Source organism: Falco rusticolus, unplaced genomic scaffold, assembly GCF_015220075.1.
Source record: "Falco rusticolus isolate bFalRus1 unplaced genomic scaffold, bFalRus1.pri scaffold_81_arrow_ctg1, whole genome shotgun sequence".
Taxonomy (NCBI): Eukaryota; Metazoa; Chordata; class Aves; order Falconiformes; family Falconidae; genus Falco; species Falco rusticolus.
The window spans coordinates 1-66,890 of record NW_023618245.1 but is presented as its reverse complement, the minus strand read 5'-3'; the positions used below and the strand labels follow the sequence as shown (position 1 = coordinate 66,890).

General features: G+C 44.5%; 1 protein-coding gene and 1 non-coding gene across 15 annotated transcripts; both read left to right on the top strand.

The window, feature by feature from the left end:
- Positions 1-29,340: 29,340 nt before the first annotated feature.
- LOC119142203 (aprataxin and PNK-like factor) lies at positions 29,341-56,912 on the top strand. Of its 14 annotated transcripts, XR_005102180.1 has the most exons (10): positions 29,341-29,392; positions 31,623-31,722; positions 40,083-40,153; positions 43,554-43,650; positions 47,901-48,026; positions 50,513-50,559; positions 51,855-51,892; positions 52,366-52,438; positions 55,967-56,015; positions 56,618-56,912. XR_005102180.1 is itself a non-coding variant. In XM_037374926.1 (9 exons), the coding sequence occupies exons 3-8, from the start codon at positions 40,123-40,125 to the stop codon at positions 56,010-56,012; spliced, it is 420 nt and encodes a 139-aa protein (XP_037230823.1). In that variant the 5' UTR covers positions 29,341-29,392; positions 31,623-31,722; positions 40,083-40,122; the 3' UTR covers positions 56,013-56,015; positions 56,618-56,912. The 14 variants fall into 14 exon arrangements, 9 of the variants coding, with proteins under 9 accessions (XP_037230823.1, XP_037230825.1, XP_037230824.1 ...); XR_005102181.1 differs by lacking the exon at positions 55,967-56,015 and having other exon boundaries at positions 52,366-52,434; XM_037374926.1 differs by lacking the exon at positions 51,855-51,892.
- LOC119142205 lies at positions 32,146-32,230 on the top strand. The gene has a single exon (XR_005102185.1). It is a non-coding gene; the product is annotated as a small nucleolar RNA SNORD45 (small nucleolar RNA).
- Positions 56,913-66,890: the final 9,978 nt, after the last annotated feature.

Genomic DNA, 66,890 nt, shown 5'->3' with positions numbered 1-66,890 from the left:
GCGGCTGCCCGTTCAGTGGCGTGCCAGGCAAGCGCTGGAAGCGGTTGGGTGGGCGGCTGGTCACATCCAGGCCCGCTGCCATCTTCGCCTTGTTGCCCTTCGTCAGGCGCTTCAGGTGGACGAGGAGGTCGGGGCGGTCGCGGCGAAAGTGGGGGCTGCGGAAGCGATGCAGGGGCCCGGTGCAGTTGCCACCGTTGCCTTGTCCACCCTCTGGGCCCGGCCCAGGCCCGGGCCCCACCACACTGCTCCCCGGCAACATCCCCACCTTGCGGAAGCCATAGAGACTGAGCTGCCGGATGAAGCTGCTGAAGTTCTTGGTCTTGAAGAAACCGGCGGCTGCCGCTGCCCCACGGCCACCCGGCTGCGCGGCGACGGCCGGCCCGGCGCCCAGCAGCTCGCACTCACAGCGCGGCTGGTTGATGACCAGCCCCCGGCCGGAGGCGCCCCAGCGAACGGAGCGGCAGCGCGGGCTGTTGACCAGCCGCCACAGCCTGGCGGGGAAGGTGTCGGCACCGACGGGGACGGGCTGCTGCGACGCGTCCGTGTCGGTAGGTGGCGCCAACGCCGCGCTCAACCGCCGCCCCGCTCCTCCGCTTCCCCCGCCACGCGCCGAACGGCACGTGCCCCGCCTGCGAGGCGCCGCCCGCCGCGCGCGGCCCCCGGCCCTCAGCCCCGCCGCGGCGCTGGTCCGCGCAGCGCCCCGGTCCCTCGGCACGGCACGGCCGCAGCCCGGCCCCCCCTCAGCCCCGCCATCCCCTCAGCCCGGCCAACCCCTCAGCTCCCCCTCAGCCCCGCCATCCCCCTCAGCTCGCCGCTGCCCTCAGCCCCCCCTCAGCCCCGCCATCCCTCTCACTCCCCCCGTCCATTCAGCTCCCCAAGTCCCCTCAGCCGGGCCATGTCCCTCAGCCCCCACCATGTCCCTCAGCCATCCCCCTCCGCCCCGCCGGTCCCCTCACCCCGCCGGCCCTTCAGCTCCGCTGCCACCAGCATCTCCCCTAGCTTCCGTGAGCGACCGGGCGGCTGAGGCCCGGGGCCGAAAGTTGCCGCTCGGGGCGGCCCCGCCGCCAGCCCGGAGCCGTCCCGGCGGCAGCCTGGACGTCCTTGAACCACGGCGCGGGCGGGCGCCGGGCCGTGGAAAGCGGCTGCAGGCGGGGCAGAGCGGGGAGCACGCGTTCCGCAGCCCCGCGCCCCGCCATGGCTGCCCGGCGCCCCGGGACCGCGCGCGGGAAAGGGGGCGGGGCCGCAGGGCCACGTGACACAACATCGAATCCCAGGGAGGGGAGGGGCGGGGCGGGGGCGGGTTCTGCTGAGCAGCCGGACCTGCCCGGGCGCCGCGGCTGCCGCGGGGTGCGGGCGGCGGGGACGGAGGGGACGGACGGGGGCGCGGGTGGCGGGGACGGAGGGGACGGGGGGGACAGAGGGGGACAGAGGGGGACGCGGGCAGCGTGGGGCTGGGGAGCTGCTCCATGTGCCGGGGGTGCACCGGGCTGGTGCTTACCCCGCCGGGAGGAATGCTGCCGGCAGATCAGGTGTTGCAAAGTGTCGGCTTAAAAACCACTGGCAGTTCACAAAAGGAAAAGCAAATTTATAAGGAGTGCAGAGGAACGCGGAACAAATCGGGAATTGTGTCACATTTGCCCCAAAACCCCCCAGGACCTGTGCAGTTCTGATCCCCACACCAGAACAGATCAAGTGGAGTTAAAATGGGGCAGAGAAAATCAGCAGCGAGGGTAAGAACTAGCTTCAGCGGAAGGAAATACTGAAGAAGGAATCTTCAGAGGGGCAGTTATATAAAAATATAGGTAGTAAAGTTGTAGTTAGTGTAAAGGAGGCAAGCACGACTCATGGAGGATTTCAAACAGGAGAAATCAAATCAGGTACTTAATCACAGGGAAACCGGGGAACTAATTGCCACAGGATGTTTTGGGTACCATAATGTTACTTGGCTAAGGGAGGGTGTGGGGGGGTGCGTGTGTGTGAAGAAAAGAGAGAGGAAAAAAGAACAAGATTAGCTACATTCACAAAGGCCAGAACTCTTAAGCGGCACCTTTGTCACTGCGAGTGCTTGCACTGTGCGCTGGCACAGCTCTGAGGCGGTGCCTGAGCTGCACTGGTGCAGATCTGCCCTCTCCTCAGCCTTGTGCTGTCAGCTGTGACTGCAGGCAGACTGCAGGAACCAGCAGAACCATCCTTACCGCTGCAGAACAGGAATCTGCTACGAACCAACAGGCAAAGAAGAGCAGGGAGCTGGGGAAGGAAGAGTGCGGTGATCTCTCTCTCTGCTTGCATTTGCCCACAGGTCACCAGCAGTGGCAGAAGAAAATGACATTCCTCTGTCTTGGCTGCCCTCAAAGCAAGACAGTAGTGAGAAGACTGAGCACCTGTGTGTTTTGTGACCTCAAAATACATTATCTTGGAGTTGTCGTAAGTTTTCTTAGCAAGAAGGTACAAAACCAAACCTCTTCTTTAACTAAAGTCGTCCTTATTGCTTTGGTTTACAGCACAGCCCCTAACCACCAAGGCAAGTAAAAGCGCAGTAAGTTCCAGAAAGGGAACAAAATTGAATAAGCTGATGGGAAACTGTTCCTATTTTTAAACTGAAAGCAAAATCCCTCTGCTCTTCTGCATAGCTGAAGTGAGGAAAATGATGTTTGGGTTGGGTTGCTTAACAGAGTTTCACACTTCAAATTAAACCAGAAGCAGAAATTTTGTCAGTGTTGTCATATCAAACCTAAAATCCAGCACCACAGAAGGATGTTGCTTTACCCAAGGAATTAATGGCCTACGATTCTAGTAAGCTCATGCTGTCATCTTCCCAAGACGCTTTGCAATTTTTTTCCCCTCGGTAATAACTTATTAAGAATTATGTTGCTCAGTGTAAACAGCTAAAACTTAAGTAAAGCAAATCTGAAAAATCCAGAAAAATGTCCATTTCACAATAAATTCTTCTTGGCATTCCTGAGGTTGTCTTTTGCATTACTTCAGTGAAATGAATCTGGGTTTCTCTCTCCTTGTGCAGCAAGAGTGCCAGAAGACCATGACTACCTGATGGTGGGACAGATGAGGTTTTTAGTGTATCATCCGTAACTCAGGGCAGAGCCAGCAATACGTAGTCCATAACTGAAATGCAGAGCATGATTCCCTAAAACTAACACACAGAAACAGCGGTCCCTTTCGTACCACTGGCCATTCTTGACTTCAGCCACAAGAGTGGATTCATTTGCCACTTCGTGGTCAGTGGGTTAAATTTGGTCCTGAGGACTTTAAATGGTTACTTTAATCGTCAAAGATTGTTATTAGCCAAAGGTGATGGGAGCTGCAAGAATAAATAGCTTATTACTAATTTGTGTCATTGACATATGAACTCAGTGCTTTCCTTCTTTTTCACCCATGTGAACTCAAATTGCTGTTAGCCCGCACGCCCCTATTTGCCATGTACCATGGCAGTTACTCTCTGGTGTGTGCCTCTCTCACAGCTGTGCCTTTCTCTGCAGCTAGCTTTCTTTCTCCTTCCCTGCTGCGGGACACCAGAGATGTGTCCATTGTACAGACGAGAAGGGGCGCCTTTGCCAGAAATTCATAATCCTCTTCTGCCAGTACTTAACCTCCATTCCAACCTTTTGTAATAACCTCCTAGTTTTCTACATTTCCCTTGCTTATACATATATATAGTACAAAAAAACCCTACCAACTTAACGATGGAAATTACACATTTTGCAAACTGATTCTGCAGAGCTGAACAAAAATGTTATTGTTAGCTTGTCTGCTGTATGTCAGGGCAAGGACTGTATGTCAGTGGGAAGAAAAATCCTTTGTGACCAAAATGTAAACCAAAGACCTATCTTCCACAAAGTTCAGAAGTCTGTGGCTATCCAACTGCACAGCAGTTCTGTCATCAGAGCAGCTTACCTAAACTCACCACCTGTTAAAGGGGGATGATGAACTTCTGCCCCTTGCTTCCTTTAATTGCACCCTCTATAAAACCGGTTTCATTTCACTCCCTGCTGTTCCCTGGTGTGGGGTCAGCAGGATGCAAACAGCACCCTTCTGTGCTGTGGATTGGGGTCTGATGGGTGAGCAGTCTGCGGGGGTGGGGGTGGGGGCAGGAAGGGTACCGAGGTGACACCCCCCAAGCCCAGGGCACACTCGCTCCAAGGACAGGCAGCCCCCCTAAGTCAGCATTTGAGAACCAGAAGATGCTGGTGAGGGCTCCCAGCATAGGGCTCTACTCCATTGTCTGTGGAGGAAAGAGGGTTGATGACTTTGATGTTTATCAAGACGAGTGCTCTATAAATTCATGCTCCCAAAAATTCATGCACTACTATCATGATTTTGGGGTGCAGAGCGCAGGAATTTAGTTGGTGGTCCTAATCCACCAAGCTAATGCAGCTTCATAAGATGCTATCTGTCAGCTGAGCTACGGTAGCAACGGGTGTGCTCTGGTCAGCCTGAGTTGCAAAGCAGTTTGGCTAGATAAGCATCTTCTGATACAAAAAGTTTTAAGGGTAGGACAAGCCTTACATGACTGTTTCTTGTAATTATCCATTCACACAGATCATCTTTTTTGACATACTTTGGAAAAATTTTGAAGTGTTCCCAAGATGTAGGACAAGTGGCTGGATCGTAAGAGCATAGATATTTCAGATCCAGGTGGGTAAGTATCTGAACTACCTCAGGCAAGATAAACCCAAAGTTTTGGTCCTCACAAACCAATCACAGAAATGAAAAATTACCGTTATTGTAATATGACTATATGTAAAATGACAAACAAAATATGACAATAGGGAAGTCAGTGGCTTTGTTACATACTCTCATAATCTGGTCCTTAAAAGCTATCTCCTGGCTACATCATTGTTGCAGTGAAATTCATTGCTCTCTTTACACATCTTTGAAACTCTCATGTATCAATGACTATAAGATCAGAGTATGATCATCTTCAAGGAAGAGTTGGTAGCTCACTCTTCGCCAAGGTTGTAGAATGACCAAATCTGGACTTCTGCACACATTGTCAGGAATTTTGTCTGATTTTCTATATTGAGGGATGTGGGGTGGGATTGTGTTTGTGTCGCGCAGAATGTGCTCTTAAGTTCCTGTATTCAGTTAATGCTGTGATCATGCTCAGGAAGGTCCTCCACTGAAGTCAGGGCAGGTACAACAAAATGAGAATTCTGGATTTGGCTTCATTGTCCAAATTCACAGTGTCTGGGAGATGGATAAGCCAGGCTGATACTTACAATGATGCGTAGCCATTCTCAGACAGTTTAGCATAATACGTTATTCCAAAATTCTTTTGAACGTGCCAGCATTTGGACATTCATAAGGTTTTTAACAAAGAACTCTCTAAATGCATTTAAAACCATTTTAAGCCTTGTATCACTAACAAGAAGACCGGAAGAATTAAGTTGCTGTGACTTTGCATTAGTGGCTATGACAGCATACATTCAGTTCTGACATTTACTGTTATTCCCATGACACCCATAAATACTGCAGACAGCTAGCTGGCTGATCACACATTGCTTGGTTTAGCTGCTTCTATAATTTAGGAGGGGTTAAGTTAGCATTTGGAAAATAGAAACTTTTTTACATTTCATATTTATTACTTTGCAATCTTCAAAAGGAAAATCACCCCACACACACCATGTTCTGATCCATCCAGTGAAAAGTTCCTCAAGGACCAATAATTCCTGTTGTTGTTAGTCAGTTCTCTAATATTACAGATTAATGTGGAATATCTTTTTCTGACTCCTGTTTGTGGCCTTGCCCATATGATTTCCTTCACATATTTGGGATGTGTCATTTAATCATTCAAGGTCATCACAGACATTTTGCCTCCTGCAGCAGTGAATCCCACAGTTTACTTACACATGTTAAATATATTTCCCAATAATTGTAAAACATGCCGCTTCTTTCCTTTTCTTTCTCTCCATTCGCACTGCCAAATGTTACAGTAAAAAGACCTCTAAAGCTTATTTTTCCTGCTACCATTTCAGCTAGTCCCTGTTCTTAAAATCTTTGCTTTAGCAAAGCATTTCAAATACAACAGTAGCATTGAAGAATATAAAGATGTCATATGTTTGATTTTCCTCTGCTCATTTAAAAAATGTGTTATCTGTATTTTCTGTAATTTCTGGTGGAGGCTGGGCAGAAATCGATATTGCTATTTATGTTTGCTCCTACGGAGAGGTTCTGCCTACCCAGAGCACAGTAATTGTGCTCAGTAATTGAAGTATGGGATTATTTTAGGCTAATGTGTGTTTACTTACTCCAAGTTAAATTTCATCACTCACTGCTACTTATATTTCCGTCTGAAATATTTCTTAATCCTCACAATTTTTCACCATCTCTGCTGAAGCACTCTCTCATAGTATTACTGACTGCCCTGTTTCTGTCTTCTTCCTTCCGCACATCAAATGTCTGGGATTTTTTGGTGTTATCTTAGAAGTTTAATTTCTATCTAATGCAGATTTGGACCATTATATCAGATACTGAGCCAGAGTCATGTGGCTTTTGTGATGAGCAGTCCTGTCTCACCAACCTGCAGGTTCTAGGAGTTGACAAGCATATTGATAGGGGCTTGACTGCTGGTTTTCCAGAAGGCTTTTGGCAAGGTCCTTCACCAAAGGCTCTTAAGGAAATTCAGACATTATAAGGAGGAAGGCAGTTGCATGGTTAAATAACTGGGTAAAAGACAGGGAACAGAAGATAAGGATAAACGTTCAGTAAATGGTCAGAAGGCTGTTTTTCACCTTCATGAGCAACTTAGGAGTAGGTATCAATGACAGATGAGGAATCGATCTTTACAAATATATGAAGTTATTCAGGATGGAGCAACTGTCAAGGACTGCAGAAGCTGCTAACAAAACTGAGAAACTGTTTAGATATTTGCACCCAGTTATTAATGGTTGCTTTATTTGCCTCATCTCATAAAGACAGAGTGGGAAAAAGCTCATAGGAGAACAGCACAGATCAGGGGTATGGAGTATCCTTCCATGTGAAGGAAGACTGTGCGACCAGGACTCTTCAGCCCAGAAAAGCTCCAATAGTGACAGAGGCATATAAAAGCACAAATAGCCAGAGAAGTTTATTGTTTATTTTCTTTCCCTGTGGGACAATTAGGGTTCAGCCAATGAAGCTCGCAGGAGGCAAGTTCACACTGAACAAAACCGGGTGAATCTTTATACAATATGTAGTTAAACTGGTGGAAAGCCTTGCTGTAGGATGCTATGAATGATGGCCATTTACACGATCTCAAGAGGACACTGTGTAAAAGCCTGGACAGGAAATTCTGTTGAGCTAATAAATGCAAAGATTTTCCTGAATCCCTCTGGAGAGGTCCATAAGCTGCACATTCTTGGCAAGAGTGCATACCAGGAGGTGTCACTGGAGGCTTTGCATCCCCAGGCACCTGCTGGTGGCCACGACTGGCAACAGGACACAGGGTTAGACACCGTGCAGCCATTTCTTATGGTCTGCTCCCCTCAGGACACTTGGAACAGCTTCTCTTCTTAAGCGACAGCAGATGTTGTGCCTAACTGATGATATCCCAGTCAGCAAAGTTACAAAAAGACCCGTCAGCTGTATATTGAGGCCAAGAAAGTTCAGGCTGAGACACAGGTTTTAAACACGTAAGGTCATTTCTGTTTGGAAGCCTTAGTCCAGCCGCAGCACGCTCCTGCTCACTGAAAGCTTTGGAAGCAGCTAAGATTTCCCTGTGGCTGCTGAGCTCAGCAGAACGGGAACGGTTTGCTCCTGCGGACTGTCCTTTCTTTTGCTAGCTGCATGCTTCCCAAATCCCTCCCTGCTAATGAGGGCCACAGAGAGGCCACCAGGACCCTTCTAGTTGTGAAGGAGAAGTTGAGTAATTGCTAGCTGCATGTGCCCCTCTCTCCGTACCCTTCCCAGCAGGTGCGCTGGCTCTTCCCTTGCTACGCAGCCCCTCCTCGCTTCCCCAGTTGCTGCATTGCTGCCCCTACCAGATCTTGGGAGCTCTCCTGATGCTGTAAACTGAAGGAGGGTGGCTATCCTCATTTCCCACTCTTACTATTAATCCTACTCCTCTGTCCTTGTCGAGATACTATTTCCACCTTCGCCCTGCTGATCTCCCACCTTCCAGGGCCGATGTCGCCCATGCAGCCGCCCCTGCCAGGCACCACTGCCTGCACCTGCCTGTGGCTCCTGCTGCTCTCCGCAGACCTCACCTTGCCCCCTGCGGAACAGTGGGGCTTGCTGGGCGGCTTTGCCTCTTTGCTCTGTTTTCTTCTGCCTGAGCTCTAACCGTGGAATTGTTCCTTGCTTTGTGCTTAAGGTTAAGAAGCTGAACTAGTTCCCCAGGTGTTCCTTATTGAAAATGTCCCAAACCCAAAAGTAGTTAAGTATTTATATGCCCCTTGTTACTCCTGAAAGCGAAAGGGAAAACACACTTTCCCTACCATTGTCCCTGTTTGACATTTGCCATAGCAAAATTTACAGAGGAGTTTGGTTGTATGGCCCATTTGTGCATCATATTTTTAATTTGGAAACACAAGAAAACCCAAAGCCTCATTGCCATGAAAAAGTAATGCTCAAATCTGTAAGAATATAAACTATACTTTATAAAACAAGCTCTGCTTTTCTCTCACAGCTCCCATCTCAGGTTGCTTTCACTTGGTCCTTAGTGATAAAATGGCACCATAAACTTGTTTTATGTCCTGCTCTGTAGTAAAGCACAGTGTAGTAGGTGGCAGACACAAGAAATTTATATTCTTAGTCACTTCACTGTGAAAGGTATTGATCACAAATGAGCGGTAGCCTCAACATGTCAAATTTATAAACAGCAGAGAAAATGGAGACGGACCAAAGTAAAGGTATGAAGAACAGTTCAGTCTTTACCAGCCCCTGATGACTGATGGTGTGATTTGCCTCTGAGTGGTGAAGGGAGTCAGAGAGGGTCTTGGACTTTCTCTTGTGCTATCCTCCTGCAGATGGCTGGGCTCGGGGCTGGTGGGTGTGCACGTGTTCTTCGCAGAACTCTGCAAGGGAATGCTGAGATGTGGTGCTAGAAGACATGAAGCTCGGTGCACGGCAAATGCTGTGTCTGCAGCTCACTGCTTGCAAGTCCCGATGCAGACGGAAGTGGAAGGGTGAATGATGCATCCTGATACTGCAGCTGTGACTAGCTGTGGCTTTGGAAAGAGCAGAAAACTAGTCATGCAGTAAGTGTGCCTGAAGCTTTGATCTCCCTATAAAATTATCACTTTTCTCCACTATTGAAATAGACGTACCACATATGCATTAAGCCAAATGGAAGAGAGCATTAGTTTTTGGACTGTCACCGTCTTTAAGCACCAGCAAGAAAAGAGGAAGTTTGTTTTCTGCTTCAGATACTACAGATTCTGTGGGACGTTGACATTTTCTTACAAGCCGTCTGTGAACTTACTCAAGAGAAGGGCAAGCTAATGAGGCAAACATTGTTTGCCTTAAGTGTCTGTTTCTCCTGTGTGTCCGGGGGCTGTGACACAGTCCTGCAGACTAAATGCAACCCCCAACAAACACTAACGATAAAAAAGGAAAGCAAACAGAAAAATCCCTTACCGTCTCAGAGATTTGCTTTTCCTTGCTCTTTCTTCTTACTTCCTCTGTGTTTTCCACATGAAATCCCGTGGCTTCACTGTCACACCAGGGCAACAAGCAGGGCCGGTCTCGCAGTTCTGCACTCAGCATGGTCCCCAAAGCTATTTTGATGAGAGTGGTGGGCGGAGGGGTGGGCTGAGCTTGGGTGGCCGCTCTGGCTTCCAGATGAAGCTGATCTCCCTGGTACAAGAGGCAGTCGGCGGGCTGCAGAGCCTGGACAACTGACAGACCACCCTAAGCCCCCTAACAGAGAGCTCCAGCCATGGGAGGGATAATAACAGACACCCAGTTGCCTCCCTCTGGAAAACTAAAGGAAGAGGAAGGCTAGCGCAAAGTTTCTGGAGGTCATAATCCAAGAGCTCTGGGGCATTCCTGCGTCAGTGGGAAGAATTAGTGGCTGCAGAAAAAAAGGATCCATGCAGAGGTCAAGAGTAATGTGGAGAGCACACACACGGAGGGGAGAGGAGGGAGGGCAGACAGCCTGGAACGTGCCTGGGTCGCAGATGAGCATGAACCAGGTTTTGGTTCGGCCTTGTGGACATCAAGAAAATGATGTGGCCCTGTTGTATCCTGCACAGCGTGTTGTCGGTTTTGTGCGTTGCCTGTGCTGCACCTCTCTGGCCCTGGCTGAGTTAGTGCACAGGCAGAGACCCCCTCTCCTGTCTGGCACGCCACATCCAGCACAGCCCGGACACAGCCTGCCTGCTTCTGGTTCTGCAGAAGCCCGTCTCTTGCCTGTGTGAGACCCTCTTGGGAAAGCTGGCCACCAGAAAAGGCCGTTCCCAACCTGGAGAAGAAGCTGATAGAGCAGGGCCCTGCAGGTAACTTCAGTCAGCTTTGCATAGTCCTACTCAGCTTCTCCTCCAGCCCCAGGGATGAGGATGCACAGCAAGGTAAGAGAGAGAACACAGAGCTCAGAACAGCATAGGATTGGGCTACCTATGTAGCTGTTTGTGCCTTATGGCATTTGCCACCGTGCAGGTGGCTGGAGAACCCAGATAGTGTGTAAGGCACCTTCTGACCTTCTTTAGTGCTGTGCGTGTCAGCTCAGCCACATGCACACAGTCATGCTTGCAGAAGGGGCAGGTTGATATCCAACACAGAAGTACTGTGTAGTATCATTCTGTGCAAAGCCCAGGGTGTGCATGGATGAAATACTGGTATTTTGCCATTCTGGTATGTATCTTAGTGACATAGTTCTGCACAGTTGCAAACAGAATTATAAAACGGGTTTCTTTCTACCTTTTCCTTTTTTTTTTTTTTTTTTCCCCTAAAGGTGTGAAGAAAGAAGTACAAAAAGGTCAGGATGCTAACAGGCCTGTTGTCTCATCCCCTAAGAGATCAGCGGTAACAACCACCAGGCTCCGTTCACCAGGTAATTATGAACCAAAACCCACTGCTCAGGGAAGATTTAAACTTGTTGACTTTGCATCTCTTGTCAACACACTAAACGGAGACCTGCTATTAAGTGAGGACTGATTGTGTCCAAGGTTCATTAAGCTGGCTCTGAGTACAGCAGGCTTTATCATACCAACGCATGAGCTGAACAGACTTTTGTTTTCTTTGTTACAACCGCAGTGTCATCTCTCCGTCAAAACAAGAGTTGTTGCTATTACATCTTTACGGTCCGGAACATTTATGTTATTCATTACAATTTTCTTATCTAACAAGAGAACAGATAGGTATAGTGAAATAAAAGACACCTCAGATACCTGGAATGAGAGTATACTGTATATTGCCTGGGATCTACTCTTACTGTTTGCAGAGGCGCTGAATTTCCTGGGCTGTTTCTGTGCATGACTGGAAAAGGGGTTATCTATAAAAATAACCTTCGGAGTGCTATTGGGGCATTGTCAGCTTAGCCCTCAACATTGCGTACAAACACATGGTTTTAGCATTTCTGAAGAATACCTTTGCTTATTTACTAAAATGAAGGGATTTTCTTTCTATTTTTGTTTCCTAAGTGTACATCAACAGATGTGTAAGGTACCTAAAGGCTTTTCTAAGGCTGGCCTTTGGCTGATAACGCTTCTGAAATGCGTGGGCATGGTCCCAATGATTTCTTTGTGCTTGCAGTTTATCTCCTGTTCTGTTGCCTCATTTTTTAGACTCTACTTAAATACTTCAAATGTCATCTCTACAGCTATATGACGCTTGAGTTGTTATTATGGGGAGCAGAACCCCATGTTTCTTCATTTGATGGTAGAGTAAAAAAAATGTAGAACAGCTCTTTGGCTTCTAGAACATTCATCAAGAGTCTCTTCATGTTTACTAAACTCAAACTCTTCTTCCTCCTTCACACCCAAGAAAATGCAGAAAATGGGAGGTTAAATTTAATCTTCCCAGGCACCGATAGGATTCAGAATTCTCCTCACGAAGCTACTAGGGTAAAAACATGAACTTACTGCTGTCTTCTGAATCATACAATTTTTAGGCTGTTTTGCAACTGGTGAGATCACCAAGAGAGATCCAAAGAAAAATTTGTTGTGCAGAGTGCCTGACCAGCAGCTCACCAGCATTTATAACGGTGGGACTCCAGTTTAAGCACCAGAACTGATTGTGGTGGTAGCAGCATGTTACAGAACAGCTGATTTGCTTCCACTAGAACTGGAAAGCAAAATGAAACATAGGCATGTTTGTACTGCGTATTTCTGTTGTCCTAAGGAGGCCTGCATTTCCACAGGTCACTTAATGGTTTTCAAGGCTGAAATTTTTGGCATATCCAATTCGTAAGTCCTCAAATGTTGCTTCATTGTCATGACAGGTTGAGTAAGTGCCCTCTCTCCCACTGCACAGACTGATTTAGGATTTCTTAAGCTTGGTTGTCTGAGATTATGGCAACCTAAAATTGTTTATCACTGTAAGGATCAAATAGGAAGGTAAACCTCATCTTTATTTTTGAGAGTAGCCTTTAGCATTCTATGAAATGACAACAGCAATAACAGAAATAACAAGCAGACAATGTTTTCACCTATTTAACAATTCCAAAAAACAATCAAAGCAGCCATTAAACAGGACAAGGCGTGAGTGTAGCTGGGGCTAAGGGGCAGCCCTTACTCATGGACTGTGTTAATTGTGAGTATATACTTGTCATGTCCCCTAGTTCAAACAAAAGTAGATAAAAAAGACCTGGGAGTTTTGAAGTGGATCAAAGGGGTTCGGTGATTATTTCAGCATACACGAGGTCTCCCCCCTGGTCCCACCATCAGCAAAAAGGACATTCAGGATCAGGGCCAGCATCATTAATACATACCCTGTTTTGTGCAGAGCAACAGAAGGGAGACACGAAAGGCAGAGTAAGCTTAGTAAGCTGCTTTTCAGACCCAAATGAACTGAGAAGTTCAGATTCATCCCTGAGGAGAATAGCACAATTTCATTTGCAAGGACAGCTTATAACACTGACGAGGACAACACAGAGATGTGTGCTTCAAGTGTTCCAGTGAACAGGAAAGCTAGAAAGATATAAGACAAAGCAACCTGATGGGTTTCTGTTTTCATTAAAACTGGACTGATTTCAAGAGCTTCCCTTTACACTTCTGCCTATGCCTTTTGTTGTAACATCACCATGCTGCCTCAACAACCCAAGATTTTTACACTAGAAAGACAGATATTTGTGGCCGTTGCTCCTATGAATCTCTTATTTTGTGATAATACCTACTGCCTACTGCCCAGCTAAGAGCCCCTTTACATGAATGGAAGAATCTGTAAGAAAATAGCATTCCTGAACAAAAAGGCATACAGGCTTTAACTGACATGAAAATGGATAGAGGGCAATGGCTGTGCTGGTTGAACTCTCTTAATGACAGAAAGTCCTCTCTCTCTCATCCCGTATTGTAGTATTTAGGACTTGCAACATCGTAAAGTTAGTTTTGACATGTTGGGAAACCTGGTATTCCTCCTTACAAATGCCAGTCATGGGCACAAATTGTGTCAAAGGCTGTTTTGCACTCGTGGCTCTCTGCGGTTGCAGCACGAGATACTTGGGGTCATGAGGGATCATCTCTGGAGCTAGTTCCCTGTAAGCTTAGCCTGGAGCCAGGACACAGTCCAGCAAATTGGAAGACATGCTCCCAGTGGCTCCACGCAAGTCAGGGATCTAAAAAAGTAGGAATATGCTCCTGGTGTATTGTTCTGGAAAAGCTATGCTGCTTCCCTGCCTGATGTAGTAAAATTGCCCTAAGGGTCTGTTTGCACACCCAGGCCACAGTCTTAAAAATCTAAAATATCTCAAGCACATCTAACAAAATTACCTCTGGAACAATGCTCGGCTTCGTAAATTGGTTCTAACTCATACCATTAGATGCATCTCTGTGGAAAGATTCTTCTGGGTTTTGGGAAAGGGGTAGGTAGTATCCACAGTGGAAGACTGTCCCCTGTTACCTTCATTGCTGACAACTAGTTGGAGACATTGTTCCTGTGTTGTTTTGCAGGAACTGCGTGCTACAAGACTGTAAGACCACAAGATACTCTTTTTTTTTTTCTTCCTTTTCTTTTTTCCCAGATTCTTCCGTACCCAACCCTTGCTGCCAGCACAGCAGTGTTCGTTTTTCATCTATCCAGACCAATGTCCTCCATTTCTAGTAACGCATGGGAACAAGGTGTCTGGCTGTTTTCTGCCTCTTTCTTACTGACTCCAGCTCCTCGGCTAAAAGCTTGATACTAGTGGGAGGAGCTCAAGAAGTGAACCAGGAATTCCTGGCCAGTATTCAGGAATGAGCTAGAAAGCAACAACTGAGGAGACACAAGGGTAGCAACAAGAATCATTAAATCAAAGGTGTTGCCCCAGCCTGATGTTTGCAGAGAGTTCTCAGGAAGCTGAGAAGATAAAGACAAAACAGATGGTCCAAGCAGTGGCTTGAGCAACCTGGCACTACCAGAACACTGCCCTTTCTTGCTTCATCCTCCCGAGTATCTCCAGAGAAAGGAGTAGCTGACCCAGGCAGGATATGACCTTAAATTAGGATAAAGGCCTCACTTCCCCAAAGTGGCTTATCATGAGCGAGCTTTAGTTCCTGAGCCATTCACGTGAATATGACACCGTGTTTGAGCTGATATCCTGAACACAAGCTACACCCGTGGTTCCACATCTTTATACAGGATCAGACTTGCTTCAAGCCAACCTGGAGCACGTCAGAGGAGCCAGAGTCGGTCGGGGCCCATTTCTGCGGGCAAACCGTACAGCGCTGCTGCTGTGACCGACGGTGCAGAGAGAGCAGCCATGCAGGGTCAGTGGTGTAACGGTCAGCACCGTGTGGCACCTGGTGGCATTTCTGTACAGATCTGTTTTGTGCTGCAACTTTAGAAGTGTTACAAAGGGCAGAGCAAGGGGGACTGGCAAGGTAGACTGCAGTATTGCTGAGAAAAAGAAGTCGCGAATCCCAATAGCAAGCAACCCATGCTGTGTTTGCATTCAGGGAAGGACAACTCCAGTCCCACATTGTCCTATTTGGAGGCAAAAGGAAATCTACAAAGGCCATCTGGGACCTCTGTCAAGTCACCAGACTTGGGGTTGAGGTGGCCAAAGAAATCATGTGTAGAGTGTAGACATCATCCTACTGTTTCCCACATCCACAACAGGATAAGCTGAATCTCAGTCTGGACGTGCCCATTTCTCTCACTGTTATCCAAGGGAGTCCAGCATCACGCATCAAGATGCAGACCTCTGTTGTTGTCGATGTCTAACATAGGTGAGAGGGAACCTTCCTCTAACAACCTCAGTTCTCAGTAAGACGTTCTTAGGAGAGCTCTCCTCGGCTCATAGCAGACCTTCAGGCTCAGAGCCTGCGGTGAGATGACTGTTACGAAGGTTTGAGCTTTGGCCCCTACAGAAACATATTGCGCTGTGCTCTTGCTTTTTTTGAAAGTCATTACAGATCTGTGTGAATGCTACAGACCTTTTTTTCTTTTATAGGGCTGAGTCCCAAGGGCCTTAGAAACACAGGAAGGTCATATCCATACATATAAAGGGACCCTGATGGTCTTTTCTTCTCTCCTTTGTAGGACATCCCAAGCAAAGGCCAACCACCCCAAAGAGGGGATTCTCCCCCAAACCGGGAGAGAGTCGAGATGCTGAAAAGCAGTTCATTCAGAGACTGAAGGAAGAGTGTGATGAGCAGTCCCAGCAATTAAGCAATATTCAAGGTGACCTTAAAAGGGCCAGCTGTGGCTTTGATGCCTTTGCTATAACAACACAGCACTTTTTCAGGCAGGTAGGTGCGATGAGTATTTTCTACCATTGGAAAGATACTTTGCCTTTACACCAGCCACTTGCCCAGATTTATTCCACAGTTGTTGAAACTTTGCTCTTGGGAGAAAAGCATGTAATTTCTTTGCAACAGTTATTATGATGAGGGAATCGTAATTTGATGCCATGTATTTGAAAATCAAGGTTCAGGAACTTGGAAGAGGAAGAATTGTGACTGAAGTATTTCTCATGGAGGGGTTTCAGGATGTTTTTAGGAGTAAAGCAGATGCACAAACTTAGAAGTACAAGTCCCTGACTGCTACAGCTGGAATGGAAAGTATAGCTGAGATCTTGATACTTGTGACCAAATGCAAAAACAATCCATGCATTTAGTCAACCAAAGGTGTTGGATGAAGGAAGAGATTTGCTTTCTCACAGTGCTTACCTACTCCTGCTGTTCACCACAGATCAGTCAGTGTCCCTGTTACAGAGGTGCCAGTTCCTGAAGACGTTAGAATAACATTATCTCAGCATTTAGATTACATTCAGCAGGTATAGAGAACATTAAAGGAAATGTTGCCACTAATTAGAGAAGCTTATTTATTCACTAAACCTGAGACAAAATGAGCAAATTTTAAGACAACCCTGAAGGACTTGTAGGTAGTGCTTGTTTCAAAAGCCATTTACTGATCTGGGAAATCTGGCTGGGCTCTGAGGTCCAGACCTGGTTCACCTGATGCCCATGTATTTTGTACCGTCCTGGGTTAACCTGGTGTTCCAAGTACTTTGTAAAACAGGCAGACAGTCACCAGCAGTAGGACCCAAGGTCTGGAGAATATCCCTGATTGCCTGTTTGGCTACTTCTGGAAGAGGTAAGAGTAAACTTTCAGTGTTAACTAGGATGAAAGAAACCAACAAAACCCAAAGCACAGATTCAAACAGTCTTTACAACTTCTGAAATACTTGGTTCAGTTATTCTTTTTTATATTAGTGGGAAAAGTTACCTTTGAACAAATAACCACAGTTCACACTTTTCCCTAAGCAGGAGCTGATCTTGCTAGGGGGAGCTTCAGTGAACTTAAAAAAAGGGAAATTTTTAATACGTACTGAGTATTTTAAATACCTTCTCAAGGGGTTTTCCCCATCCATTTTTCTATAGTCTTGACACTTTTGGGCTTGATGGGCATTTGTAAAGGGCTTTTTTTTTTTTCCTTTTGGTTTTTTTTTTTTTCATTCGAGCTGACTGCGGAGTGTCCTTGATTAAAGCAGAGGGAAACAAAAAAGGGAAGGGCAGTGTATGCTGAGCTTTGTCTGTGTGTTGTCCACTGGGGAGAGATTTTTCATCTCATGCCTCATTCACAACTTGCTGAAGGAATTCTGGAAGCTTGGGCATACCTCCTGTGTCTCCTCTGGATACGTTTTCAGTGAGAACGGCTGCTGCAGCTGAGCTTTCAGATGACTCTCATCCAGTTGGCGCATGTTAGATCTGTCCTGAGAATGCCTACTGAACTGAACACCTCAGGGGACTTTATTTAACAGAGTCCTCTCCAAGTCCTGCCGGGCGTAGCTGTGCCTCGTGTTTCCAGCTCCCCTGCACCATCAGGCCGGCTGGGGGTTTGCAGTGATACTCCTCTGAATGCCCGGGGCTCTTGCAGGTGAAAAAGAATATACTTCTGGAATTTAAGCACCTTCAGGCTTGGGCAGGATTAGGTGTAGATTTTTTCCAGATCCACTGCTGGGCTCGTTTACCTGTGTTCAGCCTGAGCGTCAGTTTCTTCTGGGCTTGCCTGGTCGCCCTGGAGATATATATATATGTGCACATCATCATTCAGTGCAGTGCCAGACACCTGTATCTTGCCGCTCGCTGCTGGGAGCCATGTAACACGGACCCCTCCCAGGCAAAGAGACCCCCGGCTTCCCCGGGTGGTGAGCTGCACAGTCAGCGTGAGCCCAGCAGTTACCCATTAGTCACTTAGGTGTGGTACCTACATTAGGAGTATGGTTGCTTTAGGCTCCATCTTTAGGGAATGGAGGCAGGTGAGCACTTCCAGGAGACCGTTTTCAGCACCAAAGATCTGAATTTCTGCTTGAGGTACTTGCCTGTACTGTGGCCTCCAGGGATGCCTAAAGCTGCTGCACTTTTAAATTCAATGCTGAAGTTGAGAGCCTACATGTGATGGGATGATCTGGGAGTATTCAAGCAATCGTGTAACTGGGCAGTCTGTTCTCCTGCAACGTAGACACAGGCTTCCAAGTTTTGGAGTCATTCAAAAATACAATCTGTAGACATTTTCTGGGATGGCATTATTGTTTGAAAGCTTGAGCAAAATTGCATTGGCTGGCTTTGAGTTAGGGCAGCATGAAAAAAGAAACTTTCCCCATTATAAAAGTAATACTTATGTTTGTTCCCGAGAAGCCTGCAGGCAGAATGTTGAGGTCTGAGTAGAACTGCAGTTTGGCAAGGGAATAATACTCATTCAGGAAAAAGGTGGGGCCTTATTCCAGAGAAGTTTGAGCTTGAGTTGTCCAACTGGCAGTTCTGCTCTGCTTAGCAGAGGACCCAACCCTACTTTGGTGCTAGGGAGCCTCCTTGGGCTGATAACCAGCCATAGCCTAATTTTACTCTGTGTGTCTCTCTCTCCTTACACCACATCAAAATAATGCCCAAAACATAGGCTTTTATCTGAACTGGAGTTGAATTCTGTTAGAAAATGTGCTCCAGGCAGTGAGGACTGGGCTGAGTCTTAAAAGCAACCCAAGGGCCAGTGTTTTGCACACAGGTGGGAGCCTCCCTGTGCCCGTGGCTCTCTTGTCTTGCTCACACTGTTTCTGTTCTCTCTCCAAAGCTGGGGAAAGCACCAATGCAAGTGGTCCAACAGACGTGTTTAGCTGAAGAAAGAGCGTGTCAATACGTAGTAAACAGTGTTGGCCCACACTCAGGGTTTCTTTGAGTGCTTTCTAATTGTAAGCACCTGCTGTAGCAACCTTAAGGCGGCATGACCATTTTCTTTGGGTTTCGTTGGATTTGTTCAATTGCTGCTCCAGACCACTGCTGAACGTCATCATGAAATCATCTCTTTTTCTCCGTTGTAATAGGCAAGAGTCATTAAATAGGCATCAAGGAGTTCACAGCATGTAGTGGTACTTAGCACAGACCCATTAAATGCAGCTAAACCAATTTTCTGCCTTGGTGAAGAGCCTAGGCAGTCAAAGCAAGCGATGGCTGAGGCAGCGGACAAAAAAAAAATTGAAGCAGTGGTTCTGACTTACACGTTTAGCTAATTATGAAAAGTAATGATTGCAGTGCATGTGGACAGCATGGCTTTTAATTATTATTTAATTAGCAGATGGATTAGTGAAGACCCTCAGATATGCACACATGACTCCTATTGACTTTGGGAACCACTTTAAACTTCTCCTGAAGGGGAGCAGATGGAGTTTGCCCCTAACGTCGGATGTTCATCATGTCGATACAACCCTTGTGCTGTGAGGCACCAAACTGCACCAAGGCCCTGGAAACTGGACTGATGCCTTTCTGCCAGTCCAGCATGCCCAGGCAGCTGGACTGTTGGAGCCCCGCTCATAAGTTCTGCCCCTGAAATTTCAAATGAGGACTCCAGAGCTGCAGGGCACGTGAGGGGAAGGGATCGTTTCTGAGCTGCAGACCCCAAGGGTGGGAGGAGGTAAGGGAAGGCGCTGTGCTGTGGTAGTCTGTCCCGTACTCTGCTGGGGCACGGAGGGGTTTCCAGACTTGCGGCACAGCCTTGTGCTGCACTTTCCATCACAGGGGAAAAACTGCTCTGGACAGGTCCTGGCATGTGGGCGCGAGCAGATCAGCTGGGAATGGGGGAACCACACAGATGTGCTGGACAAGAGCAGGTGCAGGAGGGGGCCTGGGAAGCAGGACCACAAATAACAATCAGTTAGTTGAAAGGAATGTGCTCGAGCTTGTGGGTCACAAGCCCTGGTGAAAGGGACATGAGAAATTTCTGAAGGGTATAGAAACAGGGACTAATCATCAAGTTGAGACTATACAAGGAATAAGGCAGTCAGTTTGTCAGCTTGCTCAAAGACGTGGTGCAAGAGCTGCAGACATTGTTGTCTTTATTGCTGAATTGCTAAATAGCTAGTGTGAGATCCTCGCAGGAGTTGCCACATAGTTATTGAATAAGCAAGTTTTTGAACCGATCAGAATTAGATGTAACAATTGCTTGTGTGTATATAATCATGATATTCGGCTAGTTAAAGTGACGTCTGCTTGCATCAAGCTGCATCCCGTCTCTCAGCTGTGGCAAGCAGGGACAGCACTGCAGTACCTGACAGCATCCCAACAGTTTGTGTCTACCAACACTGGGAAAGACCTGTCACCAGTAACCCGTGTGTGTGTTTGTCTCCACACCGGAGTGTGAGTTACTTTTGGGTGGGTATACAAGGCACATCTTCCAGACAAGTAAACAACATAGCGGTGTCCTGGAAAATCTGGGATGGACAAGAGAAACCTTTTCCCCCATTCAAATAACTGAGATATGTGTGTGCTTTTGTGTATTCTTCAAAGCAAGGTTTCTGCCTGTGAAGTGTCATGTCACTACCTTGTTCAAATGCTAATGACCTCTTGTGTAAGAGGCAGAACTGGTTGCACTAGTTCCAAGTCACTTGGGCTTCCCACCATTGCCTCCAAAACAGTAATTTGGGATAACATTTCAAGTGCTCTTCTCAGGCTGGGCTGACAATGGTTTATTTCCACAGCTGCCTCTGAAAGTTAGTTTAGGAGAAATATATGTATTGTTTGTGCCTGGTGGTGGCACAGTGGTAAGAAGCCAGCACTCATCAGAAAGACTGACCTTCTGGCTTTCAGGGGTACTACTTTCCCAGCATTTGCAAAATATATTAGAATTTAGACCAAGAATAGCTGTTAGGAAAGTGCCGCTCCACTTCTCCCTCATCATTATTACCATCAGTGGGCCCGATTTCCTGTATGGAGCAAGTTCGGTCTTTTCTTTGCTCCTCCTGGAGACCAGAGCAGTGAGAACAACTCAACCTTTTCATTCTGTATCCTGGAAGAAATCCATGTTGGATTCACCAAGCCCTGACAGTTTTGGGATATGAATCAAAAACATTTTATTGCAAGACAAACAAAACACTTGGTTTACTTGGGAGCAAAAAATTAGAAAGAAACTTTGTCATCATTTAGGGCTTTCTAAACTGCATTTCAAGTAGAAACGCACAAGATTTGGTGCTGGGGACAACTAGTTATGGTAAAACAGTGCAGTAAGAATTGAGAGGTGCTCCTTTCCTTGCAAGCATTGCAGTGAAGGCTCTATAATGCAGCTGCTCTGGGACTCAGGGACACTCATTCATGCTCGATCTGCCCAAGGAGTGGGTCAGGGTTTGTAAACTGAAGGAAGGTGCCTTCTGCGGGTGCCCTGCTTATTTGCTGTGGGTGCTAGATGACAGGCAGTGAGAAGATAAGGTGCTGTAGAATAGAAACCTTAAAGCAGCTGAATATCTTTCCCCTCCTCATGCTCTTGAATGATGAATGATGTACTGCTTATCTATAGGATGATGTACCTATGTTTATCTAAAAGCTGGGAAACATGCAAGGACCCTTATTGCTAACATGAGGGATGTACTAATTGCAAAGTCCTTGGATCTGTCATCTTTAAAAAGGCTCTCTGGTCCTAAGTTCCTGCTGTTTATGAAAGGTGGCAAAGACAAGGACTTAAATCATGGTCACTAGTTTAGTGAGATGTGTAAATGAGTTCCTGGCATTGTAATGAATATGTAAACGATTTCCTGGAAAGTTAATGAATAGGTCTGAGTTGCTTGTACAAAGAGGGGACTGAAAAATCCCCTCGGTGTGGGTGACTTTGGTGGAGGGATCCCCCATGCACCCAGCGCTGGTGAATAAAGATAACCTCCTCCGCTCACTCGAATATTGGTGGCTGATTCTTTAAATCAATTTGGCGACCCAGGTGGGACCTCCTCTGCTCGGCTGCGGGACCCATTGAGAGCGAGCGGGGACTCCCTAGGGTACCCCCGGGGATTTTCCCGGAGGGGCTCCTCGTCTCATCTGGATCACCGCAGGAGCAGACAAGGACTCCATCTTGCGGAGCAAAGGTACTATCTTTATTCAAATATTATATTAATTGTAAATATTATATTAATATTATATTTTGAACAGTACTGTTTTGGATATTTCTGTTCTGGGACTGGTCCATCTGTAAAGCTGTCCGTAAGAGATAAGATCATTGCATGCTTATGCAGGATGGCGTATGCCGGGTAGCTAGCACCGCAGGTATACATCTGATTCTGTTCTGGTATTTGTTCCGGTATTAAGGTAATATCAGAACTCTGATTCTGTTCTGGTATTTGTTCTGATATTGAGGTAATATCGGAACTCTAATTCTGTTTTGGTTGGAAGACTGACACGTTTGATGATTTGAAGTCAATCTGTGTATATAGGATTAATAATTATAGGGTTACTAATAATATTTGTTATACTCATTTTATGCTGGAAATGTGAGAACATTTCTGTATTAGGTATATTATGAATGTTGACATGTGGTTATTGTCTTGAACATCCGAGGGGTGAGTGTAAACCTCTATATGTTTTAAAGCGCATATAGTGTAAAGAATTAGTGAGTATATGGTGGGAGTTGCTGCTTAAAGACAAAATTTGTCTCTGAGCAGTTACTCTGTGCTGTTTTGGCATCGATTTTGCGAGCCAGCCAGGAGAGCTCTCCACCAGTGCTGGAATCCAGGGGCCTGGGGACCCTCAGGGCCCCCGACTGCATCTTCTGTCGGCAAGACTCCCCTGCCTCTCGGCTTCTCACACAGGTGGACAAGGACTTCTGCACAACATAAAAGGTATTTATATTTATTCTTTGTTTTGAATATTTGATTGTCTTAAGATTTGTTTTTACCCCATAAGACAAAAGACAGGGCGCCGTCTTGCAGGGTTGAGAAGAAGGGACGCCTTCTGAAAAGGGTAATAGCCCTATTTGATTATCTTAAGATTTGGGAAGCTAAAAACTTCCTTTAGGTTGTCTTAAGATTTGAGGAATTCCTAGAATATAACAACTGAAATAGCGCTCTGTGTCTTGTTTGTTCTATGTATTGTCTTGTTACATGTTCAAAATTGGAGTTATGAAATGTATGTTGAAAAATAAAATATTCTGGTAATTCTAGGCAAATAGCTGAAAACTTAACACTCTGCTTAAGGCCAGAAAAAAATGAGAATCTGTTTTTTGGCAATTGTTCATTGAAATGCGTACTTTGTGTGATAACGTAAACTGTCAGCATTCCTAGAGTTGTATGTAAGTGCACGGTACCGTGTAGCATACTGCCTGTGTGACTGAGGGCTGCCCAGAGAGTGTGGCGTGTGTGAGAGACGTGGTGTCACTGCAAAGCGACTGGGGAGTCCCGATCTGTGTGTCTGTGTTCCCCGCGAGGGGCCAGCCAGAGATGGACGGAGCGATTGCAAAATCAGTTTATGAAGTGTTGGAATGCATAATTAGACATTATAGCGGGAGACTGTGGACAAAACATTAGAACTAACATCACTGGAAAAAGCACGAACTAGCCTCTGCCCTTAGTGTCGTAGGTGCTGTCTGTATACTCGAGCAAGAGGTTGCAAGTGTCTAAGATATATTATCTCCTTGCAAAAAAACCCCAATAATAATAAGAAGAAGAAAAATAATGAGACCAAGAAATAAGGCTAAATAGAGGTCTGGAACTGTGGTGTGTGTTCTGAGATAAGTATGGTACCTCCAGTAATAACTAACACATTGTAGAAAAATGCCAGACTTATTAGGACGATGGGGGGCAGACCGAGCCAAGAAATAAATACCAAAACACCCCTGGGATGTATTTTGAAGCATTGGAAAGAATTTGGCAGAATTCCCAGTGGAAATTTGAACAAAAAGACATATTTAAAATATTGTCAGAATTGGTGGCCTTTGTATACATTAGGTGATGGTGAAAGATGGCCACTCGAAGGAAGTCTTATATTACAACACAATTTTACACCTTATGCTGTTTCTTCATAGAGAACAAAAGTGGAATTAACACCACCTGATCTTTGATTATGGCTCTAGAAAAGGATAAGGGAAAAACTGAGACCTAAACTAGAAAGATATTCTTGTTGAATTTTTTTTTTTGGGGGGTGGGGGGGGTGGGAAGAGAGAGAAGAGCTGAGGTTGTGGTTCCTTCTGTGGAGCAACCAGAATGAAGCACGTTGTAAGATAAAAACTTGCACTAACGTATGTAAGACCTAAAGCGGGGTGTGGAGAGTCAAAGACCCTGTGAAAGTGTTAAAGTATTGGGGTGAGTTTGTACAAACCCCCATACCCCCTCGAAGGTGCATGCTGGACGCATGACAGGGTGTTTGCTGTTTGCCTGCGAAGGCGTGATATGTAAGAACACAGAGCAACAAGTAGCAGATTTGCATTCAGGGTAAGAAAGAGTTAAAACAGAAGTGCTGTAGCAGAGGCAGGCTTGTGTAACCTGCAGAGCAGGAAGAGCATCTCCTGCCCCGAATCCTTCTGATGGTGAGGAGGAGGGGGTTGCTGTTGCTGACGATTGAGCAGAAGGACCTGACAATGTCACCCCAATTGCTGCAGCATTTGCAGTACAACGGGACCGGTAACGGCCCCTCTAGGGCAGGCGGTGGGTCTGAGGAGAATAAAGGTGAGTCTTTGATGGGGAAATTTAGATGTTTGAAAGTTGGTTGGGAAAGACTTATCAGGATGATCTAATAGGACTAGATAAAGGTTCGAGTTGATTGTTATTAGGTAATTGTGATGTAGAAAAGTTGATAGAAGGAACAGGGAACCTGTACAGAAGGTAAGAGAAGAGCTGGGTCGTGCTGAACTGGTAGAGGAGATGAGGCAGAGACAGGAGGAATGTCAGGCAGAAGTGAAAAGTGAATCCCTCTCCTATGGGATCGGATCACTGTGCATATTGTAGGGAAAGTGGACACTGGAAGCGAGATTGCCCTAAGCTAAAGAACCAGCAAGGGGTTCTGGTGAAATAGGGACTAGGAAAAATGAGGTGGAATTTTTAGTGAATACAAAACCAACTTACTTGGTGTTAAACTTCAGTGAACAGAATTTGTTACAGTTGTGGGAGCTGCTGGCCACCAGGAAAACATCCTGAAACCTTTAAAGTACAAACTAAGAAAACAAGTAAGAATGCCAAATTCACCAAAATCTTTGTTGGGATGAGATTTATTAGAACATCTAGATGTTTAAAGAAGGAGAAATGAACCCAAAATTTAAAAATAATCAATTAATTGAAATCTTGAGCTTATCTTTATCCCTGAAGTAAAAGAAATCTTTAACCAGGTATATCCGGGAGTAAATTCCAGGTAAGGCAAAAAATGCTTTACCTGTTACAGTAAAAATGATAAGCAGGAGGCCTGCCTAGTTCAGGTAAAACAATATCCCTTGGTCAGCAGGGCTGTGGGGGATATTGGCATAAAAACTGAAATAAAACGCACTGTGTAGTAGTTCTACTACCAATGTAAATCTGTGTGTTTTACCACGACACAGACTTGTTACGGGATGCACAGATGAAACTGCATTGACAACGAAGTGCTGAATGATGAATGATGCACCACTTATCTATAGGATGATGTACCTATGTTTATCTAAAAGCTGGGAAACATGCAAGGACCCTTATTGCTAACATGAGGGATGTACTAATTGCAAAGTCCTTGGATCTGTCATCTTTAAAAAGGCTCTCTGGTCCTAAGTTCCTGCTGTTTATGAAAGGTGGCAAAGACAAGGACTTAAATCATGGTCACTAGTTTAGTGAGATGTGTAAATGAGTTCCTGGCATTGTAATGAATATGTAAACGATTTCCTGGAAAGTTAATGAATAGGTCTGAGTTGCTTGTATAAAGAGGGGACTGAAAAATCCCCTCGGTGTGGGTGACTTTGGTGGAGGGATCCCCCATGCACCCAGCGCTGGTGAATAAAGATAACCTCCTCCGCTCACTCGAATATTGGTGACTGACTCTTTAAATCACTCTGGGTAATGTTATTGGCGGAGGCTACACAGGGCCTACAGGAAGATCATTTCATCCAGTCTCTCCACCACCGTGCCAGGGTGCGTCCCTCATTTTCCACTGGCACAGCACCTCTTGGTGCTCAGCGCTCCGCTGCTGTGGCTGCAGAGCCAGATACTCACTGCACCGTGCACTTCGGGTCTGCCAGCAAAACCCACGGCTCACCTGGCCCAGGATCTAAGGGATGTTTGTAATTGCCCTGTGCCTCAGTGCCTAGCTGTTAGACAGGGATGCCAGGGAACTGCCCTCACATTAAGAGGCCACAGAGGAAAAAAATTGTTACTTCTGATGCACTCTGATGTCACGGGTGAGATGAGAAAACAACAGCCTGCGAGGAAGATCAGCACTGCTGTCAGTGCAGAGGATAGCATGGGTGATAAATAAGGCCTTGGGCTACAGAATGCATTAAAAAGATCAGCAAATTCAGAAATGAGTACTGACATGCCTGTTCACCGGGCACAGTGGGAGTGCTGTGCTCTACCTCGTGCTGTAGCTGTGTGACGGATCTGCCCCACGGAGGGGGCATCCACCCACCTGGGTACTGCACCGCTTCACTGTGCTGCTGCTGGGCTGCGGATGCAATTGCACACCCATCGAAGGGGCATGGGGGTGTGAACTGGCTGGAGTGGAGGTGATGATGGGGATACTGGGTATTGCGAGAAAACAGGGGAATTCCCCACTGAGGGCTCCTGAGGCGGGCACTGTGTGAGGTGGGAGTAGGACCAGGCAGTGCAGTATCCCACTCTCCATACATTTTAGCTGTGTGCTCCTGGGTAGCCCAGGTCCTGTGGCAGGATTTTGCTCTGTGATGTGGACTCACTTGCACAAGCTACTTCCTCACTGCAAACGGGGTGATTAGAGCCCCTCTGCCTCTGAGATGCACCCCTTCCCCCAGTATGGATTCTGGTAAAATATTTCCCATCTTCTAGCCTTTGTCTTAGCCCTTGTTTCTTCCATTCTTCATAACTGCTATTGTTATTTTTTTTTCACATGCACAGAAAGCATCGTAACGTAATACAAATCAATAATTCTAATACAATAATTATGATAACTACAACAAAGGGCTGCTTCAGCCACATAAAATGAGGTAGGCAAGAAGTAAACTTTTCCCAGAGGTCAGAAAATCCAAAGGAAGTGTCATCTAGGGATACTTGATGTAGTATTTTGGGGGTTATCCAAATTTGTTGCAAATCCGTTTCAATACGTTTTTCTTGGTTAACATAGACACAGCAAGTTTGATTAATAACCATACACAATCCTCTTTCTTTTGCTAAAAGTCTGTTCAGACCCATTCAGTTTTGAAGTACTACATTTCTTAATGAAGAAACTTTGTTGGACTCCCTGTACAGCGTCCATGGTGAGTTTTTCCATTTGTTCTATTGTGGCAGAAATATTTATTATTGCTTTTTCTAACTCACCCCTAATGAAGGAAGATGCCGTCTCGCAAAACTATGGAATGCTGAGGGGCTTTTGGGTCATCAGGGGGTTATTAGTTCCTCATTTAACCAATTTCCATGGGGATCTCAAAACACCTGGTGGAGGATGCGAATGATTAAATATCCTGCCTTGGGGAACTGGTATCCTACCCCAGATTCACCTTGCCGTCAGTTAGGTAGTCTTTTCCTGGCCCTGCCATCTCCACATAACCACCATAATCCTTGATGTAAGCAGCTATAGGTCTGATTAGCGAGCATATCTAGATGCACTTTCCCACATTTCAGGGTAATACTATATTTTCCTTTTGTATTAGTTGGTGTTAGAATTGGCGGGCCACATACACTCCAATTCAGAGCAGTATAGTTTAAACTGAGCCATCCTGTCAGTGGAGCATTCATTCCCATCATTCCCTCTAATTATTGTAGAATTTCCTGATTTCTGTACTTCATATCAGGGTCCTGCCGTACTATCTGGAGATTTGTAACAACCAAATCCTGTATGATTAAATGGCCAGCTCCAATTTGCCTGTGATACCATTACACCATATAATGGAAATTCTCTACTACCTCTGGAAAATGCTGAACATACCCAGCAATCTGCCAGATTCAAAGCATTCGTTACATTATGGGTTAATTGTACAAACAGATTCTGGTCCCAAGAATGAGTTCCTATTGTACAGAACATTGTTAATATACAAACAATCAATGGTCTTTTTGTTGGATCCGAAGCCGCAGAGGTCTGGTAGGTGTTGATTTCCATTGTGACTTAGGGGCTGCCTTCGCTCTGGTGTGGCGGATCCAGGATGCTTGTTCCTTAACTCTGACTGCGGTATGGGATGTAAGCAGTATTTGGAAAGGACCTTCCCACTTCTGTTCCAGAGGTGAACCTGAAAGAGGTCTGACACATACATAATCTCCTGGCTCCATGTTATGCACAGGTCCATCAAGACCTGGAGCTCCAGTTCCTAAAACTACGTCTCGAAGCTGTTTCTGCATGCTTCTTCCATAATCAGTAAGTACTTCATTCTCAACTCGGGCTGACGCTCTGCTCCTGTTTGTATACTATAAGGTCTCCTATACAATATCTCAAAAGAACTTAGCCCTTCTTTAGCTCTGGGCTTGGTTCTAATTCTCAGGCGCGTCAGAGGCAATGACTGAGGTCAAGATAAACCAGCCTCCTGTCCAGGTTTTACAATTTGCGGCTTAATTAGGTGGTTCATTTTCCACTTGACCACTTGCTTGTGGATTATATGGGGTGTGTAACTGCCAGTCTATTCCTAAAAATTTAATAACTTGCAGAATGACTTTTTCAATGAAGTGTGGCCCCCAATCGGATGAGATTACTGCTGGAACCCCAAATCTCTGTACTCTTTCTTGTAATAGTACTTTGGTTACTTCTTTAGCTTTGTTGGTTCGGCAAGGGCATGCTTCGGGCCACCCTGAAAAGGCATCCTCAATACCTCCTGCATGACCAGCAGGTATTAGGACCCCCCTTTTGGGGTCGGTGAGCCTGGATTGCGATGACGGTGCCACCTTGTCCCGCGGCCCCACGGGGATTTCAGGAGTTCACCTGGCTCCCGGCTCCCCCTTCAGCTCAGCTGCCCCCTGCCCCGCACCCGCCCCGCACCCGCCCCAGCCCCTCCGCACCCCGCTGGGGTCTCCTTCATGTGCCCACATGCCGGGGGGGTCCGTGCCCTGGGGAGCCCGTCCCGGCGCGGGCACGGAGGGGAGCGTCGCAGAGCCCCCCGGAACGGCGAGCGCGGCTCGGGGAACGCCGGCCGAGGCGTCCCGGGGCAGGGGGGGCGCGGGGGCCCCCAGCCCCGCAGCGGGCTCGCTCCCGGGGCTCGCTCCCCGTGCCCCGAGTAACCCCCCGGCGCCGGGCGAGGGGCTGCGAGGAGCCCGGGGGAGGGGTCGGGCCAGGGCCCCTTTCCCCGCGGGGCTCCGGCTGAGGGCCGGGGCGGGGGGACCCCGGGGCGGGCAGCGGGGCCGGCGGCGGCGGCCCCTCCCTGTAGCGGGGCGGCTGCCGGCGGCGGGGCCGGGGCGGGGAGCGGAGCGGCCGCTGAGCGCCGCCGGGCCGCGGCCGCGCCGGGGCAGGTGAGCGGGGGCCGGGGCGGCGAGCGGCGGGCGCGGGGGAGAGCGCCGGGGGGGCGGCGGGGCCCGGGCCGGGGCGGGGAGCGGGGCCGGAGCCGCGCTGGGGGGCGCGGGGCTGCGCGGGGGGCCGGGGGCTGCGCTGCCGGGGGGCGGCCGCGCTGTGCCGGGAGCGCCGGGCGGTGCCGGCTGCCGGCACTGGGCTGCGGCCGCGCTGCCCGGGCCGTGCCGGGGGCTGGCGGCGCTGCGGGCCGGAGCGGCGGGGCCCGGGCTGCCGGCGCGGCGCGGGGGGCGCTTTGCTGCGGGGGGCGAGCCCGGCGGGGGGTGCGGGGGCGCAGGGGAGGCGAGCGGACCCTGCGGGGGGCGTGGGGGTGTCTCCTGCCCGCCGGCCGCCTCGGGGGGCGGCACGGGGGACTCCAGCCGACCGCGAGCCGGGTGCGGGAGCCCCGGAGGGTCCGGGGGCTGAGGGGGGGGAGGCGGGGAAGCAGGAGGCCGCCCCCCGGGCGCCGGCGCCTCCCCAGCTCGCCAGACCCCCGAGCCTGCCGCGGCCCCGCTCGCCCCGCGCCGCTGCCCCCGCTGCAGCATCTCCCCCGCAGCCGGGCCCCAGCCCCAGGTGCCCCCGGCGCTGCCGTGGCGGCGGCCAGCCGGCCCCCCGCTGCCGCTCGGGAAGGGCCTGCGGCAGGAGCGGCTCCGGGCGGGGCCGAGCGGCGCCGGTCACGGCCCCCTGCGCTTCTGTCCCTCTGCCGGGGGCCGCGCCGCCTCGGGCTGGCGGGGGTTGTCCCTGCCCGGCCTCGCCCCCCGCGGCGCGGGTGCGGGAGGGCAGCGGGGGCACGGCCCGGTGTGGGCAGGAGCCGGGCCGGCCGGGGCGAGGCGAAGGAGAAGGAACCCGAGGGCAGGCGGGCAGCAGCTGCCTCCTGCTGCGGGCACAGAGGGCCTGGCCCTGCGGTGGGGGGGGACCAGCCCCGCAGCAGCCGGGTGCCAGCGTGCACAGCGGGGTCCGTGTGTCACCCGCGGGGTCCGTGTGTCACCCACAGCCTGGGGCGGCCCCCGGTGCGCGAGGGAGCGACGCGCCGTGTCCGGGAGGCCGCGTCTTGCGAGGAACAGCTGTGAGACACCCGGGGGTTACCGGGGGTGGGGGAGCCGAGCGGCCGGCGTTCTGCGGGAGGGAGGGAGGGAGAGGAGAGGGGGAAAGGCGCGTCTGAACTGGCACATTTTCGCAGCGGTACCAAAGCGAGAGCTGTGGTGAGTCCTGGTCCGTGGGACCCTGTCTCCCCTCTTGTGTGCCCCAGGCGCCCCCTGCCCCTCCTCTGCCCCCCCTCCCCTTCCCTGTGCCGCTGTGATTTTGTGTGGGGGTGACCCGGGCTGGACCGAAGCTGCTCTTACCGCTCCCCCTCCTCCGCTGGACAGGGGGGACAGAATATAACAAAAAGCTCACGAGTGGGCACAAGGATGGGGAGGTCACTCCGCCATTACCTCCGTGGGCGAAACAGACTGAACCTGGGGAAATCAGCGCGATTGATTAGCAGTCAAGTCAGAGCAGGAGAACGTGCCGGAAAAGCAAATCTTCAGAACACCTTCCCTCCAGCCCCCATTTCTACGGGGCTTAACTTTACTGCCGATTTCCCTGTCTCCTCCCCGCAGGGGGATGGGGAACGGCAGCTGCGGTCAGTTGATCACACAGTTGTTTCTTCTTCTTTCTCCTCCTTTTCCTCCTCCTCCCCAAACCTTGCCATACAAACCCATCGTGTTTTGATTCCCTGTAGCTCTCCATCCTATTCTTCTGTCCTGCTCCCTCTTCCCTTCTGTCTTTCTCATTCTGCTGCTCCCTTCTCTTTTACTCTCTCTGCTTGTGTCCCACTCCCTCTCATTCTCCCCTTTTCTTCATCCTCCGCCTCTGTCCTGCAGCCCAGGGCTGGTTTTCCCTTTACATCTCTGTCCTCATCTGTATCCCTGTCTCTTTTTAGGTTTTCTTCTTCTCTTCCCCCGCCCCCCCCCCCCCCCCCCCCCCCCCCCCCCCGCCTTTCCCTAACGCCTCTGGTCTGTTCCCTGACGTTCTTTTCCTCCTTGCACCTGTACGTGCCACTCGGGGTCCAGGGAGTTGTCTGGAGGTGGGGAGCACCTCAGGAAAGTCTGTGTCCAAAGAGGCACTTACTACTGTGGAATTCCTGACTCCCCCCAGGCATGGGAATCTCCCAAGCCAACACCACAACTGACCTTTTCTTGGTGTTTTTTAAAGGTGATGCCATGAAAGGATGGGGTAAGAAAACCTGATGCCCTAAGCGTGTCATTTCCAGAGAAACATGTTGCTTATATGCCTTCATCTGGGAGGAGGACAGGTGAGTACATTGTGTTGACTTGTTTCAGCACAGCTGTGCTTTTATTAAGAGGAATGACCTTCTTTTTCTTGTTAAGAGTTAGGGGTTGCTTTTTCTGAGAATTCTGCCCGTCTGTTCAACAATCGCTGATGTGTTGCGTGCTTTTCCCTCGAGGAAAAGGACCCTGTCTCAGTCTTATTTATTCACCATTGCTCGCTCTGTTGTAGAAAAAATTTCTCACCATAAAGCTCCAGTGCTTCCAAACGGCAGGTTGGTGGTCTGCATAATGTATCTGTAGTCCCGTCTCAAGGAATGCGTTAACGGTGTTACGAATTATAAATTTGTAAAAAATTAAAAAGTAAAAAATTAAAAGCTTCCTGCCGTAGGAAGACAGTGTGTTGGGTTTGAAACCTTTGGGTAGGACAGAAGGAGGTTGCCACCCTGGGTCAGTGGTGAGTGCTGGCATGTATCGTCTGATCTAGAGCTGATGTCTGTCACCACTTTAGCTCTAGAATTACTCTGAGACGCAGGGAACTCCAGTTCCCTTCAGCTGCAGCCTTGGAGCTTTTCCAAGCAGTGGGATGAAATTCCTGTCACAAGCTGTAACCCAGCTTAAGGAGAAGGGGGCACAGTTTGAGTTTTCTTCCACGTAGGCATCTGGGAGGTACAGTTCTGAGCTTGATACTGCTACTAGGAGATGCTTTCAAGTGAACTGAGTGTGGCTCTGGCGACCCAAAGCTGGACAGGGTTGGCAAATGCTGATGTAGAGTTTTGGTGGTAAACTTGACCAGCCTGTCTTAACGAGCAGGCATGTTCTTTGTTTGCAAGCACTGTTTAGTCCCGCCTAGGCATCCCGCAAGTTTGAAGGGCCGTGGTCACATCATCCCTTGGTCACACACAATGAACAGTTGCCTGTGCTTTTTAAGGAGCATGCTTGGTTATATTTTCTCTGTTTGGCTTTGCATTTGGGAAATAATGTAACAGTTACAGCTCAACTGAAGGAGCACGATACCTGACGTGGCAGAGAAGGAGGTGTGTTTTACTAATTTTTTGGTGTGCATCAGTTTGACCCCAAAATGACATTGTGTCAAAGCTTGTGGCCAGGTTCCGCTGTAGATGTTGACTTGGGGTATGAGTGGCTCCAGGTGTGCTTTAGGAGAGCTCTGTTGGTGTAGATGTGCTGAGCAATTGCTCTGCTGTGTGTGCAGCTGTTCTGGTTTGGCTTGCAGGTGTGAGCATGCAAAAGAAAACTCGCAAGTGTGGTCAGCCTTGCTGTAAAGTCAGAACGGTTTCTACTGCTGAGAGCCTCCTGAACATTTCAGGCTGGCCAAGCGTTGTGCCCCGGTGTTTCTGAAAGTCCACAGCTCTGCAGTTCTCTAGGAGGGTGATGCCAAAACGGCACAGAGTAACTGCTCAGAGATGAATTTTGTCTTTAAGCAGCAAAGGTATTTATTTCGTGCAATGCTGGGGAGCTAGCCAGTTCGCACCAGACAAACTAGCCCCAAAGTTTTCAGTGAAAAGTCAGGTAATTTATACAGTTTTCACGAGAGGTTACAACATCTTTACATACATATTCATTTGATTTTGACATCTAATCATCATATTCATAATAGATGGGGTTTAGGCGGAGCTTGAAGTGGAGTCTTCTAGAATTGTCTTTTGGGGAGACTTTTGGGTGGTCGTTCCGTTCTTTGGCTGGAGCTTGCAAAGCCTCCTGACTCATGGCCTTCTCATCTCCTTCAAATGCCCACCTTATCTTTATTTATGACTGCTAGATTGCTCAGAGTACATTTCTCCTGTCTCTTACTTCAGTAGCATCAGCAGAACAGAACAGGCCGTGCCGTCTCTGTTATATCTCAACATAAACAGAGCATCCCCCAGAGCATGGTACCAAACTCATCCCGAATAATCTTTCAAGACCTTGCTCTGTTTCATTCCCCCTTTTTCTTAGGACTTGGGAAGTCTTTTGTCAAGTTCTGAAGACAAAGGGTTTTGGTAGACATGCATCATTGATCACATTATTTGTGTTCTTCTGACTATGATACTTAGTTTATACCACAGACAGACGTTTAAGAGAGATAACAGGATCATTCCTTCCAACATGACTTAACATGGGATGTATTAAATAGTAGAATACTTGTGTTGCTTTGGGGGAATGGCCTGCAAAGGTGTCCCACCAGTGATGTTCTCCAACTTGTTCTGCATCGGCTAAAGATGGATTTTATATTTTCAGAGTCACGTTTCTCCTGTCGAAGCATGTGTTGGGCCGTTCTGTTTATTTCTTGGACCAGTCTTTCTATGTTGGGGTGTCTAAGCATTGCTTTGAAGAGGCTAATGTTCATGCCTATTTTTAATTTAGGTATATCATGATACAGGGTATAATCAGTTCCAATTAACTGTCTGGTAGTTACAGGAACAACATAACCAAAGTCACAGCCTACAATTCTAGTAAAATTATACATACAAAATTTAGTACCATTTGCCATTTCATGACAATTATCAATACTCTTGTTACCAGAAGAAGTTGTAACACATGTGCATCCATTTCCTACATAAAATATTTGTGGCTGGGCTTTAATATGTGGAAACATTTCAAAAGCACGCATAGCCTTTTTGATATCTAAACACAGATCTTCATTCTCTTATTACTGCGTTTTCACAGATGTATCCCAGTTGTTCCCTGGGGAACATGTTCATTCCATGTTCATTGACTGCCACTTGCCTTTGGTCTGACCATAACTTGCCCAAACATTATGGCCTAGGGGTCTGACAGTGACTTTCTGGTGTATGGCTCCTAGTGTCGCAACGGGAAAGATTGCCTGTTCTTTTGCTGCACTAATTGGGAGCACATATGCTTCAGTTTGCTCCTGTTGTGGGTTGTAGGTGAAGTTTACTAGTTGTCACCAAGCCTGGTGATGTTTTTCAAACTGAGTGGTGAGGCTGGTTTTGCCTATTATTTCCCTTATTTCTTGAGATAGTATTCCTGATGTTCCTTCCTGTTGCGACGGAGGGAAGACACAGTCACTCAATATGAGTGATCAGCAGACTTCGTTTATTGTCCCTTACAGTCACCTTTTATGCCTTGTTATAATTAGCTCATACATATTACAAAAGTTAAGCTCATTATTGGTTAGTTGCCTAAATACCAAGCCCGCCCCTTGTTTCTCTTCTGTAGTTTTCTGTTCCCACCTGCAACATTCTTTTCCCACCAAAATCTTCCTGTTACTGTGTAACAAGGACAGCCAAAGACAGTGTATTTTGCTTTACTTCAGATAAGCTGAGAGCGATGCGCACTTTTGTTCAGCCAGCTGGACTATGTCTATGTGACCCTTTTCAGCTAGCCAGTTATCCACAATTCCCCCGTTTTTATTTTGGGCGACATAGGCTTGGTTGACCATTTTCAATAACAGCATTTTAACACAGGAAAATACACAGCCAACTTATAAAATCTCAGTTCAGAAGTATAATTCCTGAAATACTTGAAAAATAAAGTTAGCTTGAAGCTTTAATTTAGATGCTCTTTCTGTTCCAGTGATATAAAAAGTTTAAAAAATTCAAAGGTAATTTTAAAGTTCTGAACATGGACTAATGCAAGCTCAAAACCCAAAAAGAAACCAAACTGATGTTTGACTAGGAATATTTGCAAATATTTTAGTGGAAAATCCCTGACCATTAACAATTTTCTGTCCAAATAACAACTGCCCTTATGCAACCAACCAATCCATACATTTTCTGAAGAATTCCTCATTGATATCAAAGAATTAACAAAGGGAAAAAATTAGTTCTAAGCTATATACATTCATAAGTGTTTTTTTCAATAGTTACATACAGATTTACACACTAAGCCATAATGGCTTGTAGGTGATACACACAAGAAGAGTACGTTGCTTATCTGTCTGAATGTCTATGCTAAATTTGACAACTGTGCCACAAGCCAAGCCTACATGGGTGCTGTGTTATGCACGTTCCTTAACAAACAGAAGTATAATAGGTAAATTCCCAAGATCTAGTCCCCAACCTAATTATATTATTTTGTAGCCAATTAAGGAAAATAACACAAATGTGCGTAACTACATGTGCACACACCTTTTAGTTCAGAACCAATCTGTGATATAAGGCCTTAGCCTTATGGCATCATTGAATCTTAATGAGTACAGTAATTAAAAATGCAGTCTTACTGTAAGTGTGATTTATGCTGACATTCCCTCAAATGCTACACGTGAGTATTTCTTACTCAACTGCCTCAAGTTAAAATAGTAGTATTTGTTAATATGTATTAAAAAATCATTAATTATCTACAATAGCAGTTGACTTCCATAACACTATGTAAGCAAAAGAGGCTTAAGATGGGTTTTTTGAATACTGACAATTTATTTTAGACTGTCTAAACTCAGGTCTTGAAAGATTTCACTCTGCCAGACATAGAAACACTGTTGCACTCCAGTTGTGATATCCCTTTTCCCAAGTTGTCACATGCACATCTTGCTCAAGCAACATTATTGTCAAAGTTTCTCTCTGCTACATAAAAGCATATTGCACTTGTGGATATAAAAGACAGCACCCTTACTTAGATTATTACCTTACTACCTCATAACTCTTAGTATCTCTGATTTCATCACTTCAAAAATTCACCAGAAGCAGATAAAACCACAGCATCAGACTAAACTACACCTTAACTGCTGATTCAAATAAAGGCATTCTCTTCAGATATGCCTAATGCTTACAAATAATTTTGGCTGGTTTTGATCAAAAAACTATTATTACAATAATGATCAAAAATAATAATCCTGTTTGCAAAATGCCTTTAAGCCAGCCTCCTAGTCCCAGCCAATTTCCACATTCAGAATACAGCATAAATACAGAATACAGAATAAATTATCTCCATCAAGGCAAAAAGGCTTCTCTTTAAGCACAGAGATGTTTGCTAGTTCAAGGCAGAAACCCATTTCTTGTAGGGGACACCTTCCCTTAACATTCCTGTGGCTACAGATTGTATCCACTGCTGAGTATTGGATAGCAAGTGCAACCTTTTTTGCTAATGCCCCCAGTCTGATGAGATTACTGCTGGAACCCCAAATCACGGTACTATTTCTTATAATAGTGCTTTGGTTACTGCTTTGGCTTTATTGGTTCAGCAAGGGTGTGTTTCTGGCCACCCTAAAAAGGCATCCGTCATGACCAGCAGGTATCAAGACCCCCCTTTTCTTGGGAGTTCTGAGAAATCAGTTTGTCACTGTTGCCCTGGATATTTTTCTTCTCCAATTGTCCCCATTTGATTCATGTTCTCCCTACAATTTTGTCAGTCTAAATATTTATACTATGAGTCAGTGCCCCAATGGGTCTTGTGACGTTCTTCCTTCCTGGGTGACCCTCTTACAACAGCGGGGGCCATTCCTCACATCAAGGTCTGGCATGGCACATGTTCCCACCACTCGGCACCTACTGGCTTGCAGCCAACAGCAGAATTCAAGATTCTTCTTGGTGGCAAACACAGAGGCCAACCCAGTCTTGCCCTTGACTACGGTAGGAGGCACTTGACCAACCTTATTCCTTGTACTTTGTTGTCAATGCAGAGTTTCATCTGCGCATCCCATAACAAGTCGCTGCCATGGCAAAACACACAGATTTACATTGGTAGTAGAACCACTACACAGTGCGTTTTATTTCAGTTTTTGTGCCAATATCCCCCACAGCCCTGCTGACCAAGGGATACTGTTTTACCCGAACTGGGCAGGCCCCCCTTTTCATTTCTGCTGTAACAGGTAAAGCATTTTTCGCCTTGCCTGGAGTTTACTCCCGGATATACCTGGTTAAATATTTTGGTGAAATGGCATTCTGATTTTTTTTTCTTAATTTGTACTTCAGAGGTTTCACAATGCTTTTTCCTGGCGGCCAGTAGCTCCCACAACTGTAATAAATTCTTTTCTCGCTGAAGTTTAACACCAAATAAGTTGGTTTTGTATTCACTAAAAATCCCACCTCCTTTTTCTCTAGTCCCCAGCTTTAATTTAACCAGTGGATCCGCTAGGGCGGATTCCCCAGGCCTCTCAGTCTGGTTCTGATGCAGTCACCGGAACCCCCTGATGGTTCTTCAGCTTTGGGCAATCTGGCTGCCCGTGCCCACTTCCCTACGATGTGCCCACTGATCTGGGCCCGCAGGGCAGGGTTCGCTCTTTCACCTCTGCCAGGCATCCCTCCTCTGCCTCTGCCTCTGCCTCGTCTTCTCACCTTAGTCCCTCTGCCAGTTTTCACTTTTCCCGAAGCCGCCGCCGTAGCTGTGACTACAGCACGACTCAGCTTTTCTTCTCTGACCTGCTGTGCTTGTGCCGTGCTGCTTCTGTCAGCTTCTCTACATGGCGATTACCCAGTAACAGTCAACCCTTTTTCTACTCCTGTTGGGTCATCCTGATAGTCTTTCACAACCGACTTCCAAGCATCTAAATCTCCCATCACAGATTCGCCTTTATTCCCGCCCGCCCCCCGCCCCCACTGCGTGCCCTGAAGGGGCCAGTTCCCGGTCCTGTCGTGCTGCAAATGCTGCGGCCCTTGGGGTGACATTGTCAGGTCCTTCAGCTCTGGTGTCAGCAACAGCGACCCCCGCCTCCTCGCACTGGAAGGATTCCGGGCAGGAGATGCTCCCTGCTCTGCAGCAGGCACAAGTGCCTGCCTCTGCAACAGCACCCCTGCTTTGACCCTTTCGAACCCTGAACGCAGATCTGCTCTGTGCTGCTTTAAGTCTGTGTCCTTACCTGTGGTGCCTTTGCCAGCAACCAGCAACCAGCCTGCCACGCGTCCAGCCTGGCTCAGCCGCACCTCCCAGCGGGTGTGGGGCTTTGTACAAACTCACCCCAAGACTTTAACCCTTCCCTGGGGTCCTTGACTCCCCCGCCTCAGGTCCTACATTAGTGCAAGTTTTTATCTCCCAATACGCTTCACCCCAGGAGGAGCCACAGCCTGAGGCTCTGTCTTTACAAAACACAGCGATCCTATATTACACAAAAAACTTCAACAAGAGCATCTTTCTAGTTTAGGTCTCAGTTTTTCCTTGTCCTTTTCTAGAGCCAAAGTCAAAGGATCAGGTGGTGCTATATTAATCCCACGCTCCTTCTGCCACACTCTGTATGGCTTCTCAATGTGAAAAACAAATCTGCATGTGTCGTCCCATTTCCCTTGTCATCTTAAAAATAGCATTAACTGTAGCGAGGTGTTACAGTTTCCTGATCTTCTAAGATACATAAAGGCCACCATTGGTTATAATATTTTATCAATGTTTGCTTGACGTGTGGAATCAGACTCCACAATCTTTATCAGATTGTAAAGTAGGTATGTTTATTCAGCGCTGGGCAGCACCAGGGGTAGTCCCACCAAAGCCGTGTGCGCCAGGGGCAACAACTTGTCTCAATTTATATAATCAAATGTTGCATATACATAAGATTTCCAAATATACCGATACATATTCATAACCTAGCCCTGCTTCATATTAAAATTAGTTCCAAGAAGTCATTTCCATATGTCCCTCCCAACTGCGTTTGCGTAGTGCCTCTTGCTGGTCATGGGGGTCATGGGGATGAAGGCTTGGTAGTCTTTCTCACTCTGAACCTTCTCTCTTTGCCAGACTCAGTTGCTCCTTGGTCTTTGTCCAGACTATAGAGTTGGTTTTAGCTAGTTCTCATCACAAACTGTCCTTCAGGAGGAGCTGTAGACTCCTTGCTTCAGTTAATTTACACAATAGTTAGTAAAACAAAGCATTATTTATCAACAACAATCTAGGTAATCGTTAAGCAATTAGACCTACTAAAACTTCTTTAACCCTTTCCCTCACACTCCCACCCTGCGGTCCTCCTGTATTCTTCCAGTGAGCCAAAATACAACCCAAAGGGCTCATGTTCACTCTTTCCCCACTCTGTTGACCTCCCATTTCACCTTTATGCAATACAGTAAATAATACAAATTATCACAAGTTGCAGGTTTCAGCACTCGCTTTGTAGCTGAGCTACGTCTCAGTTGCACAAAACACTCGCACAAAAGGGCCCGTTACACACTCACTCTGCTACTCAGATAGATAGCAACAATACCATTTTATGATGGACATTCCGACCTCAAACACCGTTATGCCACCCCAGAACGTCAAATATCAACAAGAGGTCTCAACTAATACACGGTACCGAATTTTACAACAGATGACAAAATGGCCAAAAGACATTCTTGAAGAGAACCCAAATTGGCCAAAACACACCACTTGGGAGAAAACCTGTTACCCCTCGAGAGGCCCCTTCCCGCTACCGCAGCGAGGAGAGCACCCGAATTCCCACCCCCAGCCTTTCCAGGGGCAAGCACCAGCGCTCTTTACCTCACGTAGGACGTCTCCTCACAACTTACAGGTATCCCCAACCCAACTGCAACATACCTGGTCCACCGACGATGGTCCCTGTCTGTCCTCGCAGTCATCTAGGTGAGTAGGGGAGTCCTCCTGAGAAACCCTGGGGGCACCCAGAGGAGTCCTGTCCTCAGCAGGTCCTACAGCCGGACAGAGAGGGTCTCACCTGGGTCACCAAACTGACATGTGGAATCGAACTGTACAACTCGAGGGCAGTTACAAAGAGGTATGTTTATTGCAGCGTTGGGTGCAAGGGGGATCGCTACTCCTAACTTGCACGCTGTTTCAACAAGCCGACAGATATTTATTATACAAAGTCATGCAAATACGTAAGGTTTCCAAAAATTCATTATCATAACCTCCTCCCTCTGGCGCCTCTTCAGGATGTACTTTTCATCTTATTGGGCAGTTACCTAAATTTCCTGCTTACCTTTGCATACATTAGCAGTCTGTTGTTTAGTTTCTGTTACCTACTAGAGTTCTTTACACTTCCATCATCTAACCTTTTGTTCAAGTGTAACACATCTGCTGGCTAACGATGAGCCCCAAGCTAATATGTGCCCACGGGGCTGGTTTTAATCTCTATCAAGGTCCTTTCCAGCCTGGGCTCTACTATGATTCTCTCACTTTGAAAACAGGAATGATGAGGCAGAGTTTGACCTTAAAGCTTTTAGTTCTGAAGAATGTACATTTTCAGGTCCTTCAAAATGGAACCTTGTTCCACAGAATGCTCTGGATTTCCTCTTGAGAATACCATGAGAAACATGGCAGGGAATGGCAAGACTGGAACAAAAACCCCTGGAAGTTCTGTGGGAAGAAAAGCTAGGCAGCAGCATAGTAAATTGTCTAAAAGAGTAGGTCAGATCTCCAGTAAAGGAAATAGAATTGAGGAAACAGTAAACAAAGAGCAGATGACTGGTTCTGCAAGCCAACAGGCTCACTGGGCAGGACTTCCTGATCTTTTGGTGCCCAGGAAGGGACTCTTGAGCCTGATGCAAATCTGGATTACAAGACAGATTTCTGATTCAACCAGAAGTGCAGATACTTCAGAAAGCTCCAAACAGAACAAGCGTAAGAGGACACCTTGCGTGTATGGAACAGGCTGTTACAGGTGAAGCAAAAATAAACCCAGCTTAAGCTAGCTTGTTATTAAGAAGTACTGTATTAGCTACCAAAAACAGTAAAGTCGTTACAAGCTTTGATTTGAAAGAAATCTTTTGGTAAATGGGGACTGATGAGAAACCAATGGCATAGCAAGAATTTTAAAAGTATAAAAGGAGGAGCCAGGATGTCTTGCTAACTTTCAATATAACCTAAACAAGGGATGATGTACTTCAGCAGATTAAACGATGCAGAGTTCTAGGAAATAAGAAACAAAGGTCCACTTTAAAAAGGAAAGAAATAAACCCCCCTGTGTGTACAGTACATGTACCGGCAGGGAGAAGAGATGTAAATGATTGAAATGCCCAACATAGACCCTGTAGGCTTATTTTATTTGCAGCTGAAACTTTTATGAAAGATGAAGTTATTGTATGCTTTGTGATCTGACTATTTAAAATGCTTATTATTTGTTATCCCTAAACAATGGAGAATTACTTCTGTTGTAACTTGGCCAATCTGCACCATTTTTTTTTTTTTTATTTTTTTTTTTTTTAAGCATTCAGTCCCCTCTTAAAACCAGAACAAGTCACACTTATAAACTCCCTGTGAACCCTTATCTGGTCAGTGTCTTTGGCGATACTTCAATTGAGGGATGATTTTTATTTTTTTTTCTGCTACTCATATCCTCTCAATTCACAATCTGTCATACAAATGTTTTGTGCGATACAAATGTTCCAGCAAGATCCCAAAAACCCCAGTGCTGAGTGCCTGGTCTCCTGCTAGTTCTTTCTGCCCAGAAAAGATCTGTAATGCCATGTGTTAATATATTGAAGAGAAGATAGGCGTCTAGAGGTGTTCCTGAGGGTAGCAAGTGACCAGTGACCTGAGAACTGCCTTTAGGAGAAGATTTTGAGCACTACATAAATCTATGTACATTGTAAGCACAAAAGATAAGGCTAATCCAGGAAACAGGAGGTCCTGTGATTTTTTTTTTTTTTTTAAATATTATCACTGTTACTACTTTTGTATTTTTTACCTCTTCCCCCAAGGGGCTTGAGTGACAGTAAAAGCTTAGGTTGTTCAGCAAACAAGCAAGCACAAGTAAATGGGTTCTTGTGTATGTTTGGTGTGCCTGTTGCTGCAGATAACTGCGTAAAGCTGTTGTGTTCATGAGCACATCAGACTTCCAGTTTTCATGTAGCATTCCTTCGCATATCTCAGTTTTTGCCCTTCATGATTATGAGGAGGACATGGTTCATTAGGCAGCCAAGCTGATCCAGTAGTACAAATGCAGCCTTTAGTTTGCTCCAGCTACTTTTCATTTTGCTCAGACAAGTTTTCCCCTCTGTGGGGGTGAAGCTGATTCAGTGCTCTGACACGCTGAAGGATTCCTAATGTTTTGGAAGGCAAGTTTTAGTTACAGGTAACATGCAATAGGAGTCTGCATGTGCACGTTTCTTCTTGGGTCTTTATTCTAAAACATTTGGCAGCAGTACTTTTGGGAAGTGTTGCTTTGTAAGAAGAAAAGAATGCTCTGAAATAGCACATAACGAAATCTTATTTTGTTGGAGAAATTTGTAAATAGGAAGTATCAAAACCATCAGCTTTGATCTTCAGGAAATGTGATGAGACTAAACCTGCTTGTTTGCAAAGAAAGGTGCTTTATCGTCTGTCCTGTATGTGCTTTTAATGCAAGACCACCAAGTAGTCATTCTGCATCAATGAGATAGCTATGTTGCAGTAAAGCAAGCCATTGCAGTTACCCATATTCTTGACAGAAGTGTATATAAGTGTGATGTGAATGGACGCTTTGAAGGAACGCACTGATAGCGTATTCAGTTTTTGATTGTGTAGTGTTCTCCTTGAGCAAAACCTGTTTTTTAGAGTTGCTAAGGAAGAGGAGCTGCTTTGAGTGCTCTTTTGAGTACGATGAGTAGCTGGTTTTTGTCTCCTTCCATTAACCTTATGAAAGGTGTCTTCTAGCACAATGTGCTGTAGGAGTCAACGTCTTAAATGAGGACTGCTTTGGTAACCATAACATTTCCTTACAGTGTTCTTTCTAGGTGAGGTTTCATATAAAATGTCATTTTTCCAATAACTGAATGCCCTTCAGTTTTCTAATCCGTATTTTATAAACTCCTAGTAAGAGATACTTGTCTTCTGCATATGACAGGCACCTTTGGTGGGTGCGTGGTTGAACAGCACAAATGGAAAAGATGAAATGTTAGTTTAGTTGATTTTATTAGATGTCTCTAACACATAGCTGAAATGTTTAGGAAATAACTTTGTAACCCATAGCTCAGTTTCTTCATTTATGAATTTGAAAACACTGCTTTTTGAAAGAGTCAAGCTTGATTCACACTTCTCTCTGCAGAGATTCTTCTTCTTATCCTCCGTCAGTGTGAGATTCTCTTCCTGTGGCAGTCTGAAGCTTTTTCCAAATCGAAAGAAACTGCTGTTACCACTAGGAGGCAAGTGCTCTGTCTGTGTTATATCTGACTATATTTGTTGTCAAGGAACTTACTCTTTGAATACTGTCTTGTGTTCATTTTCTTGTCTGCTGCTCGCTTTTCAGAAGTTAGAAGAATAGGGATTTAAAAACAAAAACAAATTCAAACCCAACCCCCATTTCGAGTTGCATAGTAGGGGTGTGGTACAGCTGAACTCTCATCTCTGAAACTGTAATTTCACAATTTTTGTCCACAATTCTGTCCTTTGGCTAGCCTGTGGTACAGTTCTGTGCTGACTGGGTGTGTGTGAATCTTTCCTGTAACTGTCAAAGCAGGGCATGCTCAACCAGCCTTTGGATTTGTATGTGCATTCTTCTAAATACTGTGCTCTTTGTTTATGAAAAGAAGTATTTTTCATTTCACCTTCAGCTTGTAAATCTGGCAGCTACAGACTTGCATCTGTCTTTTTATGAGACCTGTTTTCTAGTAAGACTTAGAGTTTAGAACTTATAAACATCTTACACGCACTTGTGGCGTTAACTTCAGGCTTGAATACTATGGCTTTATAACTAGTGCTGGTGAGTCATTACGTTTTCCTTACCAGTTTCTTTAGTAGGCTGAGAAAATAAGCCCTTGAGATGACAGGGGTCTCCTGCATGTGATTAAGAAGAGCCAGGGATTCTGACCTTACCACTTAAATTTGTTTTAGAAAAAGCTTTTAAGATGCTTTTGGGAGCTGCATAGATGAAAACTGTCTTGAGTATTTCACTGAGCGATGCTCAGCTGCTGCTGGAGATGACTGCATTGATTCTGAAGAACTTTGTAAGTGTTACTTGCATAATTTTTATTTGCATAATTTTCTGCCACAAATTCAGAGCTTCTGTGTATGAGAAGGCAACTCTCCTAAAACTTTATTCTTAAAATAGGCTTTTAATTGGTTATTTTTTGTGCGAGTAAAGCTTAATGATTTTGTTTTGATCAAATTAATAACGTATTCCTGTGCAGCAAGGTTTTGTTGTAAAACTAACTTTGGAGTGCAGCTTCCAGCGTGAAGGGTGCTGTGCTCTTACAACTCAGATCTCTTGTATTCAAAAAAACCCAAACAAACCCTCAAACAACCCAAACTCTTAATAAAAGGAAGAAGATTTTTGCAAGAAGGGATAATGTGTACTTAATATTAGCTGTGCATTTCTCTGCTTCTATTTATTTTGCTGGATATCGTTGCACAACATCTAGAAATGGAGTAAGTATAAATTATCCACATAAAGGTAAGAGAAACTATGATGTTGTTACTAGTCCTGAGCATCTGAAATAGGACATGTTTAAGGTGCTTCACAGGTGATGAATAATTTGAGGAGCATCATCCACTGGCCCAAAGAATCCTGAGGCCCAGTGATAGGGTGCGTACCTCAAGACCCTTCCCTTTTTCTTGCTTCCTCCTATACAATTTTTTTTTTCTTTTTTCTCTCCTGCAATAAAGGCTCTTTGGTATTGGCCAAATAGCTTTTGAAGTAAATTCATGAAAGGAACTGGCTATCACCTAAAACAGAATAGGTTAGCTAACTGGCAGCTCTTAGGCCTTCTTTCCTTCATGACTATGATGCTGCATGTATCTTATTGTAGGAATAAGTATTAAAATGATTTCACAGAGCATTAGCTGCTTCTGTGTCCCTTTGAGAAGATGAATTGTGTTTCAAATGACTGAACTCAAATTCTGGCTAATATTGCTAGTACGTTAGCTCTGTGCATTTAGAAAACAAAGCAAGTAGCCTCTAAAATGACTTGGTTTCATCCCATTTATTTTTAAATGGCAAAAGAAGTAGGCAGCCAGCCTGAATGTGGGGTTAGAAGTGATGTTTTCTGAGAACTTGTAGAATAAAAGACTGGTAAATGCAGCCTTGCAATGATATCTAGTGAAACAGTATTTACTTACCCTACAGTCTGCAGAAATCAACAGAAAAGACCAGAACCAGAACAAGGCGTCTGTCACCTGTGTAAATAGGACTAAGGGACACTGGATCTCTGATAAGTAGCTCCTGGAAGAGTTTATCTGTAGCTTGCTTGCTGAGTTTCCCGAGTGAAAGATACCAAGCAGATGGAGATGTAAAAGTATTAATACTAAATATCTAATCTGTTTTCGGTGCCTGAAAGGAGGCCTGAATGGTTAGTGGGGCTCACGGTGCTTAAGTAATCATTTTGCAAAAGCTATAACAAACGCTTTTTCTCTTACGGTGTTGGTTGAAATGCTGAAAATAATACTGACTGTTCCCTAGAAAGTTCATAAGAGCCCGTTGTGGTCAGTGAGGAAGCTGCTGTGTATGTCGCTAGCTGCATACGTGCTTCTGGCTTGGTGTTTCTAAATGCAGCTGTAACAAGTGCAAATGACAGCAGTAATCCCTCTGCAGTTTAAAGTTATCATTGCTCTTGCTTGAGGCAAGCAGTTCACTTTTACAGTTTGCACAAAGATGTTGATTATGTACACTGGGAATTAGTGGTAAATCACTGAAGTATTTTGTGTATATCTTTTGGAAAATCATTTATTAAAACATCTCGCTTTTCTTGCTTTCAAATATGCTTGAAAAAAGTGTCTCTAAAAGAAATCAGAGGGAAAAAGTAGATTTGCTTTTAGTACAGTATGTTCACTATGACATAATTTTTTGTAGTGTCTTTTGATCTGCCCCATGAATTTCTCCTGAAGTCATAATGTATTTTTCTGTGTTCTTTTTAACATCACTTCTTCACAAAGTGATGTTGTTTATAGCTGCCTTGTCTTGTACGGTGCTCTCATCACTAACATCGGTGTGGCTCAGCTACACACAGAGTTATGTCTTAGGGTACAACTTCATGTCATCGTTGTGATTTGGTATTTCAAATAAAATGCCACGGTAGCCAAGGCAAACCTGAGAGCATAATCAATGTAATGTCCAGGAGACTGCTCCATTGTTTTGCCAGTTGATGGGGTCAATAGATAGCACACAGACACCAATACAGAAGATACCCTTGATGCACTGTTTGTTTCAAATTAATGCAGAAAATAAGGCAATATGCACATACAGAAGGATTAGCCTACGATACCCTGATTCAAACAATAAAACAGATAAGCAAGGCAATGCACCTAATCGTTACTATTCACAGCTAGCTGTAGTGGTTCAGAAAGATACATCACCCGTTGCCCTAACAGGTTGCCATCCTCCAGCTCCGCAGTCGCTGGGGAGCCCCTGTTGCACGAGGATCTGGAGAGCCTGTCCCGGCAGCTGGGAAGTCCTGCGCAGGGCATCTCCTGGTAGGTGAGGTCTGCAACGTCGCTGCAAGAGGGTTCAGCTTTTATACTATTAATAAACAAGCTCACGTAATTCCAAACGTGGAAACATCTGGTTTCACTCTCCTGTCAGATGCCACCAAAGCCTGGCCAGGGGTTGGGAGGAACCGAGGGAGTTCCCTTTATCGACTGGATTTTAACCACCGGTTTCCAGACAAGGCCAAACAGCTGGATTCATGGCTTTGGCCGCCTGCCTCTAAGCAAGGAAGGATGCGCTGTCTCTTCTGTCATGATTGTAGTTTATCCAAGGTGCATCTTTTGCTAATGGCCATACATGGTTCACTAATGACCGTGCATATTTCGCTAATGATTGGATACTAAATACATATATTTAAGGTTGGGTTGGCGGGTTCTTCTGGAGGTCAGCTTCGGCTCAGGGCCTGCTGCTCAGGCCCCAGCACTTCATCCCTCTGGAATAATACGCTGGCATTTGAAGTGTTCAAGTGAGTAGTAACTTGCATACGGAACAGAAGTAATGATTGAGCCATGCTGCCTGAAGCTCACAGGTGATCACCCGAGAGCGTGGGAAGGCTTCAGGACTGCAGTTGCTCGGCTGCCATGGGTTGGCCCTCGCAGCTTGAGCTCAGACTTTGCGAGAGGTTTGTGTAGCACTTGGTAACTCCAGAGGGAGTCATGACGGAGCAAGCCACGGAGCGAGATTCATGCTATGGGACTACATCAGTAGATTGTGTATGTGTTGGAGGCCTGAAACGTAAAGCTGATGATGGCAAATAGGAGAATTCATGTTTTAACCTCTTGCGGCCTCTGCTGAAACAAAACTTTTCTTCAGTTATCCTGAAAGCAGGTCTTACATTCTGCATCAAGTTAAACGTTAAAAGCTTCTCTTTCTGTAACCGCTGAAAATGTCACTGATTCAGTAACACCTTTCTTACCTCCACTTCTCCTGTTTAAATGGAATAGTCAGTTCTTGATCTATATTTGTCTTTTGCAGGAAGAATCCCATTCACTTTCAGCAGTTTAGTCACCCTAATGACGATGACAATCATGAAACAGAGATCGTAACTCAGGATAACAATGATAACCGGCCTGAATGTCCGTATGGAACGGCTTGTTATAGGTAAGAAGCACTGTACAAAATGGCTTTTCTTGTTTTACAGGTTAAGAATGTTCTCCCCTGGAGTTGCAAATTGACAGTAGGATAGTGATGTTAAATCTTGACTGTGGCTTTCCAAATTTACTGGCGCCAGACTGCTACCTTTATGCCACCAAGGTCTGTGCAAAGTATTTGTGATTTCAGCTGGTGAACATGAAGCCTTGACTTTTGGAACCTGTTCAGTGGCCTAGAGATCAAAACTTTCTCATTTTTCAACCTGTAGTAAACTGTTCTTGTATAGAAACAATAATTTATTGTTACATGTTCTTCTTGATATGTAACTTTTAGTTCAGATTTTGACAAAATATTTGTTAAGATTTTGTACAAAACCTCTATTTTAGTCAGTATTTGATTTGTTAGAAAGCATAATTTAGGTACCAGCAAGAAAATCCAGTTTATGGCTGACTGCTGTTTCTTTTAGCAGCTGTTGATTTTCTTCAAAAGATCCTTTTGTTCCATTTGTTTCTCAATATCTAGGTTTTACACTTGTATTTAGCAGAGTGTAAGGACTGCTTTGTAATTGATGCAATGGACAAAAGGATATATTTTGAGACAACAGCCCTTCTGTGGGGGCATATTGAAACTAACAGCTGCTGTTAAAGATTGTGCTTGAGCAGAAACATTTTCTCTCTCTCTCCCTGGAAGCGTGATGATCCTAAAGAGCGTGTTCTTTATAAAGTGTAACAAAATGGGAGTAACTTTTAAGGAAAAGCCATCTTATGTTCAACTAATGCAGAAGAAGTGTTTCTTTTCTCAAAAACCATCTGTGAGATGAATTTCTCATCTCAGGATGCGAAATCTAGGTTTATACCGCTCCTGAAATTGCCAACATACTTTTCAGGAGTACGATGGACACTGTCCAAAACTAAAACTGTCTCTCCTTGCAGATAAGTCAACTCCTGTGCTGTATTAGTTGATCATTTCTTAAACAGCGTTTCATTCTTTTTGGGGTAGAAGGAAGGAGGCACCCACAAAGCAATGATAATTCTTTCCACAAAGCAACAGGTGTCATTTGAAGGATTTTGATGTTATTTTTGTTGTCTTTATCTGTTGGCTACTACTGGAATACATAATTGAGTTATCTAAATGTTGTGCCTTGAGTTGGGATCAAATGCTCTGATGCTACCAACACTTGCAAAACACTGGATTAAGCAACTGTTCTGTTTCAGTACGGTATTTAATAGAAAGCTGTACTTGCATGTTTTTATTCAGATAACTATCCCTTCTAATGCACATGAAATGCACTTTGGGATAGCAGTAGCTATAAAACTGTAAATCAGCTTCAAGTATGTGAATGTGTAACAAGTTATTTGATGTAAAAATAAGATTTTCTTACTGAAGAGTATTCTGTTTTTGAAGAATAAGAAAACATAAGCAACTAGTTTTACAAGGCAGTCTTCACAGCAAGGGTATTTTGTAAAATATCAAAAAAATTCTGCAGTTATAGAAATTAATCTTGTGTTTCAAGCAATGTCAAATGGTCTGTCATTCTTAAATAGTGGGCTTTAATTGTTGATTCTTTTTCAGAAGGAGAAATTAGGACAACTGAACCAGTTTTCTTCCAAAGTTAGAATTTTTTTTAATTTTAATTTTCTGCACAGAAGTAAATTGAGCTGAAACAATTTTAACGTGCCGCTCTAATACACTAACACAACAGATCAGCACGGTGTAAGTGGGACCAAGTTAAAACATTAGAACAGCATTGGATAACTGCTTTAGGGGGTGGGATAAATCAGTGTGTTCATGACCTGGATCGCAGCCTGAATGAGGGGAGCATTTATTGCAGATCAAAGAGTAAGTTGACTTTAAATTTTTAATTTTCATTGCATTGATGCTGTTTTTTAATAGAAGACATACACACTTGTATATTGAACTTCCCAGATTGCAGCAGCATATTGCAGAAATGAGTAAACTCTCTTAACAGTCCTTCTTTGGCCTTTCCCTGTGATACTTTGAGACAGGCAATTCTTTTCAATTTCTTTAATTTTCCCAAACTATTTGATTTTTAGCCTTATGTTGCAGAATATGGAAGTTACGGCTGGGTATCTCAGACTTGTGATGCACTGTGTGTGCATTGCACTTTGTGCACCAGAGGTTATGTTCTGGTTTTGGTTTTAGTGAGAGTAAATAATTGGATCAGTTCTTATTATGCTGAACAAATGCATCTCATCTTACAAGTTTGGAAACTATCTCATCTCTTGGTTTTGGTCAGCTGTCTTTTTTATTTTTTTTTAAAAGGCTGAAACAAAAGGAACTCTTATGGAACCCTTTTTTTCTTCCACCCTACATTACGTAAGCTGAGACACTGCAGTAAGGCACTGGTCACAGAATTTTATTTTAAAAAGAAGTGAAAATTATTCACAAAATACAGAGGAGTTCTGGGAACTTGTTAGGTTCTTGTTAGGTGTGGAACAAGGTGGCAAATCAAGCTTTTACTGTTTTCTTTGCAGGAAGAATCCACAGCATAAACTAGAATACAAGCACAGTGCACCTCCAGGTAAGCCAAGTTGTTCAGTATAGCTCAAAGTGGGGGGAAAAAACCCCCAAACCCAGTAATGGATGCCAACACCTTGGAATAAAATGCTTTAAGTGAGAAAGTAACATTGCATTTGCAGCTTGCTCTGTATTGCCCTGCACCCTTGCTCTTCTTGAGCATGCGGTGTTGCCGTTGTCTGTGATAAGGAAGGTAAGGCTGCTTGGCCGCTGCACACTTACATTCACTTTTTCAAATGTTTTTCAACTGAAACAAGATGGTCTGGGTCAGACACCGCTGACATAGTTTGTATGCTTTGTATCTTAGGATTTGACAAAAATGCCAGGTGGCAAGTGGCTGTTTTCATGAGTTTAACAGGTTTTATTGAAAACTAAGCATGGTATAGCATGGTCTTACCAGATCTCTCTATTCTGCTTCCTCCATTTGGAGCTGGAGTATTACAGTGAAAACAGGGAATATACTGAAGTATTTCTCAACATTTCAAATGGATACTGCAGTAAATTTTTTCTGTAGCTTTTTTTCCCATCCCCACAGCAAAATGTGTATATCCCTATAGCATGTATGTTCTGTTGAGGCTTGGAGGGAATATAATTAAAACTGAATCTGAGATTCTATTCTAAAAGTCTTTTTGTATTCCAGTAACTAGACTTGTTGAAAAACACAGGGGAATATACTGTTTATATTTTGTCTGTTCTTAGAGAATTCAAAGATGTACTTTGCATTCTTTTTGTGCTTTTTCTTAATTATTGGACTTGGAGGGGTTTTTTTCCCCAATTTAATTCCCAATGCAAAAAGACAATACTTTAGAGCAGAACAGTTAGGGAAATGTAATGATAATGCATTTTACTTCAAAAAATCAGGATTATGACATTACCCCTGCCCATGGCAGGAGGGGTGGAACTAGATGACCTTTAAGGTCCCTTCCAACCCAAACCATTCTATGATTCTATGGTTATTAAGGAGAAATTGCATTTATGGAAACAATGGCGTAAAATATTTAAATGCTTTGAAATACTGCAATTGTCTGCTGTAAAAACCCCAACCAGTACCGATGATGTTTGTCTACAGATGGCATGGTTCATAATTGTAAGAACAGTTCATCTGGGTAATCTTTCAAGAATCATTTAATACAAAAAAAAAGGTTTTTGGGGGCAGCAGAGTAGTTTTTATACTTGTAAATACAGCACAACCATTGCAGCATTTCTTTTAATAAGTCAGTCTTCTGTTGTAGCAACCTCTCCGAATAACCTTATTGCTAGGTTGTACTCTGTCCTGGCTAATAACATTTCTTTCTTTAGTACCTGAAAGAAGAACACGACAAAAACTTCAAAAAATGGTATGTTCTGATGTTATGAATGGGCCCATCAGCATGGGATGCAACTGATCTGCTTTGGGTTTTGGGGCATTTAGTGGTGCTGGAGATGCTTGATAATACTTACCTGAGAAGAAGGTAGTCATTATTTTAGTAAAACTCTGCTTCCTTTTTTGCAAGTAATAGTGCTGGAATTGAATTCCTGTGTGCTGAGCACACCTGTCCTTCCCTGGAAGCAGGCAGCGAAACAAACAAATGTTTTGAGAGACATGTGTGACCAAGTCAATTCTTCCTTCCTTGAACAGGGTTCATAATAGGATGAAAGGAGCCAATAGTTCATCCACAGCTAGTTAAGGTTACCCCATGAAGACTGATTGCTCTTGAAACATTGAGATACTCCTTCTGCATTGCATTGACCTCTAAATAAATGTCAAAAGATATCTGCGGATGTGGTGATGAGCTTTTCTTATATTTACTCTGAGGTATTGATGTTACAGGCTTGTTAGGACTGAAGTGTCGAAGAAGGGTAATGCCTTTCAGCTGGGGCAGTGTTCCCTGTGAACTATGTATGTATCCTTCGAACTTTAGTTTCTAGAAATCAGTGAGGATTGTGTAGTATCACAGGCAAGCTGTAGTCTCTCTTGATAATGTAACCTGTAATACTGTGTATGAGTATCTCCTCCATTTACCAGTAGTACACCTAGCTTGCTTTGCTGCTGCCAATAATATTAACTTACATGTGGCAGGTGCATGGGCTCCAGTTTTAAATATCCTTTAGCTCTGTTTCAAGGCATCTCTTGTATCTCAGTTTGGCTTCCAAATGTGAAGCTTCCTGTTATTTCTAAAATAATTTAAAAGTGAGCGTTGAAGAGCAGTCTGAAAGCCTGATGATATGCCATCTTTACTTTCACTGGCCTGAACAAGGCATGAGGATGTGGAACTGCTGCATCTCGAGTGGAGGTGGGAACTGACTTGTCTTCTTTGAGATCACCAAGGTGTGGCTGGGCATTTCCTACAGAAATCTTCAAAACAGAGATCTGCCTTCTAGAGAAAGTAAAGTGCAAATAGCTGTAGTTTTCTAGACAAAGTGTTTTGGCCTCCATTCTGTTCTGCGACCTACTTTCCACTCGGGAATGTCTTTCCCATCCCATTTCCTTATCATGTGTGTGTACTTCTGCTGTCACTGAATGCTTGATATGGGTGTATCTGTGCACTAGCATATTTTGAGGCATATTTGTTAGCTGTACGCTTTGCCACATCCCATGATGCAAGTATGAGCCCCATCTTGATCACCGCTCCCTTGCAGAAATGTGCATTAAAGAGTGGCAAGAGTTGTAAGCAGCGTTGTAAGTGCAGCGAGCGGTTAAAATTTTAATAATGAAGCAAGCTGGACTGTGTGCATATCTGAAGTTTAAAGCTAATCTTGAAGGTTTAAAATTGTAGCTGTGTCTTTCATAAGAGGACCTTCCTTACCAGAATGGTAGATCCTGTGTGTGCAGCTCATGGCAGGTGGTCAGCCAGGCATGGCTATGGATGGAAAAGTGCTTCTCTTGTAAATGTGTAAATCTTTGACATGGAAGTGAAATTCAATCTGTTAAATTCAACTCCTCATCCTAAGAACGAACCAGGGAAAAAATGATATTCCATGCACAGTGGGAAGAAGGGAATTCATTAATTAAAGTTCTGTTCATATTTAATGATTGTTTAAATTTCTTTTTTCCCCTCAATATCTTGTTGACTGGCTTGCTTCGTTCTCTTGAGGGCAAAGCTTGTAAAAGGTTGCACTCAGCAAGCTCACGTCTGAGGCGGTCGTACCGAGCCATGCAAGATCACACAGGCAAGGTTCCATTAGCCTTTATTTCGTGCTGTTTGGCACAACTGCACTGTTAAGCACAGCAGGATTAATTTCTGTTCAAGTGCACTGAAACTCCACCAGCCAAGAAAAGAAGGGTGCTATCTACATGACATTTGCCATGTTTAGTTTTTAACATTGATAGTCTAATTGCTGCGAGATGGATTACAAATTGCCAATAGAGAATGTGGTCTATGTTCTGAGAAACAGTCTAAGGCTAATTACTGGGGAAATAGCTGTAAGGGAGGAAGGGGAAAAAAAAAAGAAAGGCTGGAATGTGTGTTGTCATTAAATTGTCACTAGTGAATGACTTCACTGCCTTGTTGCTACTTAGATGAATGACCTGCTGTGGCTATGGAGTCTGAGAGTTCTCCTGCACGCTTCTGTGTATGTTTTCTAGCAAGCTGATCGGCTCACTTCCAAACATAACCCTTTGTAAAGGGGTGGTCAGCAAGCTTTTTCTCCCCGTGTGAAGGAGATACTTCCAGGGAATGTTTCAAGGTCATATTTATAAATATGGTACTAGGGGAAAGGCAGAATTGTGCTTAATGAGCAGCTTCAGGGGCTGTGGAGCTGAATTAAACTATAGCAGAAAGAGAGGAGTGGGAAGACATGGAAGGAAGTGCATCATTCACTGCTGAAATCTAAAAACACTGGTGGACGAAAACCAACATCGTATGTTCCTCATACATTTGTAGGAGAAATATGGAAGTAATCAGTATTTTTCCAGAATTCCTATTTCTGTTGTAAAATACCACCTGCAGTGCTGTGAAAGTGAAGAGCAGTTTTTCTTTGTTAATCCGGTCTTGGGTTTATTATTCTCACAGGCTTAGGCTGAGAAGAGAGATTTTGTTCTTAAGGTATTTAGAATCTTTGTTTCGACTTCTCCCTCCAGACATAATTCCTTCTGCACGACTATAGTCTGTGATTCTTAGAAAAAATTCTGCTGTTATGGGTAAACATGGGCATAATTACTTTCCTCTAAAGTCTGGTAAACAGTAAACTAGCAAGCATCATATGGGATGGGATTACAGCCGAAATTGACAGCTGATATTTTCAGGATTTTCTGCTAGGTGCTATATAGGTTGCTAGCCATAGGATATTTCTCAGTTGTAGTATTGGCTGTGTCACGCATGGCTGACTTTATTCTAGGAAGTCATTGGGTGCCTCTGTAGCACAGTTCACCCATAAAATTGTGTACCTTTGAGGGAATTGACTGCTGCTGTAAGTGCTTTTGAAAACCTTGCTATAGAGTATAAAATGTTAATCAGACCATAAGATGATTCTGGAATAGTAACATTCCCACTAGCAGAAAAATGTAACTGACAGAGGATGTGATCTGACTACACCAGGCGCTGGTGTTCTTGCTTGTTCACCACACGCACAGCTTGAGTGTCTGGAGCTCTGACCTGAGGTTTCAAGAAGCTGCTAAGAAATACCTGAGGTTAATATAAACATGGATGATTTGGACTGGGTTGTGTAGCTGAGAAGACACATTTCTAGTTTCATATAAAAGATGATAAGAACTGCTCAACAGATAAATCATTATGAGATCATTGACAGGTTATCTCCAAATGAGGTAAGAATGCAGAAACTGGAGGCTGGGAAGAAAAGGAACAAATACAGCTTTACTCGGGGGTGTGACTTAAGGGCAGCATACCATGACTGGAATATTAACAGACTGTGGCTAGTTAGGAATTGTGGGCCTGTAAGAAAAAGGGAGGTAGCGTAGGCTGGTAGAGCAATGGTCGTGCACATCTGCCAAAGTCCCAAAGCAGTGGAAATAAACTTGTTAAAGGTTCACAGCTACCGATAAGTAAAAGGAGAATGCAATGCTGCTATGGCAGCAGCTTTGCATCGATGCTACCAAGTCAGGTAGATAAGGCTTCTTCAAAAATCAGGCTTGCCCTGTCTCTGGGAACTGGTTTATATATGTCAACATATTTGAGCAATTAAAAGACTACTGCAAGACAAGCTGCCTAAAAAAGTTTAGGAACATGCAGCGAGCAGCATCCATTTCTTGTGAATAGAGGTTTCCAAGTTTTGACTCCTGCCAATGTAGAGTATTGTGACATACTGGGAAGAGAGAAGGCAATTTAATCACAAAGTGTGAGCTGTGCAGAAGATGGATAGGCAGCAGATTGGACAGCAGCGCGATAGAACAGACTGAACTGGGAAAGGGGTAGGCTGCATCCAGCTCAGGAAAGAAGTGTTCAGCATTTGTTGTTTCCTTAACGTGTGTTCAGAAAGGAAGCACAGACTACACAGCACAGATCGAAGTTGAGAACGTAGGAGGTGAGTGATCTAGCAGATTGTCTTTGCTGACCTGAAGCTCAGGAAAGAAGTGAATGGGAATTCAAAGCCATGTCAGATTCCAAAGAGCAAGAGTATAAAGTAGCCCTAAGTAAATATGGGTGGGTGAAGGCAGAAAATTTAGAGTCGGAATAGCTGTCTAGCAAGAGCTAGGGGCTAAAGGGCAAGAAAGATGCCTTGTTTAGGTATAGAAGTAGCAGGAAGATGACCAGGAAAATTGTGTATGCCACTCCTTCAGGAAAGGAGAGTTGTCAGAAGATGTTATCTGATACCGTTTTCTTCTGATATCAGAAGATGTTATCAGAAGAGGCCTGGCAACTGTTTTCCAAGTGCTGGAAGAAAAGCCACTAAGGAGAACTTTCTTAATTGATCAGACTGGTAAGCCCTGCAGTAGTGGTCAGAGAGGGATGGTACAGCTTTACATGAGAGTCTTGAAAGTCAAACACAAAATTGTCAGCATTGGATAGAGTGCTTTAGTTGAGCCTTTCTCCTGCTGAGGAGAGAGGCTAACTAGATGGCCCCTGCAAGGTCTCTTTCGTTCTGTATTTATTATTCATGAATATATGGCATTTTTGTCCCTACAGGAGAAAGGGCTGTGGAGAAAGATGCGGCGAATGAAGAGACGGGACGCAGCTTGATGCAAGCAAATGTCAGTTTATTGTACAGAAGCACGAGGTTATATACACTTTCAGAAGCTGCGCGTTTTAAACAGATTGGTTCTTGAAGCTAAGCATTGCATCCTAGGCAATCCCTGACTGGTGGTTAACTGCCATCAATTAACAGCAAGCTGTTACCTTTCCTTGGCGCCATCCTTGGCGCCATCCGTCTCCCACTCCCCTGTGCTCTGTAAACACGTCTCATCATGTTAATTGTTGTCTAGACAAGCTTGAGCACATTCCCCTCAGCTAACTGATTGCCATGCATGGTCCTGGTTTCCAGCCCGCTCCTGCAGAAAGATGAACCACATGAGTATGACCTTAATGGCGGCTTTAGAGATGATGAGGAAGAGGTGTGCAAACCTACCGATGAAGACTCTGACTGGGAACCAAGTTCAGAAGACAAGGATAACAAAGATGTTGAAATGCTTTTGCAAGAAGCGTCTAGATTTGTTAGAACCAAAAAGTAGCCATAGGGGGACAGCATTACGAATGCCCAAGCTGGTTATGTTAAAACATGAATGTGTAAGGAGGGGAATTGCTTTGAAAGCTATTTTTTCCTCAGTGATGTAGGCACTGCAGGAGGATTTTAGTCAGCGAGGGGATTCAGCAGTGTCTGTCTTTTCCATATGGGTTTTTTGTCTTATTAAGTGGTGGAGCCAGAGAACTGAGCTCTGAAAGTTTTTTGTGTTTCCTGCCCCCCCCCCCCCCCCCATCTATTTCTTATGTTCTTATGCAACACCATTGGTATTTCATGGTTTGAAACACAGTTTTAAAGGTTGTTAATGCTTCATCTTCCTGTGCTTGAAATAAATGCTGGCATTAGGAAAGCCTTTTCTTTTGCTGAAGCACAGTATATACTGTGTTGGATGAAGGGGAGTTACACTGCCCACCTGCCATATCACAGACTAATTCTTGGCCATCACTGGGGAGTTTGTCTAAATTTTGTTAACGTTCTTTTGAGTTAGTGCAGTGCTACTGGCTTTCCTCTTTGGTGTCATTTCTTTGGTTCTCTTGATTAATACAGATTAAATACAGATTAATACAGTTAAATACAGAATGTGTAAATCACTTGAGAACAGTATATCAGTGTATCGAACCGCATGGTTGTCTAAACAGTGACTATGGTGTATTTGCTGTAATTACAGTAGGACCTCTTTCCATGCCTGTACCTCACTGGAATTACATTCAGTTTACAACAAAGCTTAAGTCTTGATGACTGTATTTTTGCACAATTAAACTTGTAACATACTGCGGGAAAAACGTTTGCCTGTGTCTCTGTGATTTCTAAAGACTGTTGAAGGATCTTGCCTTCTGTGTGTTTGCAGCACGCCTGAGCTTTCAAGAAAGTAAAAGTTTTAGTGTGTTTCAGGGCAGGTGACTGGAGCCATGTGAATTTGGCACCTTTTGGACACAATCTGGAAATTCTGCAGGGGAATTATTCTTGTGTGGCTCTGGCTCCCCTGGGAGCTGGAGACAGACATCCAAATACGCTCAAGCTTTTCAGCTGTGTGGCTCAGTGTGCTCTGCTTAAAATGAAATGGCTGTTGCTGCAAGCTGGCATTGGGTGCTTTTGGATGTGGGGACCATCTTCTGCCAATTGTGTGTCAGAAGCTTCTCTCAAAAATTGTAGATGTCAAAAATACAAACATTTACGATGGGTAACTGTTGTGAATTTGGAGCATATCAGCTTCTGTTGGCCAACGGCTTACTGTTTGCTCAAGTTATTCCATACAGAAAGAATCCATTTGGTGTTTTGTACAGTGATTTCTGTGACCATAACCTTCCTCAAGCTAAAGCATTCTGTATCACAGCATTAGTCTGTGAATGGCTATTTAAGCTGCTCACAGGAGCTACTAGCCTTTACTTTGAAAGCAGAAATAGCTTTTTATTGCTGGAGGCTCCCAGTCAGATCTGTAATCACAAAAGCACATTTGGAAGTAAATTTTGATGTTGCATGATAGATCAAGTTTTATTACTGATACATCGGGACTGAAAAACTTGCGCATGACCAAAGCAGCACACTGGGACAGTCCAAGCCGTCGTTGAGCTGCTCTGTGCTGGTAGGTTGAAGTTCTCTCTGTTGAAGTGCGTTTCCCTGTTCTTGTATTCTTTCCTTAACAGCAGGATGCATTTTTATTCTTCTGGCAGGATGAAGTGGTAACTCCAGGATACTGGAATACTGATCGAAACTACTCTGTTGGAGATACAGATGAGAGTACCCGGGCACTCAGGAGACCCTGAAAATTTTCAGGTTACCCAGAAAGGCAGAGGGTAACATTTCACCACGTAGACTCTGCATCACATTACCCTGTAATACACTCTTATTTGCTCTGAAAAAAAGCAACTGGTGAAATCTTTACCCCCCTGCCTCCTCCCCAGAAAATCCATTTTGAAATACTGTACTTCAAATGAAGTGAGTAAGAAGTGCTTCTCTCCAGCTGCCACCTGAGAGGGTACCCATCTGTTTGAATAATATGGCTAAGATGTGTAAGCCTCTGTTCCTTGTGTGATGGGGCGCAGACCGTAACTCCTCCCTCCTTTTATCTTGTGGTGCTACAGACTGCTCTCAAACTGCCCCCAAATTCTCCTTCTGTAACACTTCAAATGCATTTCCTTTGCTTCATTGAAAGCCTGGACAACACGGAGTGCCCTCAACCCAGAGCATGGGGAGAAGTTAATTACCTTTTGATTTGTAGCATCCTTTTAAATATTTAAAGGCCTTTAGACAGCTCTTCTGTTAAGAAGATGCTGATGTTAAACAAGTCCATTCACCCTATGATTAATCCTGTGAGACCCTGTTTCCTGAAGCCCTGATCCTTCTTAACCATAGCCTCTTGGCTGCTTTCTCCTTGGCTTATGTCTTTCTGGAAGAGTGATCCTCAGAAACAGACACTGTTTCAGGTGAGAATGACAGGAGACCCCAGCCCAGGCATGATCCTGGGAGGGGTTTTCCACCGATGGTCAGTGATTGCAGAGACAAACCTCTGCTGGCCTGTTCATGGGCACGGCAGGTGAGGGGGCACGGAGGCCGTCTGGGGTCCGTGCCCAGGTACCTGCCTTTGACAGGGGCTTAGAGGAGGGAGCTGCTCTGCTGCTCCTGTCGCACAGTCCTCTCTTTATTGCCGTTTTTTGTTGTGGTTGCCTGAATACACATAACTCTTGGATAATGACTTAATCTTGGAGTGGGACCTGAAAAGGAGTTCTTTAGTTAAACTAATGTGATTTCATTTTTAAACTAAAGGAATTTATTTTCAATTGAATTTGATTTTTCTCTGCTTTTCTTGCCTCTTAGTTCTTTACCATCCTGCCGTGACATCTGGCAGACAGCAAGGGAGTACGAGCTTTCCATAGGCTCAGCCGTGGATTCTGACAAAGTTTGTTGCAGGTTTCTTCCAAGTTTGTCCCCCAATAGTAATATCGATTTGTTAATAAGTTAAGATTGATTGACTTTATTTGATTGATTAATTGATTTTATAAAATCATTTAATAAAATTAAAATATAGAAGGATAAGAAAAAAAAAATTATAAGAAACTTATAGCTACACAGTAAAAGTTGTTATGAGATCTTCTGTACGTCTTGTACCAAGGCTAGAAGAAGGGCCTGGAACTATTGTTAAAACATAGGTAATAACTCTAGGGTTGAAAGGTTCCTTTGTATTTAACCAGTCTTCTGTATGCAGAGGCGTATTGAAATGTCAGAATATGAGATTAATGGGAACTGGGGAGAGTCGACTGGAACAGCTTGTAGGTGCCTGCCAAGAAACCGTGAACTTTAGTAAAAGGTAATTCCGGCAGGGGGAGATCGCGACCACCGACTCATATACCACCTACCCAAATCGTACCCTAGACCCATTTCTAGACCTTTCTAAGCTTTACTGCGCATAATCGGATATAGGAGGAGAGTATGCAAATGATTTACGGGAAATGTTATGATTATGCATGAATAATTAATGAATATGTATGAATAAGTTCTATATATGGAATCTGATTTTGGGACCCGGTGTGCGTTGATCGTGAGAGGACTCGCTCACGCACCCGGCCGTCAATAAAGAAGTGTCTGCTTATCTACATCACATTGGTGTCGATAAGTTCTTCATTCCGAGATTTCGGTAACAGTTTTGGCGACCCAGATGGGACCTCGCTGAAGGAGACCAGAGGAGTCGGGGACCTAATCGGTTCCAGCCGGCACCGAGGATTTCTCGGGGATACCCATCGATCCCCGATCCATAAGGCTCTTCGCGACGTTCCCTGGATTTTTGGGTAAGACACTTCTTTTTTTTAATTGTAGTAAGTAAGTGCACTAGAGGAAGTGGGTAGGAGTCCCACTATAATAAGTGTATGGTAAGGAGTGGGATGGAGTCCCACCAGTGGGTTGGAGTCCCACTGAGTAAGTCTACCTGTCAGACGCGGTGAAAGAGCTGCGCAGGGTAGGACTAGGAGTCTGCCCGTAAGACATAAGCGAAAGCTGTTGCAGGGTTGGACTAAAAGGATCCTTGTGGAACTGGAAGCCTAGGCGTCTGCCTGTAAGACATAAGCGAAAGCTATTGCAGGGTTGGACAAAAGTGTAGACAAGAGAAACTATATGCTGTAGTGTTCTCTAAGGTAGTGCCTCTAACAAGAAGTTAGAAGTTTTTGGTGTTCTTTGTTGTTTTGTGAGTTTGTGTATTAAGAAAATTAAGAGATATAATATTGTGTTATATGTTTGTTTTCTTTGTTGTTTTGTGAGTTTGTGTATTAAGAAGAAAATTAAGAGGTATAATATTGTGTTATATATTTGTTTAAAGTAACTGTGGGAAAGTGTGAGTGTGGCTGTAAGGGTGAGACGTGTAATTGAGAACGAAAGCGAGTGTGGAGTGTGGATCCGCGGATCGGAGTGACAGAGTTGAATAATTGTGTATTGTACTGTGAGTAATTACACCATGGCAACTAAGTTAACTCGGTTGTTTAAAAGTAAAAGCATGGGTAATCTTGCTGTAAATGACAAAATCCTGAAAAATTCTTTGTTGGGATGTTTATTGGCACATTGGGGAAATTTACAGGATGATCTGCAAAAGAGCCAGATGATTGAGTATTGTAATAATTTGAGTATTGTAATAATTGGTGGCCTTTGTATATATTGGATGATCAGGAAAAGTGGCCCACGAATGGGACACCGAATTATAACACTATTTTGCAGTTAATGCTGTATTGTAAAAGAGAAGGGAAATGGAATAAAATGCCAGATGTGGATTTGTTTTTTTTACTTAAGACAAAGAAAGGATTGGCAGGATGAATGTAAGCTAACTATTAGAGATAATTTGGTAATAGCTATAACTTCTGATAATAAGAAAGTGGAAAAAAAATGTTGTTTAAATTGTGAGGTTGGGAGTGGATACAGGAGCAACATTTTTTTATTAAATACCTGTAAAGGAAAAACTGGAACAAAAACAGGCCATTCCTGCAACCCCTGGATTTGAAATTTGGAAATAAGATAATTACACATGAATTTTTGTATGTACCAGAATGTCCAATACCCTTCTTAGGAAGAGATTTGTTATCCAAATTAAATGCACAGATTGTTTTGACGAAGGAGAACTTTTCTTGAAAATACCTGAGTCAAAAACGGGAGAAATCCTGATGATACAAGAAAAGGTAAAGGACCAAGAAATTCCACTGGAGGTGGATTTGGCAGTGATCCCTACTGTATGGGAAACAAATAATCCTGGTAAATTGAAACTAGCAGAACCTGTTAAAATAGATTTGAAGGAAGGCGCAGGAACAGTGAGAATTAAACAATATCCAATCAAACCGGAAGTGAGACAGGAATTGAAGAAATTGATTGATAAATTTTTGGAGTATAAAATTTTGGAAGAATGTGAATCTGAGTATAATACTCCCATTTTACCAGTCAGAAAACCTTTGGGTGAATATAGACTGGTACAAGACTTGAGAGCAGTAAATCAAATAGTTAAGGACATTTATCCTGTAGTAGCAAACCCTTATATATTGTTAACAGCATTGAGGGAGAATTATCAGTGGTTTACAGTGCTTGATTTAAAAGATGCTTTCTTTTGTATACCTTTGGAAAAGGAAGCCAGAAAACTGTTTGCTTTTGAATGGGAAAATCCTCAAACCAGGCAAAAGATGCAGCTGACATGGACTAGATTACCCCAAGGATTTAAAAACAGTCCAACTATTTTTGGAAATCATTTAGCAAAGGAATTTGAAATCTGGAAACAGGACAAACCAAGACCTGGACATTTATTTTTACAATATGTGGATGATATATTGATTGCTACAGAAGAAAGATTTATTTGTATACAGGTGACTATTGACCTTTTGAATTTCCTGGGACTAAATGGGTATAAGGTATCCAGGAAGAAAGCCCAAATAGCCTGCCAGACTGTGATATATCTCGGCTTTGAGATTTTAAAAGGACAACGACAATTAGGAAAAAATCGCAAAGAAGCTATTTGTGGTATACCTGAGCCGAGAAATATTCATGAACTCAGAGCATTTTTGGGAATGACCGGGTGGTGTCGCCTTTGGATCATGAACTATGGGCTAATAGCTAAACCGCTGTACGAGGCCCAAAAGAACTCTCCCTTTGTATGGGGCCCACAACAACAAAAGGCTTTTGTGGAGTTGAAACGTGCCTTAATGTCTGCACCTGCCTTGGGACTGCCGGATCTAACCAAAGATTTCCAGCTGTGTGTACATGAAAGACAGCACCTTGCACTGGGCGTGTTAACCCAGAGGATAGGAAGCTGGAAACAACCAGTCGGATATTTCTCTAAACAACTGGACACAGTGAGTAAAGGGTGGCCAAACTGCCTTCGAGCAGTGGCCGCAACAGTGATGCTCATACAAGAAGCTCGGAAATTGACTTTGGGAAGAACAATAACAGTCTATGTTCCACACATGGTGATAACTGTCCTAGAACAGAAGGGGGGACATTGGCTGTCCCACAGCCGAATGATGAAATACCAGGTGGTATTGACTGAACAGGATGATGTGATTCTAAAGACAACTAACCTGGTAGATCCTGCAGTATTTTTAAGTTCCATACAGGAAGAAGGACGACTGGAACATGATTGCTTGGCTACCATCGAGTATGTTTATTCCAGTCGTGAAGATCTGAAGGATGTGCCATTGGAGCGACCAGACTGGGAATTGTATACTGATGGAAGCAGCTTTATGGAACAAGGAGTTCAATACGCCGGATATGCGGTAACAACAGAGACTACAGTTATAGAAGCAGGAGCATTGGCGAGTACCACATTGGCCCAAAAGGCAGAACTCATCGCTTTAATTCGAGCCTTAGAATTAAGCAAAGACAAGAGAGTAAATATCTGGACTGATTCAAAATATGCCTTTGGGGTAGTGCATGTCCATGGAGCTTTGTGGAAAGAGAGGGGGTTATTGTCCTCTCAAGGATCAAACATTAAGCATCAAACAGAAATTTTATGATTATTGCAAGCAGTTCAAAAGCCAGATCAAGTAGCAATCATGCACTGTAAGGCACACCAGACTGGGAATACAAAAATAATAGCTGGGAATAATTTAGCTGATAGAACATTAAAAAAAAAAAAAAAAATGTAGCAAAGAAACAAGCATTGCAAATGGCAATAATTCCTTCTAAAACAGTAACCCTTCCTAGGGAAAAACCGAGATATTCAGAGGAAGATGACAAATTGGGTCAGTTATTAAATGCTAAGAAAAACTTAGCTGGATGGTGGATAACTCCTAACGGGCAAGTAGTAATTCCACCTCTTTTGATGAGAGAGATAATTCAAATGAGACACCAAGAATGTCATTGGGGGGCAGAAGCCTTAGTAACATTTTTACGAAAGCAAGTAATACCAGTTAAGATGTTAGGAATAGCTAAAATGGTAACTGCAAAGTGTGAAGTATGTTTGAAAAATAATCCAGCGATTAAGAAAAAGGTTCAAATGGGTAGACTGAAATCTGGTACAGAACCTGGAGATTATTGGCAAGTAGATTTTTCAGAGTTACTTAGACAAAATGGGTACCGGTACATCCTGGTAAGGGTTTATACTTTTACAAGATGGCCAGAAGCCCTTCCCTGTTGCACCACACTAGCAAAAAGAGGTTGTGAAGTGGTTATTACAAGAAATAATTCCAAGATTTGGAGTTCCTATTGGAAATCCTCTGTAGAGGTCCACACTTTGTTGCTGAAGTAGTCCAAAGTGTTAGCAAAGTATTGGGTATTAATTGGGATTTGCATGCGTCTTGGAGACCACAATTTAGTGGAAAAGTGGAGAGGATGAATCAAACTTTGAAACGACAAATAAGTAAAATTTGTCAAGAAACCAGTCTAAAGTGGCCTCAGGCACTTTCATTGGCATTATTATGAATCAGGGTACAGCCAAAGAGTGGAACCTCAGTCAGTCCTTATGAATTATTATATGGAAAACCATATGAGTCTCTAGAACCAAATCTAAACATACATGTAAAAGGAAAACAAGATGTCTATAACTATTTGCTTTTTCTAAGGAAAACTTTGGCTGTGATTTGGAGTGTAGTAATTTGAAATAGACCTTTACCCCTGGAAAATTCAGTGCATGATTTCCAACCAGGAGACTATGTCTATGTGAAGACTTGGACCTCCGAACCTTTGCAGGAGCACTGGAGAGGACCTTTCCAGATACTGTTAACCACTTTTACAGCTATCAAAATTGCAGAATCGGATGCTTGGATACATTATACTCGAGTGAAGAAAGCACCGTGAAGAAAGCATCTACTCCGTGGAAGATTGTGAATCGTGACCCAGAGACTTAAAAATTGACTTTGAAACATGTCTAATTTTTCATATCAGGTTATGATTGGTTTTTGGATTTTCTTTTGGTTGGTAGTGTTGGTGGGATCATGGGCTGACTTGGTGGACAGGAACAAAAGACAAATAGAAACAGAACAAGTGATTGACATTCCCAAACAAATGGCTGAGGAAAATTTGATGGTAGGATTGATTAAAGAATTTGCCAATTTACAAAACGTCATGCAGATCACTGCTTGTTTGCCAATACCGAGGGCAGTAGGTGAATCTATTCCATGGGGAATTTTAACTATGAATCTGACTAATCTGGAACATAAAAATGAAACCACCTATTGTGAACAAAGGCCAGTAACTCAATGGTATGAACAAGTAAAGGTTATTAGAAAACAGTGGAAGTCACCAGGTAAAGAAACAGATTGTAAAAAAAAAAAAAAACAAACCCCAAACTATTGAATTATGATTTTATAACAGGATCCCGACCTAGTGCCATAGCTTGAGTTCTTCTTCCTGGGGGTCCAAATCTCCAGTTAGGATGGTGTTCTTATGATGAACAACTTAAAACCAATGTGAGCAGAAGTATCATGAAATGGAAGTGTAATAAAACTGGCCAAGGTACCCAATTAGTAGAACAACGGGACTCTATATGGTCTATGTCCATATTTTCTCATTTTCAGTATATGACAAGAACTTCTTGGTGTTTTACCTGGGATGGGAAAGTTTTTTTCAGTATTACCTTGGGTCAATGATAGGTCAACTTCATCGGGAGAGAAGGAAAATAAAATAGTGCCATAGTGGAAATGTGAAAAAGTGTATGATTGCAGTAATGCAGACTTAGTAATCCAAAGAATTCCTCCGTAGGCCACTGTTTTAAAATATGGTTATTTTTGTCGAGGTCTTAAGAACACTCTCAATTTAACCAGCACTTTTACAGTTAGGAAAGGAACTTTGTTTAGTTGTAGTAAAACTACTATTTGAAGTCCAGGACATTTAGTTTGGGCATTAAGTGATGGAACCTGGACCACACATTTACCATTAGATGGTTAAGGTGAAACAAATTACTTTAGGCATGCCAACATTGTGTCCAATTTGAAAGAAATCATCATTTAAAGGATCCTTAGAGAATTTAGAATTGAAACGAATAAAGAGATCAGGGATAAATGATGATATTTGGAATGAACCATCTACAGGAGTGAAAATTAGCTGGGCACTGGAATCACTTTTAAATCCTATAGCTTCATATAGAAACAGAGCATGGCTCTATCAGTTAACTGGTCAAGTGGAAAAATTAGCAAACGTTAACAAAAAGGGGTTTAAGGAATTGAATATATAATTACAGGCGACCTCCAGAATGACTTTACAAATAGAATGGCACTAGATATGCTCCTACTTAAAGAACATGGAGTATGTGGGTATCTCAAGGAT

Excerpts from the sequence above, each read along its gene's own strand:
- LOC119142203 (XM_037374920.1), top strand. The coding sequence starts at position 40,123 with ATGGTCCCTGTCTGTCCTCGCAGTCATCTAG. Across the intron at positions 40,154-43,553 it reads CTGTCCTCGCAGTCATCTAG|AGATTCTTCTTCTTATCCTC; the intron begins GTGAGTAGGGGA and ends TTCTCTCTGCAG. Across the intron at positions 50,560-56,617 it reads CAAGCACAGTGCACCTCCAG|GAGAAAGGGCTGTGGAGAAA; the intron begins GTAAGCCAAGTT and ends TTGTCCCTACAG.